General features: G+C 47.8%; 1 protein-coding gene and 1 long non-coding RNA gene across 3 annotated transcripts; one reads left to right on the forward strand and one right to left on the reverse strand.

Moving 5' to 3' along the window:
- Positions 1 to 15,367: 15,367 nt before the first annotated feature.
- BOD1 (biorientation of chromosomes in cell division 1) lies at positions 15,368 to 27,421 on the reverse strand. 2 transcript variants are annotated; one of them, XM_055554515.1, is made up of 4 exons: positions 26,894 to 27,348; positions 22,929 to 23,053; positions 17,105 to 17,301; positions 15,368 to 16,143 (listed from the first exon to the last, which is right to left on the reverse strand). In XM_055554515.1, the coding sequence occupies exons 1-3, from the start codon at positions 27,128 to 27,130 to the stop codon at positions 17,106 to 17,108; spliced, it is 558 nt and encodes a 185-aa protein (XP_055410490.1). In that variant the 5' UTR covers positions 27,131 to 27,348; the 3' UTR covers positions 15,368 to 16,143; position 17,105. The 2 variants fall into 2 exon arrangements, with proteins under 2 accessions (XP_055410490.1, XP_055410491.1); XM_055554516.1 differs by lacking the exons at positions 15,368 to 16,143; positions 22,929 to 23,053 and having other exon boundaries at positions 17,165 to 17,301; positions 26,894 to 27,421.
- Positions 27,422 to 27,516: 95 nt separating this feature from the next.
- LOC129632806 (uncharacterized) lies at positions 27,517 to 40,745 on the forward strand. The gene is made up of 3 exons (XR_008704671.1): positions 27,517 to 27,666; positions 28,307 to 28,453; positions 40,312 to 40,745. It is a non-coding gene; the product is annotated as an uncharacterized LOC129632806 (long non-coding RNA).
- The last annotated feature ends 30,268 nt before the right edge of the window (positions 40,746 to 71,013 follow it).

The following is a 71,013-nucleotide window of genomic DNA, read 5'->3' on the forward strand; positions in this document are numbered from 1 at the left end:
CCTGGGGCTGCGCTATGCACTCCTCCGCAGTCCTTTCAGGCAGTTCCGGCTCCGCGTTCTCACTGCTCAACCTGCCCGCAGGCATCTCTCCAGCCTCGCCCGTCGGCCCCCACCGTTCCCATTCCTCTGCCCGGAATCTACCCCCCTCTTCTCCGTGGGAGAGACTCATTTCCTTCCTTGTCTCCTGGTCTCTGAACCAGTCAAATCGTTTTTCATTTGAACCTGTGCCTAGGGTCTCACCCTCCACCCGGATCGTTCTATCAAAGTATTTCTTCCAAGGAGATGGGATGGTCTCCCTCTGAGGACCTGGCAGAGGGCCCTGTCTCCGTCCTTCTATGCGCAGGACTGAAAGCAGGGCCGGGGCGGGCTTGTGAGGACCGGCCGCTCTATTTCCATCTTGTCTCTGCACCCGCAGTTGACGTGAGCTCCCCGGAGGCGGCCTGACCCGTCACTAGCCCCACCAGGGCCTGGCTCCCAGAGCGCAGACGGTGGGTGCGTGAGGAACGGCTGAGTGGGCGCTGCCCTGGGTCTCTGCTGGGTCCCCGGGAACAGGGGGACACTCTCTGGACTGCTCTGCACCGACCTCCCCCCCGCCCTACCCCCCGGGAATGGCCCTTTTCTAGCTCCCTTTGGTCATTTCCATTTTAATCTTCACCTGAAGGCTTTTGAGGAGCTCTGTTCTGAGCTTTTCCCTAGCAACACAGCGTTCTCAACTTTGGCATTTAAAACTATCCTTTTCATGTTGTTTCACCTTAAACAGAAAGGGAGCAAAGTGGCTCCAGTGCCAAGATTAATGGGGAACATCCTCCCCTCAAATGTTCCTGATCAAGGCCTGAGGCCCATCTCTGAAGTAAAACAGAATATAAATTCAGAGTTTGTGCAAAGGTATCTAACTCCACAAGAAACCAAGAGGTAATGTTTTTTATCAGGTCAGTTACTAGCTTAGACAACTGTCTAATTTTAAACGTTCACACAATGTCACCTTCAACCAAAAAAAATTAAGACAGCTATGCAGTAGAGTTATAACCACACACACACACACACACACGCGTGAGCGTGCACATATGTACATGGGACTTCCCTGGTGGTGGCCCAGTGGTTAAGAATTCGACTTGCAATGCAGGGGACTCAGGGTTGATCCCTGGTCAGGGAACTAGGATCCCACATGTCGTGGGGCCGCTAAGCCTGTGTGCCCATGCTCTACAACTAGAGAAATCCTTGCACCTCGGTTTGAAGACCCAGCACAGCCAAATATATATATAAAACTAAACTGGTAACCAAATCAGTAAACAAAGGATGTTGCCATCTTCAGGCCATTACATGACAGCTGCCTGGAAGGTGAGCCCTGAGGGACCTCAGGGTGGAGACAAAGGGGCTACCCACTGCCAAGCCCATCTAGTGGGTATCAAATTGCGGCCACCCTTGCATGGTACACCTGAGGAAACTTTGGATAAGAAAACAGGATGCTGGCCCGAGAGGGCTGAGTGCACATCAAAGGAAGCATGTCTGTGAGCCCAGAGTTTTGCATCTTCCTATACATAGAGGAGCACTAAATTCTTTAACTTGAGATACCTCGTGTCCTTTTACTAACAGGAATCTTTTGTTCTGATTATCTGGTTTTGTTGCAGAAACGCCTATATATCCTGGTTTCCCCCCTTCCTCTTCAAAACAGTTTTCCTAGTTTTACCTGAGATGCTGTCTCCTAGGCTTGAAGTTCTAAAAATGTCCCCTGAACAAAACATAACTCTCAACTTTTAGACTGTGCATTTTTTTTCAGTCAACAATACATACATACATTTTTTTCTAAACTTAATGAACACTTTGTTGGAATTGGTTTTGTGCCAGGTGATGTTCTAAGAGTGTCACAAATGCTGACGACTCACTGGCTCCTCATATCAGCCCTCTGAGGCGGGCACTATTGTAACTCCCATTTTAAAGACGGAAAAGGTGAGGGACGGGAGAATGAAGTAACTCACTCGAGAACACATGGCTGCTTGGGGGCAGCCGGGGTGAGGAATCTAGGTGGTGTGGCTCCAGAATCCATGCTTTCTACACCTATACTGTCCTAGAACTTCAAGGGGCCTCAGAAGTAATACGTTTACTTGTGGGTCTATTCGATGACCAGACTTGGGTGATCACCCGGGCTGGGCCAGGTCCACACAGGGCAGCGGCCCCACAGAGGGGAAGGCATCTGTGTCCTCACCACATCAGCGTCCCAGCCCCCGGTGCACGCTCAGCCCCACCACTCAAGAGTGATGTGATCCTTGGGCACCTTACTTAACCTCTAGTCTCTACTCCTTCAGTTGTAGAATGAGGATAAGACTGCAGACCCGATTGGGTGGTTTTGAGGGTGAAGTGAGTGAGTGCTTGCAAAGCAGTGTGTGAAGTCCTGAGACGTGCTCCATCCATGCCCTTGTCCTTCAGAGAAACACTTCCCACTTGGATTCTTCTTTCTGTTTCCATCTGTGGAGCCTTTCAGCAAACGTGCTTGCTTCACTGAGGGTGGTGGAGTTTGCTTGGTTCGGGCAAAGGCAGGGTCAGCGGAGCTGGAGTGACTCTGGGGGTTGACTCCAGGGCAGGCAGGGGCGATTTTCCAGCAGGGAGCAGGGTGAAAGCTGGGGTGTGGAGCCACATGGGATTCTGACTCCAGGCATCCCTCCAGCTCTGTGATTTGGGGTAGGTCGTCTTACTGAGACTCGGTTTCCTCTTCAATGATGGCAGCCATCAGCTGGGGTAGGGAGGGTGTTCATGAGATGCTGTGTGTGCCTGGGGTGTGGACTTTGGTCAAAACTGCTGCTGTGGTCACTCTTGGGGGCTCAGGGGGCGCTGAGAGACAGATGCTGGCTCTGGGGAGGCTGGGATGGTGCCAGGGCCAGCCAGTGGGGGGGTGAGATAGATGAGGGGGACTCAGCCCATATGCCTCTGGTTTCAGCACCCCGTGTGCTGCCTTGCGTGGCCAAGGGCCTTTCGTGGCCTGCTCTGTTCCTGGGCTCAGTCTTTATTTCCATCAAAGCAGGCTGCCACCCTCCACCTGGCCTCCTTCGAGGCTGGTGGCCTCCAGGGCCAGCAGAGAGCACGTGTTTACTCACACCACCTCTGTCTGTTTATGGAGGTGGAACTGATGAGACCAACACTGTGGTTGGGCCTGGGTGGCTGCCCCACAAAACTAGCATTCAAGCTACACTCGGTTGCAAAATTCGGGGTGAAAGCAGAGTGAGATACAAGTTGAGGTCAGGCCAGGATCTGGTTCAGACCGAGAGTGAAACGGGCCATAATAATGACCGCTATTTTGTAAGTTCTTACTACATACTAGATGGTACTGAGGGTTTCCCAGGCATTATCTCAGTAATTTCCTCCACACAGGGAAGCAGGCCGAGAGGCTGAGAAACCTGTCCAAGGCTGCTCAGCTACTTTTTAGAGAAGCTGGGGTTTGGCCTGATCTCTCTAAAGTCAGAAGACTGTGTTATCTCCAGCTTGGTTATTTTGCCTCCCCAGATAAAATTAATACCAATACTTCCTTTTTAAATTTATTTTTTTATTGGCTTCCCAGCTGGCTCAGTGGTAAACAATCCGCCTGTCTGTGTAAGAAACACAAGAGATGTGGGTTTGATCCTTGAGTCAGGAAGATCCTCTGGAGTTGGGAATGACAACCCACTCTAGTATTCTTGGAGTATACTTGGATCCTGGAGGATCCACGGACAGAGGTACATGATGTGCTTCAGTTCTTGGGGTCACAAAGAGTCGGACACAACTGAGCAGCAAAGTACACAGCTGATTTAGTGTTGTGTTAATTTCTGCTGTACAGCAGAGTAACTCAGTTATACCTGTATATACATGCTTTAAAAATTGTTTTTAATACCAGTAGTTTCTGTTTAAAGAATTTCTATAGTCTTCAAGGCAATTTTGTAGATGGGGAGACTGATGTTCAGAGAGGACCAGTCACTTACTTGCCCATGGACACACAGGTAGGAAGTGACAAAGCTAGGGCGTTACCCAGCTCCTCCAAATTGTGTGGGAATGAGCCTGGTGGGTGGGCCAAGCAGCTTTCTTCTGACGAAAACTTTTCCTTTAGGAAAATGCATGGCAGCGTCCTGGTGGTTCGGTCTTCTGGCGTGACCATGGGGTGGATCCAGAAAGGATGGGTCTGTCATCTCTGTTTGGCTCCGGGTGATTATTAAGAGCTGCGTGCCTGTGTGTGTGCATGCTAAGTCTTGCACACATGCATGACTTAGTCATAACCTAGTCATGCTTGAGTCATGTCCCACTCTTTGCAATCCCCTGGACTATAGCCCAGCAGGCTCCTCTGTCCATGGGATTCTCCAAGCAAGAATACTGGAGTGGGTTGCCATACCCTCCTCCAGGGGATCTTCCCGACCCAGGGGTCAAACCTGTGTCTCTTCTATCTCCTGAATTGGCAAGTGGGTTCTTCATCATTAGCGCCATCTGGATGCTGCACATTCTCTCATCAGCAGCTCCATGAGGTAGGAACCGCCCTATCTGCCCATGTTACTGATGAGAAAACAGAGGCTCAGGAAGTTAGGAGGGTCTGCCTCAGGTCCTGGCTACTGAGGGGTCTGTGCGGTGCATTCACCGAGTTGGGTTTCCCTCCAGAGTCCAGACTGGTGGCCGCCGCCTCCTGTCTTCTGCATCCCCCCAAACTGCCGGGACCTGTCTCCAGCCCTCCTCGGGCCCAGGCTGCATCCACACCCCTGCCCTCCAAAGTCTCTTTTCCCTCCTCTTTTGGATCTTGTTCTAGTTCCATGCCTTGAGCTGGGCTCCCTGACCTCCTTGCCCTGGCTCTGCTGTCCTTAGGGCAGCGGGCAACCAGGCTGCTTGGTTCCGTCAGCTAGCTCTGGGCTGGCCCCTGGGCTTCCATTTCTGTAAAAGGGGGGTGTGATGGCTGCTCTGCACTCTGGTTAAATGGATCCTTAGCAACGACACGTGTAGCTGCTACTGTTACTGTGAGCAATTACAGTTTTAGTGAGCGCTTACTACGTGCCCTGCATGGACAGGTGCTCTGCAGGTCCTTTATCACACTTGATAAAGAATGGAAAAGGGCGAACTGAGGGACATGAGGGCTTCCTTCGTGGCTCAGCGGTAAAGAGTCCACCTGCAGTGTAGGAGACGCAGGTTCGATCCCTGGGTCGGGAAGATCCTCTGGAGGGCACAGCAACCCACTCCAGTATTCTTGCCTGGAGAATCCCATGGACAGAGGAGCCTGGTGGGCTACAGTCCACTGGGTGGCAAACAGTCAGACACGCCTGAAATGACTAAGCACACAATGCATGCAAGGGATGAGTGTCTCCTCTCCCATTCCTATTCCTTTCCTGCTGCTGCTAAGTCACTTCAGTCATGTCCGACTCTGTGTGACCCCATAGACGGCAGCCCACCAGGCTCCCCTGTCCCTGGGATCCTCCAGGCAAGAACACTGGAGTGGGTTGCCATTTCCTTCTCCAATGCATGAAGGTGAAAAGTGAAAGTGAAGTCGCTCAGTCGTGTCCGACTTGGCGACCCCATGGACTGCTGCCCACCAGGCGCCCCAGTCCATGGGATTTTCCAGGCAAGAGTACTGGAGTGGGGTGCCCCTGCCTTCTCCAGTGTTTCTAGCCTATCCTTTGTCTATCCCCACAGAGCAGAGCGCCACATCTCAGAGTCTATGGAATAAAGGACAAGAAAGCTGCGGATGACAGAAGCAGTGGTTGAGTGAGGTGAGTCTGTCCCTCTAGGATGTAGCTGTGCCACTCCTCACGCATGGATGGGCCACACGTTCACAGTCTCACGCGACAGCACCTAAAGACCATCGCCGGGGCAGTCTCTGGGAACCACGCGTCTCCTTTTCCCGCTCTTACAACAGCTCTTGTCAGGTTGGTGGAAGGGCCCCTCCCCCTGCTCCACTCTGCCCTGGAGTTGAACCCGCCCCTGGAGGCCTCCGCTGACTGTGTTGGGGGGGACCAGCCCTGGCAAAAATAGGTCAGTTCCAGGGTCTAAGCAAAGCTGTGGGTCTAGCACGGAGTCACTAGTCTCCACGCACAGGCCCAGTGCCCTGGGTCATTGCCTTACTCTGCCACCGTATGAGACAAGAATGGACACAGAGGCGTCCCTGCCTCCTCCACCTCCTGCTTGTCTGCTCTGGAGGCATGTGATGAGAACACGGCCCTGGAAGGGCCTCTCCGTTTTCCCGCGTCCCTCCCTCTCTCGCTCCCGGAACCCAGCTGTGTGCCCTGGGCCTCGCCTGCTCCCCTTTCTCCTTCTCTTCCTCTGCCTCAGGCAGGAGAGGTCTGTGCCTCCCTGGGCTTCCAAGACTCGGGTGTAGCGCAGGGCAGCGGGCAGAGCCGCCCTCTGCAGGCTGGCTTTGGTTCAAGGCCGTGCCATCTGCGAGCTGGCTGTGGTGAACGCAGCCCCAGATGTGGTCCAGCTTGTCTCCCTGGAGTTCTGTGTCAGGGTGTAGGGCCAGAGGCTTTGCTGATCACAAAGGATCACTCTGCCAATGTCAACTGTGCAAACATCTCCTTGGGGACTTGTAAGGAGGTGGGAGGCTGGGCCAAGGCTGGAGAGAAGCGGTCCTGGGTCTCCAGATCACATGGGACTCATCTGACGACTGCAAACCACAAGGTGTTCCCAGCGTGCACTTTACGAGGAAAAGTGGAATGACTGAATGGCGACTGTAGCCAACAGTGTTCTCTGAGTTTTCACCCACGCTTGCCACGTGTCGAGGAAGAGATTTGTGCTAGGAAGGAACACCGGTAAAATCCCAGCTTATGAATAACTTATGGAATATAAGTAAGTTTCTGTTAGTTTCCGCAGCTTGTGGACTTTTGCCAAATTTGGCATGTACCAGGTGGTCTAGCTTGGTGATAAGAAATAAGCCGGCATCAGAAAGACGTGTGGCCTGCCACCCGAGGGGCCGACACTGAGCCACAGCAAGAGACCCAAAACGCTGACGGGGCCAGGGTGGGGGTGACGAGACAGCAAGAACAAAGGGAAAAGAAAGAGTGAGCTTGACCCCCAAGCCTCTCTCTGCTGATCTGTACCGTCCAGGGGGGCGCCTAGTTTCCTCCTGCCGATAAGCCGGAAGTCAGCTGAGCCGCCTGCTCTGCCAGGCAGGGGCTGTCACGTGTGTGCGTTTGATTCACCGCTCCAGCCGTTTCTTGCTTATCACCACCCCCTGGCCCATTCATACCATAGGACCTTGGAGTATCGGTGAGGTCAAGGGTTTGCAAATAGTCACAGGGCCACCAGGTGGGACTGAGCAAGGTGAGTGTGCATGGAGAGAGTGGGGGCCAAGGATCAGGGTGTGGTGTTGGAGCCAGGACAGGGTCAGGGGCATCCATAGGGGCTTGAGGTGCTGACAGTGATGGGAGAGGGGTTCCAAATAGTGGCACTGATCCCTTGTTACTGTGTTTAGGATAATGGGAAAGTGGTGGAAAAATAATTACAGTTAAAGGAAGGAAACTAGTTGAATCCCAAGAGGGTCTGGGAGCAGAGGCATGTCTAGCTCTCAGATTTGATTTTTAAATACCAGCCAGAGGATCAAGCCTCCTTGGAAAAATGGCAGATTCCAAGTTGGGGGCAGGGACTGTACATGATGAGCTTGGGGCATCTTCTGGTGTCAGAAAGGAAGTGCCAAAGAGAGGTGGAGAAATGTCACACAGACACAAAAAACAGCATGGAGGGCCACCCCCTGGCCAAATCTGGGACAGTTTGAGCATCAAAAGAAATAAGACTAAAATATAGAACACATTGATTAAATAGGAATCCATGGATCAACACAAATAGAAATAAATAAAAGAATAAATGAGGACAAGAAAAGGTTTTCATTGCAGTAGGATGTCAACTAGTAACTGTAGAGGGAATGATGGAACTAAAAATTACCATTTGGTACTTATCGTAGAACAGAATATTTACAAAGTCTAAAAGTACCTCCCCACAAAATATTAACCACAAAGGGACAAAACAGCAATCTGAAAGACACATCTTTAATCAAGTGATCAAGGTGAACATCACCAGCAAAAGTGAAAGTGAAGTTGCTCAGTCGTGTCCGATTCTTTGTGACCCCATGGACTGTAGCCCACCAGGCTCCTCTGTCCATGGGATTTTCCAGGGAATAGTACTGGAGTGGATTGCCATTTCCTTCTCCAAGGGATCTTCCCGACCCAGGGATCGAACCCGGGTCTCCTGCATTGTAGACAGACACTTTACCGTCTGAGCCACCAGGGAAGTCACCAGCAAAGGACAAATCTAAATCATGCATCTAATAGGGTGCTGTGGAAAGAACACAGCTTCACTTCTGTAATATTCCTGCTCAAGATGCAGAGTCTGAATCTAACCACAAGGAATTATCAGACAGACCCAAGGACTGTTCTACAAAAGGTCTGGCCCATTGTCTTTAAAAAGAACTATTCCAGATTGAAGGAATTGAAGGAGATATGACAACTAAAGGTAGTGTTTGATTCTAAACCGAATCCTTTCTCTAATCAGGACAGTTGGCAAAACAGAAGGTCTGTGGGTTAACAGTAGTATTGTATTAATGTTAATTTCCTGTCGCCCTTACTGTGGCTTTGTAGTACACTGTCCTTATTTGTAGGAATTACATGCTGAAGTATTTGGGGGAGATGGGACATCAGGTCAACCACCTCTCTCCAGTGGTTCAGGAAAGAGTTTTTCGTACTATTCTTACAATTTTTCCATAAGTTTGAAATCATTTCAAAGGAAAAGGAAAAAGTTTTTTCAAAAAACTCGTTAAACATCTACTGAGAGGCATGTTTGTTCAGTGCTGTGGTTGAAAGCTACATTTTGCAAAATGTGTTGTGTATATGCCATGGAATATTATATAGCCTTAAAAAGGATGGAGATTCTGACACATGCTACAGCCTAGATGGACTTTAATGACCTTATGCTAGGTGAAATGTCAGTTACGATAGGACAAATACTGTATGATTCCACTTATATGAAGTTCTTAGAGCAGTCAAACGCAGAGACAAAGTAGAATGGTGGGTGCCAGTGGCTGGGGGCAGGGGGAGTGGGGAGTTATTGTTTAAAGAACATAGAGTTTCAGTTGGGGAAGGCAAAAATTCTGGAGGTGGATGGTGGCGATGTTTGCAGAACAAGATGAAGGTACATATTGTCATTGAACGAATGGTTGAGATGGTAAATTTCACAGTTTGCCTATTTTCCCACAATAAAAGAAACTGGAGGAGAAAAAGTCAGGCTTTGAAAGCGAACAACTTCTCAGCTCTGACACTTGTTCCTGAAATCTCAGGTGAGTGCTTGTCTCTTTCTTTGTTACTGGGGACAAGGACACTGTCTTCATACTGCAGAGTCAGAGACCCTGCACGGAAGCCCCTCAAGTCGTGGCTGTAGTGGGCAGCACATAGCGCGTTCTCAAAACAGGGCACCTCCTCTTATTCTGATCCTTCCACATCATTGCATCAAATTCACAGCTCTGTGGGTGGCTGCCATTTTCCCCAGCACTCCCTCCCCCAACTTCCAAGAACTACTCAGCACCCAGCCAGCTCTCTTCCCCTTTCTAGGAACTTCTTCTGCAGACAGTTAGAGAGGTAGAGTGTGTCCCAGTTAAAGACATGAAAACCTTATATAAGCATATAAAGACATGCTTCTATATGCACAGATCATCTCTGGAGGGATCTGTATAGACCCAGGTAACAGTGATGGTCTCTGGGGTACTTAAGGGACAAGGCGGAAAACTTCTCCTGTTAAACCCATTTGTACCCTTGGGATGTCTTCCCACATACAGGCGTTGCTGCTTTAAATAAATGAGAGAAATAAATAGCTGGATCAATCCATCTAGTCACCAAAGAGGGGGCCTCTGTGACAACTGAGTTCCTTTGGGAGGATCTGTCTTGAGCCAGATAAGAGGAGTTCAGAAAAAGCATCTCCCTGTATTTGCTGTTCAAGTGCCAACCACTCAAAATAATGTACAAAGCAGCCTATTTTGTGGTGGCATATCCTCAACGCCTGCAGTCATAGTTTGGGGTGGCATTTTTGCTACCCTTCACCCTCATTTACAAAATGTTAAGCTGCATACACAGATTCAGTTCAGTTCAGTTCAGTTCAGTTGCTCAGTTGTATCCGACTCTTTGCGATCCCATGGACTGCAGCACGCCAGGCCTCCCTGTCCATCACCAGCTCCCAGAGTTTACTCAAACTCAAGTCCATTGAGTCGGTGATGCCATCCAACCATCTGATCCTCTGTCGTCCCCTTCTCTTTCCTCCTTCAATTTTCCCCAGCATCAGGGTCTTTTCAAACGAGTCAGCTCTCTGCATTAGGTGGCTAAAGTATTGGAGTTTCAGCTTCAACAACAGTCCTTCCAATGAACACTCAGGACTGATCTCCTTTAGGATGGACTGGTTGGATCTCCGTGCAGTCCAAGGGATACTCAAGAGTCTTCTCCAACACCACAGTTCAAAAGCATCAATTCTTTGGTGCTCAGCTTTCTTTGTAGTCCAACTCTCTCATCCATACATGACCACAGGAAAAACCATAGCCTTGACTAGACAGACCTTTGTTGGCAAAGTAATGTCTCTGCTTTTGAATATGCTATCTAGGTTGGTCATAACTTTCCATCCAAGGAGCAAGTGTCTTAATTTCATGGCTTCAGTCACCATCTGCAGTGATTTTGGAGCCCAGAAAAATAAAGTCAGCCACTGTTTCCACTGTTTCCCCATCTATTTCCCATGAAGTGATGGGACCAGATGCCATGATCTTAGTTTTCTGAATGTTGAGCTTTAAGCCAACTTTTTCACTCTCCTCTTTCACTTTCATCAAGAGGCTCTTTAGTTCTTCTTTGCTTTCTGCCATAAGGGCAGTGTCACCTGCATATCTGAGGTTATTGATATTTCTCTCGGCAATTTTGATTCCAGCTTATGCTTCCTCCAGCCCAGCATTTCTCATGATGTACTCTGCTGCTGCTGCTGCTAAGTCGCTTCAGTAGTGTCCAACTCTGTGCGACCCATAGATGGCAGCCCACCAGGCTCCCCCGTCCCTGGGATTCTCCAGGCAAGAACACTGGAGTGGGTTGCCATTTCCTTCTCCAATGGATGAAAGTGAAAAGTGAAAGTGAAGTCACTCAGTCGTGTCTGACTCTTAGCGACCCCCTGGACTGCGCCTGCCAGGCTCCTCCATCCATGGGATTTTCCAGGCAAGAGTACTGGAGTGGGGTGCCACTGCCTTCTCCGGATTACTCTGCATGTAAGTTAAATAAGCAGGGTGACAATACACAGCCTTGACGTACTCCTTTCCTGATTTGGAACCAGTTTGGTGTTCCATGTCCATATGCAGATTAACTACAGACACACCTCCCTCTGTCTTTTCCTCCAGGACACTGCCACTCGGGCACTTCTGAGGCTTCTGAGAACGCTGGGTGCTGGTGCCTCCTCGTACCTCCACCAACCTCTCCCTGCCGTCTCTGCCGTCACCCTCACCGCCTCCGGTGGTCCTATGTGGGCGCCCAGACAGGGATGTGAGGGAACCTCAGGCTGCTTCCCATCTTGAGAATTCTAGAGCCCAACTCACGTAACTTAATCATCTTGTCTTTTATGAAAAATTAAAGTCTAGAAGATAGCTAAAGAGATGTTTTTGAATAATTTAAAGTAATCACAAGATGATGACCCTCTGGGGAAAGTACGTCCAGCTCTTGTGTCCTCAGGGGCCACTAGGGGGATGGAAATGGGTGAGGCCAGCCAGTGGCACCCGCACGTCCCACCTGCCATCTGAAATGGTCAGCTGCCATCACACGGGCTGATTGTTATCCGTGGGACACAAAGGCATTTCTAAACCTTGACGTTCTCCTTTAGGAGTCAGAAATACAGATCCATATGGAATCTCCCCATTTAGAAATATTGGTAAATAGTTGAAAACAAGATAAGAGACAATAGTCACAATTCCTTGGCCGAAAGAACGTGGTTCGAGGTGCAGCGGAGCGGCCTGGCAGTTTGCAAACTCTGCCCTGTGACGTGCAAGGGACAAACGCTGGCTAGAACTAAGGGCTTGTGTTGAGATGTCAAGTTGACTCGATTTGAGGCTACCTTTGGAATGAAGGGTGGACCCTGGAGCATTGACAAATTTGAACTTGTTCTATTAATTAACAGGGAGGCAGAGTAGCAAAGGGTGAGGGGGAGGGGAAAATACAGGCTTTGAATTCACAGAGGCTTGGGTTCAAACCTTGCTTCCATACTTCATAGTTCCCTGCTTAATAGTAAGTCTTGGTTTCCTCATCCATAAAAGTCAGGAGAGACCCTACATAACAGGGTTATGAGGATTGAATGAAGTTGTGTCTAAGGAAATGTCTGCCATCTGGTAAGCAACTAGTTCACTTATTCTTACTTTCAAAGGTTTGTGAGTGAGGATACTTGATGAAAGCAACATTTCGGGAAGGATGGCCAAATGGCAGCTGGGAGACTGGAGTCAGAAAGACTGGCTAAGTCTCCCGCAGCGTTACTACTTTGAGAGAGGGTCATTATTACTGCACGGCCTGGAGCTGAGCCTGTCCCCAGGGGCCAGAGCATAAAAGCTGCCCTCCTGGCTTCTCCATGGTAAGGTGATGGACAGGGTGCAATGTACAGCGCCAAAGAAAGCTTGGCTGTGCCAGCTTTCCTGTCTCCTTCCCACCCCCTCTTCAGCAGCCTTCATGCAGCCAAGGAGGCAGGGCCTGGCCTCCTGCCAGTGCTAATCCAGGCGCAATTTCCAAGCCTGAACCTTGGTGCCAGCCTCAGGCACAAGCCAGGCCCTGACCTTTGCTGGGTCTCTACAGACATCTCTTCTCTATCTTGAGGAGCCACTGAAGGCTTTTCTGCAGAGTACCTGGTAAAATTCTGCTGTTTTTGTTGTTCAGTCACTCAGACATGTCCAACTCTTTGTGACCCCATGGACTGTAGCAAACTCATCTACAGAAGATGGCTTAAAGCTTTTGAAAGCTTGGGACCTTAAACTACATGCAGACATTTCTAAGCCAAAAAGGCCAAATGCACAGTCCTTGCAAGGGACTAATGGCAGAATTAGCCAGAGAGAAATAGTTTTGCTTCTTAGGAACAAGAGACACATTTACCCACTATGTAGGTGCTATGTGTGTCCACTAATATAATTAAACTGTCATTACCAGTCAGCATTGCCAACTTCCCAAAAAGGTTTCCTAAAGTAGAAATGATTTTTAGTTTGCATCAGAATTGTATGAAAGGCTTGCTTGCCACCCCCACCCGCCCCTCCTCCCCACAGTAAGTCTCTGAATCAGTAGACCTGGGGTCAGGGCTGTGTTTCTAACAATTCCAGGAGATGCTGATGCTTCCCACTGGTGGCTGGGTGGCTATGCTTTCAGAAGTGTTGCTGTAAGGAATCTGCTGGTATTTATTCAGTCCACACTACTAGTCAGTGTTACAAAATGCATGGGAACCCCTACACCCCCAGTTGAGTAAATAGAAGCTAAGGTTAAATGACAGAAATAAGATGAAACAATGCTTGAGAATCTTGATCTAGGAGCCACAAACTTCACTGTAAGCCAAGGGTTATACAGTCACAACTGGGTGGACATGGTGGTTTGGTGATGCCAAGGAAGTGCTCAGGCTAGTAACTGGAAAGCTGCTGGGGGCAGCAGTCTCTAGTCAAAGTGGGAGCCGCCGCCCCGTGTCAAAGAGCTGGGCCGCAAACATGAACATCGGGTTCTTCATATCATCACGACTCCAAGGCTTGGATGGCTCCTAAAGGCTGGTGCTTGTTGATGTCTTACAGAGGTTAGTTCTGTGCTTCATGAGGCTTTTGCAAATGTTAGTGGTTTTTCCAACTACAGAGAAAGAAGACTTGAAGTCTGAGACAGCTAGTTTCTTGTTTAGGAGCTTGCTGGAACAAGGGTGCTTAGGGGTGAGATGTTTTTGGTGGCCTCATCATCAGGGAGGATTTTCGCTTTTTCTCAGAACACAGATCATTTTTCTAGGCTCTGCAAGCTTAATACTCAACATGACAACTCCGGTGAGAATGAAAAAAGGCTTAGCAGGTGACCAGTTCTTGAGGGAGGTGGCGGCTCTGGGCGTCCCAGCCCCCCAAGTGCTGTTTGCTCTCATTTTCCCTGGCTGCCCACTTAACTACCTTTACTCAAGGGAATGTGGGAACGACTTCCATTTCAATTTGGCTCCGCTAAGTCAAAGTCAGCCTTCTGTCCCAAGAGTAGTAATGTGTCTAGGTACTTCTGTAATCTGATGATTTCATTTGAAAAAATTCTCTCTGGTCTATGGTGACTCTTAGTTGATATAACAATGATTTTTTTTAAAAAAATCTCCTTGGTATCTTGGCATATTTAACATTCTGTGAAAATCAGAGTTATTTCTCACTAACTGGTACATCCTTCTATAATAACGGAAAAAGAGAACTGAGACGGACCAAAACTGTCTGCCAAAAATATGCACAACACAGTCACTTGTGAATCTGGGGAGAGGAAGAAGCTTCTCTGGGTTGCTCATACTGCCCGGTCAGCAGGTTGAGGCCAGTGGTGGACGGGCAGAATGCTGGTGGGGTTGAGGGGGCTCTGTTGAGACCTCCCTTCTGGAACAGAGGCCTCCCTGGGAAGGAGGCCCATGGTCCTAACCAGTGGGGTCCGGGTCTGAGAGGCCTCCTTGCAGAGCACAGGCCTGCAGTCCTTCCGTATCTGCCTCTTAGTGAAGAGGACTGACTGGAGGGCCTGTCTCTGGTCACTGAGGACCCAGGTGTTGAATCCCAAACTGAAAAGGGCAGCAACCTGCTCTACCTGGAAGCAGAACACACTGCAGAACTGCCATCTGCTCTAAACATGGGGTCAGCTTGCTTTAAAACAAGGGCATATGCTGCCCAAACATCCTGCTAAACACAGAAGTGCAGTCCTAACTTGTGGTTATTGATGGTAAAAGTGGAACAGGTTAAAGTCTGAGTAACAATATCCAGGAGAAGCCTCAACTAAGAACCAAAGACTCTTAGTTTGAAGTAAATTTTGATATCATCCAAAGCTTGGGATGCAAAATGGCAAGGGTCAGCAGTGAAAGCCACTTGGAACTTGTCAGAAACTTTCAGGTCTTTCTGACTTCTGAATCAGACTTTGCATGTTGTTTAAAATCCCCTGGTGACCCTTCTGCAAGTTCGGGAACGAGTACATGGAGGACCGTTCATTGGTCAATTAAAGAGGAGGACCGGCAATGGTCCGGGAAAGAGAGGACCGCTTCCAGGTACACCCACTAGCTGCAGGACGATGGTAGCTCCAAGGTGTGTCCACCAGCCCTTCACTGCCACCAAGTCATGTGTTTGCACAGGAACAGCACACAGACGGAGGAGAAAGGTTATGCTCCGTACCTGGGGTCTAAGAGTTAGCTGAAGTTTCAGAGTATCAAATGATTTAATTACAAAACTCAAGTCCCTTTATTCACTTTCTAAAAAAGCACAAAAATGAGAATAAAATAAACACACCCAACTCACTAGCCCTTGCAGGACAGGAAGAAGCCCTGACAGACAGCCTGCAAGTGTCTTTCCTTACACTTCAGTCTGCATCTCTTCAGGCATTCCAGGGTCCCGTGTTTTGACCCCTCTTGCAGGGGAAAGGAAGTAGAAGCTAAAAAGTCACCTACAAGAGGGTTGCAGTGACCTTACAGCTATTTGACGCTAGTGGCTTGTAAACTCTGATTTGCAACTCTCAGAAACTGAGAGTATCAAATAAGCATTGTTAAAACCCTACCACCCCTGGCTAACCTTTACTGTCAATTCTTTGAAACTGCATATTTAGGGCTGGTTATGTTCCTTCACTGTAGCTTCTGATTATCCTCAAGCACAAACCCTAAAATCCATACACAGTCTCTAAGTTCAAGTACAAAGGTTTGCTTCAGGACAAACCCCAAAGTGATGTAGTGTTTCTTAACATGTCTGTAGTGTCTACTGGGTGTCACCCCCTGGACAGGCTGGCTGGGGGGCAGCACAGTATGGGGGCCCACATGGTCCACTTTTCTACAGCCCCACTTGCTCCCTATTCTATCTGGACACTGCCCCACAGTCAACATTGAACTCTGAAGTCAGTGAGGACTTCAGCCTGTCTTCATTCTGAAGTTGTACTCTTATGTAACTGAATCCAGTTCTTCACCATTAATTCAACGGAGCTTCCAAAACATGTCAGGCATATTCTAAAAAGAAAGATAATCAAATCAAAATGTTGTTTTGTGTTATGTTTAATTTCATGTTCCCAAAGGAATTAAGGTAGATAGAAAGACTTGAAGTGAATGTTTTACACTCCATAATGGAATTGAGGTTTTCTCCTAATACAGGCACAAAGGGACAATTTGTCTCATGAGTTCCCCATGCGAGCCTGATATTCTTGCTTTGTTCACTCCCTGATGCTTAGTTTACTAATCAAAAATAACAGACACATTAACGACTCTTTCAAAGAGAACACCAACGTAGAATGAGGGGGGAAGGCACACCGTGATGGTTACCTGCGATGGCTGAGTCCACCACGGCTTATTTGTGATAACTGCATATGTTTGTTAATGTCTCCCAACCCCTGCAAACAGCATTGTTTTGTGCATCTAGAGCTGATTTTTAAAATTAAATTTCAAATGTAAAAAAGAAAAAAGGGTGCTCAGAGCAGAGGAATCCCATGGTAACTGACAGTGGTAAACTGAAATCCTTAATAAATAAACAAGGAAACCCAAGAGGGCGTAAAGCGGGTTCTGAGCACCACTGAGGAGGCACTTTAGCATGCACCACTGGTTTTATTCAAATTGTAAGCCCAAGTTAACTCATGTCCGGGGGAGAGACTCATTTAGGCAATTTCACAACAAGACTTTAATGTGAATCTGGTGTGTGCATACCCAGCATCCCAGCTGGTTTCTAATGAAGCATCTATTCATGGCTTAAATGTTCAGCTCTGCTGGCACAGAAAATCACACTCACTGACATAGGAAAACGCTACTAATTAGTTCTCAGTAAAAAATTACTCACAACAAAATGAAATCCATTTGCAGTAAACACTTTTCTGAACAGATAAGAAACGTGAACCTTGGTAATGGCTTGTCCCTTTTCTACCCATTTTCTGTGTCTATAAGCCAGAGGTGAATGGTCCTGGACAGAAGGCGGGACACTGACCTTAGGAAGTGTCCTGGGATGGAGCAGCAGGGTCCTGGCTTTCAGGCTCTGGAGGCGGTGCTGGCACGGCTTCCTTTTTCTGGGCTGCCAGGAACTCATGAATTGCTCGTTCTATCTGTGGTCTGAAGATGTGGTTCAGTTTGGGATCCACCACCTGGGAAATAATTCTGTCCACTCCAGCTTCCAACATCCCTGACCTTGAGAAGACAAACAGATTATTGCATTATTTAGCCTGCAAGTGTCATGGGAGAGAGCAAGAAGTATCCACCTGGTCCAAGATACAGCCCCGTCAGAGAGTGCTTTCAAAGGACGGTACACAAAGGGTTCAAGCCATGATGTCTTTAGAAGGCAAGTCATTATTCCTAATTCACAATCTCAGCCACTCTCAATGCAACCTTGTACAAAAGAACCAAACAAAACTCTCCCAACGACAAAGAGTAACAGTATGGTTCAAAGAATCGACACCATGGGTAGATTTGAAAACCTCAATCTAGCAAAGCCAGCATGCCTTCCACTTGACTCCACTTCCCTCAATATCTATTCTTCTATACATCAAAGCAAAAGTGGGCCCCAGCAGCAACCTGGCTGCTGTTGCTGCTAAGTCGCTTCAGTCATCTCCGACTCTGTGTGACCCCATAGACAGCAGCCCACCAGGCTCCCCCGTCCCTGGGATTCTCCAGGCAAGAACACTGGAATGAGTTGCCCTTTCCTTCTCCAATGCATGAAAGTGAAAAATGAAAGTGAAGTCGCTCAGTCGTGTCCAACTCTTCGCGACCCCACGGACTGCAGCCTACTAGGCTCCTCCATCCATGGGACTTTCCAGGCAAGAGTACTGGACTGGGGTGCCATTGCCTTCTCCGAGCAACCTGGCTACCAAGCCCAAATCTTATACAGCACAAACCAGTCAGGGCTGGGAATGCTTACAGCATCATCATCAATTCAAAGGCCTTCAAGCTGTGCTACGTACAAGGTAACGTGGAAGCAAACAAGTAAACAGACAAGAAATAGATTGTTTCTAAGCTTCTAAGGGGCTAAAATACAGCCCCAGTGGTTTTTGAAATAGAACAAAAATTAGTCAAAATGTTTATATTCAAACATTAGGGGTGGGTAGCAAGGAAGACTACGGTCATAGGAAACAATCACGTTTGAAGAGTTTGGAACATAGTCCATGCAGGGTCAAACTGAATTGTTCTCCTCAAAGGATTAAAATATTCAAACACCATTCACAAGTGTGGTAGACAGGTTTTACTTACTTTCCTTTAGACTTGAGTTCTTAGGCCATTCAAGGTTTTGCTTGGGTAAAAACAGGTCCTGAGGTAATGGGGCAAATGGTGTGTCAGAGCACAGCCCAGGAGACGACTGAGCACACACACAGCGATGAGTGAGATGAGAAACAGGCCCTGAGCTGGTTAGGCTGAGCAGTCAATAAAGCGCTCCCTAAACCCAGTGGTGACAGACAGCTTATCAACAGGAAGCCTAGATGTAAATGGACTGCCATCAGAGTACAGGGGCACCTGCGAACAGACCCCAGTAGACAGTGCGCGCCCATGGACCACCCAGATCAGCAGCAGCCTGTGGGTCAGCGGGGAAGCAAAGCCACCTTGCCTTAGTCCAAGCCAAGGACTATCAACCTCTATCACCCTGCTTCCTGCGTCAGGTTCCCAGGGGTCTTTCCAGTTCAGTTCAGTCGCTCAGTCGTGTCCGACTCTTTGCGACCCCGTAAATCACAGCACGCCAGGCCTCCCTGTCCATCACCAACTCCCGGAGTTCACTCAAACTCATGTCCATCGAGTCGGTGATGCCATCTAGCCATCTCATCCTATGTCGTCCCCTTCTCCTCCTGTCCCCAATCCCTCCCAGCATCAGGGTCTTTTCCAATGAGTCAGCTCTTTGTATGAGGTGGCCAAAGTGTTGGAGTTTCAGCTTCAGCATCAGTTCTTCCAATGAACACCCAGGACTGATCTCTTTTAGGATGGACTGGTTGGATCTCCTTGAAGTCCAAGGGACTCTCAAGAGTCTTCTCCAACACCACTGTTCAAAAGCATCAATTCTTTGGCACTCAGCTTTCTTCACAGTCCAACTCTCGCATCCATACATGACCACTGGAAAAACCATAGCCTTGACTAGACGGACCTTTGTTGGCAAAGTAATGTCTCTGCTTTTCAATATGCTATCTAGGTTGGTTGTAACTTTCCTTCCAAGGAGTAAGCGTCTTTTAATTTCATGGCTGCAATCACCATCTGCAGTGATTCTGGAGCCCAGAAAAATAAAGTCTGACACTGTTTCCCCATCTATTTGCCATGAAGTGATGGGACCAGATGTCTTTATGGGAGGTGAAAATCTGACCATTGAAAACAAAATACCAAGAGTACAGCTCCCTTTTCTGGAGATTTTAAAAGTGCCAGGAGGAAGTAAGAAGTATTGTCAGGTGCCTAAAACAGAAGATGAAACAAACAACTATCATATAGGTTCCTCCAGGCTGGAGACTAGGATACAGTGTCTGGGCCTGAGCAGCAGGGCTGGCCAGCCAGTGCTGAGGGCTGCGGTGTCGCACTGGCAGGGTTAAGGAGTGAATCTTCATGTAAAACGTCATCAGAATTTGCCTCAAATTCAAAATGTTAGCAGGAATCACAGACAAATGTCTCAGTATGACATCCAAATTCATGTTTTCAGGTTAAATACATTCTAGATCAAATTGAAAAGCAGCGAATAATTACATAGGTGATAAAACTATGAAAAAAAAAAAAGCAAGGAAATAAGGACCATCCAAGTGAGGAGTATGGTCAACTTCTGAGAGGAGGATGGGTACCAGGAAAGGTGGGAGGCGGGGCTGGGTTGGGTAGGGCGTGGGGTTTACAGGGTGCTGGTAATATTCTATTTCTCAACCTGGGTGGGACTACAGGGATGTTCTAATTATTTGTTATACTGCATTTCTGTTGTAAGCACTTTTCTGTGTTACATTTCACGTGAAAGGTATATGGGGAGAAGTGCCACATGCATACCTCAAGGATGATATCAACACGCATTAGAAATTAACAGTAATGTTGACAGTCTTCTTGCCATTAATGGCACCTTTTCAAATATTTAAATTATTTTGTGCTTTATTTTCTTAATATGGTTGCCAATCTTTTAGAAGGGTTAAAAAAATTTCATCTGATTTGTTACTTAAGCTGTCAAATAGTTTTTTTTTAAGGACTACCAATAACTCATATGCAGAGTACATCATGAGAAATGCTGGGCTGGATGAAGCACAAGCTGGAATCAAGACTGCTGGGAGAAATATCAATAACCTCAGATATGCAGGTGACACTGCACTTATAGCGGAAAGTGAAGAGGAACTGAAGAGCCTCTTGATGAAAGTGAAAGAGGAGAGTGAAAAAGCTGGCTTACAGCTCAGCATTCAGAAAACAAAGATCATGGCATCTGGTTCCATCACTTCATGGCAAATGGATGGGGAAACAACGGAAACAGTGAGAAACTTTATTTTGGGGGGCTGCAAAATCACTGCAGATGGTGACTGCAGCCATGAAATTAAAAGACGCTTACTCCTTGGAAGAAAAGTTATGACTAACCTAGACAGCGTATTAAAAAGCAGAGACATTACTTTGCCAACAAAGGTCCACCTAGTCAAGGCTATGGTTTTTCCAGTAGTCATGTATGGATGTGAGAGTTGGACTATAAAGAAAGCTGAGCACCGAAGAACTGATGCTTTTGAACTGTGGTGTTGGAGAAGACTCTTGAGAGTCCCTTGGACTGCAAGGAGATTCAACCAGTCCATCCTAAAGGAAATCAGTCCTGAATATTCATTGGAAGGACTGATGCTGAAGCAAAAACTCCAATACTCTGGCCACCTGATGTGAATAACTGAATCATATGAAAAGATTCTGATGCTGGGAAAGACTGAAGGCAGGAGGAGAAGGGGATGACAGAGGATGGGATGGCTGGATGGCATCACCGACTCAATGGACATGAGTTTGAGTCAACTCTGTGAGTTGATATGGACAGGGGTTGCAAAGAGTTGGACACGACTGAGCGACTGAACTGAGACTGAGCAATAACTCATATAAGGACCAGTGCCAGATATGAAACAACTGTTCTGTGAGTGGCAGCCACTGTCCCTTTCTTTTTGAAGGACTCCTGTGCCAGTCTGCTCACCAGAGGAACAAGGCCATGGGGTAATGAATCCAGAATGACAAGGCACTGGGCATCTTCTGGAATCATGCTTCTTCCCTAACTTTGAGAGCTTTTATAAATTTTAGTTACATTTAGAAAGATTCAGATTTCATCAGCCATATTCAAAGTGCCAGCATGTTAATAAATATTCTTTTCTACTTTACAAAACTTTCTATTTTGAAATTATATATTCATAGAAAGTTGCAAAGAAATACATAGGGAGGTCCATGCACTCCTTACCCAGATACCTCTAATGCTTGTACTATGCACAACCGCAGTACAATATTGAAGCCAGGAACATAAGAGGGAAGATTCTGTAACCATATGTGGTGATGGATGTTAACTAGTTATTGTGGTGATCATTTCAAAATATACATGAATTGAATTATTATGCTTGAAACTAATTACAACTGAAACCAATAAGCTGTATGTCAACAATACCTCCGAAAAGGCAGGGGGTGGGCAAAACCCCCCAGAAAACCGGCATGGGTACTCGACCTCATTTACATCCCAGTTATAGCTGCATTTGTGTGTCTGCATATGCGGCTCTGTGCAATTTTATCGCAAGAAACCTCATGAACCACAATTACTCACTTGTATCCCACCCTCTTTCAGCTACCCTTTCCTAGCCACACTCACATCCCCCCAACCCTAAGCCCTAGCAATCACTCATCTATTTTCCATCTCTATAATTACATGTCAGTTCACGAATGTTATGCAAGTGGAATCGTGCACCATGTATCTTTTTGATACTGGTTTCTTTCACTTGCCACAATTCCCCACCATTTCTCTTTTTAAAGAGGAAAGCATCACAAGCTTTTAGATATTCCAGGAGAGTGAGTGGATCAAGAAAACCTGAACATAAGCACGGGTATTAAGAACAAAAAAGAAAAAGCTGATCTCAGGACACCAGATTTCAGGAGCCACCTCCACTTTTGAGCCCAGTGACACGCAGAAGTCACCTGGATGCGCAATCAATAGCACCTCATTAACTGAGGTCCAGTTTGCTATTATGAAGAATATACTTTAATAAAACCTCATGCCTTCTTGAACACTACCATTACACTTTAGAGGGGTCATGTGGATTCAGAAAGTCTGTGTAACTCACACCGGCTTGTGAGAAGATCCAGCTGTTCTTGCCCAAGGCTCAAACACTGATATATCGGTATGAACTTCAGTGTATGTTCATGCTACACTGAAAACTTCAAAGAGCCTGAAATATGTTGTACAATTTGGAATACCTTGCCTGGTAGAGACGTGCACAGGAGGCCTCTGTAGGCGTCAAGAATTTTAACTGAGTTCTTTGCTTACTTGAACTTAACCGGGGCGGGGAGGGGGGGGGGTCTGCTGCAACTTGTATGTCATATTGGCTAGAAGGTACCATGCACTTGGGGCTTCCCAGGTGGCTCAGTGGTAAAGAATCTGCCTCCCAATGCAGGAGCCACAGGAGACACAAGTTCAACCCCTGGGTTGGGAAGATCTCCCGGAGGAGGAAATGGCAACCTACTCCAGTATTCCTGCTAGGATAATCCCATGGACAGAGGAGCCTGGTGGGCTGCAGACCATGCACTTGACCAAACAGGGCCTTTCACTGGCCTTTGGAGTCACACTTGTGGTTACTGCCTTTTCACTTTCAATTCTGCTTACTTACTGAACCACACTCTGCCTCAGACCATTTCGCAATTGGTTTTTGTTCATCGTGGGATTCCATTCCTGCTTGTCCAGATGGGTTGACACAAAATTATCCACTTTTTGCCTCAGGTTTTGGTAAGCTGGCTAAAATATTAAAAAAAAAAGGGGGGGGGGTCAAGGTCAGAAGTTACATACATCAAACTTTTATAAATTTGCCATTCAGATCACAGATTTTCATAGGAATGCAGAATTTCAAGTCCTTAATTACACTCCATGAAGGCCACCATACAGCACAGCAGAGCGTGGACTAATGACCAATACATGTGCCCACTTTAGGGCATGCATGTGTGAGTGCTAAGCCCCTTCAGTTGTGTCCAACTCTTTGCAACCCTGTGGACTGCAGCCCGCCAGGCTCTTCTATCTATGGGATTCTCCAGGCAAGAATAGTGGAGCGGGTTGCCATGCCCTCCTCCAGGGGATCTTCCAGACCCAGGGATCAAACCCATGTCTCTTATGTCTCCTGCATTGGCAGGCAGGTTCTTTACGACTAGCGCCACCTGGCAGGTAGGTCTGAGGCCAGAGGCTCTACTGAGCCGCTTACTTTTCAGATAACTCTATGAGGGTGGTCCTATTAGTTCTCTTCTGCATTCACGTTCAAGGATTTAGGTTTAGAAAAAGTAAACAACTTGCCTACAAGGCTAAAATGTGGCAAAGTCAAGGTCAGACCCAGGCCGTTTCCAAATCAAAGGAAATGAGTTCTAGCCTGGCTCTACTGCTTACTAGCTCTCTGACTTTCAACAAGTCAACCAACCTGAGTCTCAGTTATTTCCATCTGTAAAACAAATACTGCCCCACTTACCTCATAGGGTATTCTCAGCAACAAGCAAGGCCTCTGTGTAAAATGAAGCCACCCAGCCCTCACAAACACAGACTGAAGTCAACGTCTATGGAACACTGGGAGAGGCTGACAGGAAGCAAAACTTAAGTCCCCAGAGGAGCCTGACTGGCAGCACTGCTCTCTAAGGCCAACTAGTATGAGGAGAACAAAATCAGAAAGGAACTGGATGAACACAAGGAATGCACGTGAACACAATGTGCATTCTGAGCCTCCAAGACCTTCTGGCACCATTAGCTGCTGTTGTCCAAACCAGGTGTAACAGTGTGCCTCGCCGTTTCACACTTCACGCCTCTCTCCTCCTGCTGTGGCCAGGGACCACTTCCCTACCCCTTGAGGTTGCATTTAGCAGTGTGATTTTCTTTGGCCAATGAAGCGTCTGGTAGCTCAGCTGGTAAAGAATCTGCCTGCGATGCAGGAGACCCTGGTTTGATTCCTGGGTTGGGAAGATCGCCTGGAGAAGGGAAAGGCTACCTACTCCAGTATTCTGGCCTGGAGAATTCCATGGATTGTATGGTTGGACACGGCTGAGTGACTTTCACTTTGATAATACTGTGTCTCTGACAAGAAGTCCTAATGTGGTTGTGCCATCTGGCATGGCTCTGGTGCTCTGGTGACCTCCTATGAGGGTTTATTCTTTGCAACCTCTGTCCCTCGGGCCTGGGATGCAAGAAAACTACACATGCAGAGATCTTCTCCCAACCACAGCTGGACCTAAGCCCAGGTTGCCTATAGCTGAGCCACCAAGTCTATCCAGATCAGCTGAACTTTAGCTGACTTGCAGTCCCATCAGCATGCAAACAAACGCTTATTATAAGCCACTGAGATCTGGTTTACTATGCAGTGTTACTCTGGCAAAAGTCTGTTAACAGTCAGGTATATGACACTGACAAAGGAATCAAGAGGCCTCAGTTCTGTGAGTGGGCTCTTCCCAAAGGCCATGACTCACAAACAAAGACTCTCCACCAAACCTGAAAAGAGAAAGGCAGGGCGATGGATGAGGACTAAAATTCACAGATACCCATGTACTATCCACCTAGCAAGCCCTTCTTCCTGGTAATTACCTTCCCTTCTTCACAAGGATAGGGCAGTGGGTGCCACATTCTCCTGGCCACAGGGGTGGCTGCCTGACCCACGTTTAGACAATGTAGGTATTTCCTGGGATTTTTTTTTTTTTCCTTTAACTGGAGACATTTTGAGAGGAAGCAGCTGTAAGATGTAACCAAAAGTACTAGTAACCAAATGGATGACTCTGCTCTGCAGTGACATAGGGTTAGATAGCCCTGGTGGAGAAGTCTTGGTTCCAAATGCATCCCTACCCTTCAGGCAGTTTTAAAAATTCTATCCTTCCTTAGACTCCCACGAGTCAATAGATTCTCCCCCTTTGCTCACAGGAGTTAGAGTTAGATTTGTCACTTGTAACCATCAATCCTGATACTGTATCTTTTACTATTCAAAATAATTCACCCAGTTTTAGGTAGGACTGGTTACTGAAAAGGACAAAAGACAGCTAACGTCACCAACCAAACTCTAACCTTAACAGACCCTGACAACATAGAAAAATCCCTTCAGTTCATGAAGTGAAAGATCTACAGTGCCTGTCACTAACGTTTTATTATACTACCACTTTCTCTTAACCTATCATTCTATTTATTTATATTTTGGATGCATTGCAAAGTAAATTACAAACATCAGCAGTACACATTCCCTTCCATACATCTGCAGTCTGGGGTGGAGCCTAACAATATGCAAATCTAACAAGTTCTTAGGTGATGCTGATGAGCCAAGGACCACGCTGTGAGAAACCTGGGACTAAAGCAACAAAGGATGTGCCTGGAGACACACTACCTCAAGAACTAAAGCAACCTGGTGACAACCAGAAAGAACATCTAAGGGGGTGTTAAGCGGTGAAGGCTCCGATTCCCTCTACCCCAACAGATTCTCAATACCGACTAAAACAAATGTATACTACATCGGTTAAGCCACATAAAACCTAATGAGACATAAGAAACATAGTGGAGAACTTGCGATGGGAAGCTGAGAGCACCCAGGACCGGAAAACGTGAAAGTTCTGTCAATATGTATGTTAAAAAAGAAAAATTAAGTACCCCATTTCAAGGAGAGAACTGCTCCGTGAGTTTTTTAATCTTGGAGAATAACAGTATACGCTACTTACTATACATATTATCTGGTCTACACTGCAGTTTTCTACGCCAGAATACACACGTTGAGGACAGGATAGTGACATGCTTGACCCTGTGTCCAGAAACCTCACCAATAAATGTTTAATGGATAACCTATCTTTAAGGCCTAGTTCTAAGCTCACAATCTTCCTGTGAGGTAGGCAAAAGATTTCCATGTTGGGCTCAGAAAAGAGAAATCACTTCCCTAGAGGAGCCCATTCAGTAAGAGAGCCTCCTATGTCTACAACCAGTCTTGTGAGAGAAACTTCTGAAAAGGGAGTAAAAAAAGATTTCAGTGACCACTCTTTGTCTGACACTTAACACCGGTGACTTCACTGAACCCAAATGAATCTGGGCAAGGTCAAGTGAAACAGTATTGGCCGGTTGACCTATGGCATTAGGATCTAACAGAGAATCTTTCAACCAATGATGGAATACAAAATACGGGTGCTGCTTCTACGAAAATGTACCTTAATTAATTGCATACTCAAGCCTGCAAATCACTGAGCTAGAGAAAAGGAAGAAAGGCTGATGTTTGTGCATTCAAACCATTCCTGCTTACTTACCCGGTTTTCTCCAGTGTTGTTAACATACTGAGATTTACTACTGTTGTGCTTAAAGGAGTCTCATCTTGGGAAATACAGGGTCGAGGTTGTAAAACCCGTACGGGGTCCCCAAGTTCAGAGATGCTGTTGGGCTAAGCAGCACAGAGCAAGGATGGGGCGGGAAGCCGAACCCACGTGGACATCCCTCAGAAAGCTTCCTATACTGCCCCAAGCGGTCTCCTCGCTGCTGAGATTTGAAAAGTACCTTTTGTATTTCTCTCGGATTTGGAAATGCAAAGCTGCAGCCATTGCAGCCTCACGCCCAGCCCGCCCCCCGTGAGCCCAAGCCGCCTCAGCTGACCTTGGTGTCCACGTCGGCCAGGCAGTCCCGGCGGAAGCTGTCAAACAGACCCCGGCTCTTGAGCTGCTCCACGATGAGCGCGATGAGCTGCGGGTCGCCCGGGGGCAGTGACGCCGGGTTGATGGGGCCGCCGCTCCCTCCGGCCCCGCCGCCGCCCGCCGCCGTCCCCGCCGAGGCCGGGCCCGCGCCGCCGCCGCCCACCGCGCCGGTGCCCCCGCCGCCCCCGCCGTCAGCCATGGCTGCGCGCCCGGCCCGCCAAGGGGCCCGAGTAAGGCTTCCTCTCAAGAACAGAGGGCCTAGGTCGTGGAGAGGTGGCGGAGGGGCCCGAAAAGGAGAAGGCGGCGGCGGCGGCGGCGGGGACGTAGGAGGAAGGGGCGGCGGCGGCGTCGACAGCGGACGCAGCAGTCTCTCAGGTAGCAGAGCTGCTGCCGGAGGCGGCGGAAACCGCCCGCCGCGTCCCGGACGCTCTCCGGATGACGTCACCGCCGACCTTTGCATTGTGGGGCGGGAGGTCTTCCGGCAGGCAGCTCTCGCTCTCTTATAGGCAGAGGTCTGGCGGACGGAAACTACATCTACCGGCAGGCTCCGGGCTCGCGTCTCCAGTTTGCGGGACAGGATGGGACTTGTAGGCGTAGGCCCTAGTGATTGCTGCAGCGTGGGCTGGCCTTCCTCGCCCTCACCCGGTACTGCCCCTTCGCTCTAAATCTGCGCATTCCCAGAGTACCTGATTGTAAGAATCGTCTCCTAGGCTGATTGAATGCATAGATTAACAGGTTTGTCCCTTAGAGATTCTGATTCAGTATTTCTAGGTCGTGGCCTGGGAATCCATGATTTTAACATGTATTCCCACGCCCTTCTTGAGCAACAAATATGATCTGGGAAATGTGGGAAGCAGTGGACTAGTCACATTTCTTTTATTCAAAAATTGTGGTTTTTATTTCCCCTTCTGATTTTAGTAGAAGTACATACTTATTTTAGAAAATTGAAAAATAACAGAAAATTGTGCCGTAAAAAAGTTCCCTGATTTTGTTTGTGTGTGTGTGTGTGTGTGTGTATTTCCTTCCGGATAGTTTTTTTTTTTTTTTTGGCTTGCTTGGTCAGTTGTGTCTGACTCTTTGCAACACCCATGGACTGTGGCTTGCCAGACTCCTCTCTCCATGGAATTTTCCAGGCAAGAATACTGGAATGGGTTGCTGTTTCCTTCTCCAGGGGATCTTCCCCACTCAGGGAACAGAACTCTCATTTCCTGTGTCCCCTGCTTTGGCAGGTGGATTCTTTACTATTGAGCCACCTGGGAAGCCTACAATAATAATAAGTGAATGTTGAGTAATTGGAATATTACAGGCATGATACCAAGTACTTTATATACACTACTTCACAATCTAAAAAGCAGTTATTATCACTATTTTGCAGATCCAAAAATGGAGGCACAGAGTTTGTTACCATGATCACCTAGCTAAAGGTGGAAGAGGAGGGGTTGAAGTCAGGTCTCCTGAATCCAAATCTTGGCGATGTTTAAGCTAAGGTGTACTACATTTTGCGAGCTAGCTGACATCAAAGGTAAGGCTTTTTTTCTCAATTTTTTTTGTAGCTACAATTCACCATTGGAACTGCCACCACTGTCCTCTCTTTCTTTCAGCTTTTGCCTGTTAGTGACTAACTCTTGCCCATAACCTAGGCATTGTTATTTCATCTTCCATAAGCGGTGGAGGGTATGTAAATAATAAATTCTTCAATATCCTTGGCTCCTAAGAAAAGAAATAATAGAGATCTCTCTATTATGGATGCTCTCCACTCCAGCATTTCCCATTTAAAAGCATTTAGCCCTTAAAATGAATATTGGGGTGTTATAGTTTATACTCAGCCTTTAACTCAAGTTCACTCTTCCTCAAAGGTTAAGTTAACAACCAACATTATCTCGTAATACTTCAGCCATCCTGGGGATTTCCTAATGACTATTTCTCCTAATTGTTCCCACACTTATCACCCACTTTTAGCCGCAGGAGAGGCCTGGGTTCAGGCTGCCTGGGCCCCCAAGTTCATTCTTCTCGAAACTCTCTGATCACTTTGGCCAGCCTCTTCTCCATTTTGACAGGCACATCTTACTCTTTCCTCAGGGTAAACTTTTCTGACCTTCTGACCTAATTGGTTTTATCTCACTTTTAGACTCTCAAAGCCTCTTTCTTGTAACAATTATTGTAATTGAAAGTGAATAATTTATAGGTTAATTGGCCACCTGTTGCCACGGCTAAAGTTCTAGAGCCACACAGCCTGCTGTTCATCACCACATTTCCAGCCCATAGCTCAATACCTAGCTGAAAGCAGACGTGTACGTTTTGGTCCATTTCCTATAACCATGGGGTAAAGTCAGAGAGACAGTCTGTGTTGGGGGTGGGTGGAGGAGGGTGTCATTTGTAGCCACCACTTGCAGAAAAAGCAGGGGATGATGGATTAATCCATCATGACCAAATGGGTAAGTGATCCTGGAGACTGACAGCAAATGGTTTAATCGTTTGTCAGTCTCATGAGGACCTTGTATCATATCCTAGTTGCTAGAATTCTGACCTGTGAAAGCAGGTTGAATCTTATAGCTGTGACCTTGTGTCTGGAACCGCTATAAATGGGTTGTGGTGGAGTCAAGGGAATGAAGAGAAAGTAATCAAGACTTGTGCAGTTGCTAAGTCGTATTTGACTCTCTGTGACCTCATGGACTGCAGCACTCCAGACTTCCCCGTCCTTCACTATCTCCCAGAATTTGCTCAAATTCATGTCCATTGAGTCGGTGATGCCATCCAATCATCTCATCCTCTGTCGTCCCCTTCTCCTGGTTTATTACTCATCCAGAGTTGCAGTAAGTTTCCACTACACCCAAAATGCAAAGACATGTAATACACAATGATTGTCACCAGGGAGCGCCATTGCTGTATTAATAATCCAGGATCTTTAGAAATTTCTACGCAGATATTGTTTTAATTTTGGCCCAGGTAGTGATCTCATTTTCAGATATCCTTTAGGGAAAAATAATCGTTGCCTCTCATTGTTACAGTTTGTCTGTAGCACATTGCCTGAGCCCAGTGAATTGTACATATTAAGGACTGGAATATTTTATGTCAACGACTACAAGGCTAAACCTGGATCTCCAAAAGAGAGAGGGCAGAAACTGGAAATGAGATCCATAATTTGCCAAGGGAGATATGAAAAAGCAGCCACGCATGAGGGCTTCTGCATCAGATGACACTGGACTGGAATCCCGGCTCCATCGCTTTGGGGTGGTGTGACTGGGAAAGTCGCCTCATGTCTCAGAGCCTTAGTTCCTCAGGGCTCTGGCGAGGATGAAGCTTCAGTTTGACATTCTAGTTAGCATAATTCCTGGTCCCCAGCCAATGTTGATAATATAATACAGTCACAAGTTTACATTTGGGTTGGGAAGTTATTTAATTAACCAGTGTCTCCTCTACTAACTTCTAAATTACATGAAGGGAGGGTTTGTCTGTTTTGTTTATCATTGTGTCCTTAGCACCTAAATAGTGCCTGTACGTATAGGCTCTTGGTAAATATGGATGAATGAACAAAAATAATGAATAAATGGGAAATTGGCTCTTCTAAGTATATAATGTAATGTAATGTTAGTCGCTCAGTTGTGTCTGGCTCTTTGTGACCCATGGACTGTATTCCTCTAGGCTCCTTTATCCATGGAATTCTCCAGGCAAGAATACTGGAGTGGGTTGCCATTCCCTTCTCCAGGAGATCTTCCCAACCCAGGGATTGAACCCTGGTCTCCTGCATTGTAGGAAGATTCTTAACCATCTTCTAAGTATCAGTTCAGTTCAGTTGCTCAGTCGTGTCCGACTCTTTGCAACCCCATGGACTGCAGCATGCCAAACTTCCTGTCCATTACCAACTCCCGGAGCTTGCTTAAACTCATGTCCATTGAGTCGGTGATGCCATCCAACCATCTCATCCTGTCGTCCCCTTCTCCTCCCACCTTCAATCTTTCCCAGCATCAGAGTCTTTTCAGATGTGTCAGTTCTTTGCATCAGGTGGCCAAAGTTTTGGAGTTTCAGCTTCAACAGCAGTCCTTCCAATGAATATTCAGGACTGATTTCCTTTAGGATTGACTGGTTTGATCTCCTTGCAGGCCAAGGGACTCTCAAGAGTCTTCTCCAACACCACAGTTCAAAAGCATCAATTCGTCAGCGGTCAACTTTCTTTATGATCCAACTCTCACATCCGTATATGACTACTGAAAAAACCATAGCCTTGACTAGACGGACTTTTGTTGGCCAAGTAATGTCTCTGCTTTTGAATATGCTGTCTAGGTTGGTCAGAACTTTTCTTCCAAGGAGTAAGTGTCTTTTGATTTCATGGCTTCAGTCACCATCTGCAGTGATTTTGGAGCCCAAAAATAAAGTCTGCCACTTTTTCCACTGTTTCCCCATCTATTTGCCATGAAGTGATGGGACCAGATGCCATGATCTTCGTTTTCCGAATGTTGAGCTTTAAGCCAACTTTTTCACTCTCCTCTTTTACTTTCATCAAGAGGCTGTTCAATTCCTCTTCGCTTTCTGCCTTAAGTGTGCTGTCATCTGCATATCTGAGGTTATTAATATTTCTCCTGGCAATCTAGATTCCAGCTTGTGCTTCATCTAGCCCGGCATTTTGCGTAATGTACTCTGCATATAAGTTAAATAAGCATGGTGACAATATACAGGCTTGATGTACTCCTTTCCCAATTTGGAACCAGTCTGTTGTTCCACGTTCAGTTCTAACTGTTCCTTCTTGACCTACATACACGTTTCTCAGGAGGCAGGACAGGTGGTCTGGTATTCCCATCTCTTCAAGAATTCTCCACAGTTTGTCCTGACCCACACAGTCAGCGGCTTTGGCGTAGTCACTAAAGCAGAACTAGATGTTTTTCTTGAACTCTCTTGCTTTTTCTATGATCCAGCGGATGTTGGCAATTTGATCTCTGGTTCCTCTGCCTTTTCTAAATCCAGCTTAAACATCTGGAAGTTAGCGGTTCATGTACTGTTGAAGCCTGGCTTGGAGAATTTTGAGCATTACTTTGCTAGCATGTGAGATGAGTGCAGTTGTGCGGTAGTTTGAACATTCTTTGGCATTGCCCTTCTTTGGGATTGGAATGAAAACTGACCTTTTCTGGTCCTGTGGCCACTGCTGAGTTTTCCAAATTTGCTGGCATATTGAGTGTAGCACTTTCACAGCATCATCTTTTAGGATTTGAAATAGCTCAACTGGAATTCCGTCACCTCCACTAGCTTTGTTCGTAGTGATGCTTCCTAAGGTCCACTTGACTTTGGACTCCAGGATGTCTGGCTCTAGGTGAGTGATCACATCATCATGATTATCTGGTTCGTGAAGATCTTTTTTGTACAGTTCTTCTGTGTATTCTTGCCACCTCTTCTTAATATCTTCTGCTTCTGTTAGGTCCCTACCATTTCTGCCCTTTATTGTGCCCATGTTTGCATGAAATATTCCCTTGATATCACTAATTTTCTTGAAGAGATCTCTAGTCTTTCCCATTTTATTGTTTTCCTCTATTTCTTTGCATTGATCGCTGAGGAAATCTTTCTTATCTCTCCTTGCTATTCTTTAGAACTCTGCATTCAGTTGGGTATCTTTCTTTTTCTCCTTTGCCTTTAGCTTCTGTTCTTTTCTCAGCTATTTGTAAGCCCTCCTCAGACAACCACTTTGCCTTTTTGTGTTTCTTTTTCTTGGGGATGGTTTTGATCACTGCCTCCTGTACAGTGTCATGAACCTCCATCCATAGTTCTTCAGGCACTCTGTCTATCAGGTCTAATCCCTTGAATATATTAATCACTTCCACTGTATAATCTTAAGGGATTTGATTTAGGTCATACCTGAATGGTCTAGTGGTTTTCCCTACTTTCTTCAATTTAAGTCTGAATTTTGCAATAAGGAGTTCATGATCTGAGCCACAGTCAGCTCCGGGTCTTGTTTTTGCTGACTGTATAGAACTTCTCCGTCTTTGGTTGCAAAGAATATAATCAGTCTGATTTTGGTGTTGACCATCTGGTGATGTCCATGTGTAGAGTCTTCTCCTGTGTTGTTGGAAGAGGGTGTTTGCTATGACCAGTGTGTTCTCTTGGCAAAACTCTTCTAAGTATAGGAACAGGCTATTCAAGATTTTTGATACTGCCCTCCACCAAATGGCAGAATATCATCAGTATACTGGCTGTGTTTACAGAGGGGTCAGGTGCAATCCAGTGAGCTGTCCATAATGCATGACTGAACTGGACTAGGAGCCTGGAGCTGAGAGCAGGCCCCAAGGTTAGAGGAAAATCTGTGGGTTGCCTTGGTATCCTTCCAGTCTTTCAGGAGCATTCCAGAGTCCGGGGCTGCATTTAGACACCACGCCCAGTTGGGTTAGACAGGTTGTTGGTCCTCATTCATGTTCATGGTGTGGCCCTTTTTCTCCTTGCTTCCGTATGTTCATCCAAAGAGCCTTACTAAGTCTTAGGCCATACAGATGTTCATTTTTTAATTGACAATATACGGCGTTTCTCGAAATTGGCAGTCTGTAGTATATTGGCTACATCTGCACCAAGGGATCTCAGCTGCTTTTTGTTTATTTCTTTGTGATGTTTTCCAGCATCTCTAATGACCGACTGGATCCAAACACACACTCAGAAAACAAGGCTTTGATAAGCAGGTGTCCTCAGCACCAATCAATACTATCACTGCTTCTCCCACCAAATGTGCATCTTAGATAACATTTCAGGCTGCAGTGTTTTTAGCACATTGTCATTTCAAATTCTTATTACTAAAGGATGCTTAGTGAAGAGGCGATCTGATATAATGTAAGAAAAGAATGGGAAGTTTGAAATCTGGGTTGAGTTTGGATTGGGAACCTCTCTTATCATGTGTGTGACCTTGAACCATCCATGAACCAGTCTGAGCCTCAGTTTGCTCATCTGTAAAATGAGCATATTAATACTTGCCATTTGTTGTTGTAAAACAGATAGTATGTATGCAGAACTTGACACATAGTTGGCACTCAATAGCTAATAGCTAATAATATGGCCTTGATACAACTTCCTAGTGTACTCAGTTGTAGTCTGTTATGGGGCAGAAATCTTGATTAATATGTGTTTATTTTATAATTTTTTTTTTAAGTATTTGTTTTTATTTGGCCACTCCAAGCCCTCACTGTAGCAGACGGGATCTTTTAGTCTCAACATGTGGAATCTAGTTCCCTGGTCAGGAGTTGAACCTTGGCCCCGTGGTTAGGAGGGTGGAGTCTTAGCAACTGGACTTCCGGGGAAGTCCCAATATGTATTTTGAATTATACTTGCTACTTGCTAGTTTCGATCTTTTGATTACATAGAGAGCCTCTTAGCCAGCCCCTACGCTGATGGCCTCAGGGAAGCCGGGCTCACAGTTGGGCCGTCCACGCTACTGCTGTTGGGATCTGGATCCATTCTGTCTGTCTTCGGTTTTCACACAGACAATGCTACCTGTCATTCTCCAGTGACTCCCCTGTTGAATCATTTGCTTCTAGTTGCCTGCCCAGTATCCATTCCCTGTTTTATCATCCAAACCCAGTTTTCTCTGGGGCTTCAGTGTGCCCTGTTAAAGTGTCTGCCCCAGATTCCTTGGGTTGCTAAGGGTAACCATAGGTGTCAGTTCTGACCGAGGAGATAGAAGCTGAGGGTGTCTGGGAAGGCTTTGTCTTGCTGATAGATCCTCTGCCCTATCCTGCTGTAGTATGGAGGTGCAGCAGTCCTGAACCAAAGGGTTAGTTGCGGGGCATGTAACTGGTTCTGGCCAGTGAGCTGTAAGCGGAAGGGATTCGTGTCCCTTCTGGGACATTTAAGTACTAACATGAGACCCTCCAAGAATTCTCCTTTCACCTGCCATGATAACCAGCACAATTTGAGATAGTGGCTGATCTATCATCCTGGGCCCAAATGAGAGGTCATGGAGTAGGGGCTCCAGTTGGCCCCTAATGGACCAGCAGGATTGAAAAATAAACCTTGGTTGTTTTGAGCCACTGAGATTGTGGAGTTGTTTTTTACTGCAGCATTATCTAGCCCATCCTGACTGATACAAACCTGACCACATTGCTCCACTAAATCCATTATTGTGGAATGACTGAACATAGAAACTAACAAACAAATGATTGGCTAAAAGCGTGAATGAATCAGCTTCCTTCTCCTGGGCCCCATCCCTTCAGATCATGTCTAGGAATCACTATAAATCCACCTAGTTCACTACGTATACCTTTATAGATGTCTTTGGTTAGTCTTTCTTCAACTTTGGTGTTCATCAAAATTCCCTGAGGACCTCATTAAAAATATAGATGCCCAGCCATCCTTCAGATCTACAGAATCATTGCCAAGAGGTGGGTCATGGCCATTTGCATTTATAACAAGTTTCCTAAGAGATTCTGACAATGGGTCCAGATCAGGAACGTTTGCCTGTTTGGGTAGAAAATTCGGACCCCCATCAACAAGCCCAAAAGGGTGATTATTTTTTGGCATGTTGGTTTTTTAGCTTCTCTTTGTCAACCTCCCCACCTCAGCCTCTACTCCCAACTCTCACCCTTGTTTCCAGCTGGCCACTTATACCTAAGTTGATGGTGCCCTTGAAAATATCCTTGACATCTCCCCTCTGGCTCTTGCATCTCTTGTCTGTAAAGAGAAGCACGTTCATACCTTAAGGGAGGTCATCAATAGTGGTTCCTGAGAATGGAAGTGGGTGCCAAGGGTACAGAGGGGTGCAGGTAACTGCTCAAGTCAGCCGTGGGGATGTCCCACAAAAGGTGACATTCAAGCAGGGTCCTCATGAGTGTGGTGGGTGTTGCCCTTCTTTATGGAAGTGCCTTTGAACACGTTTGTTCATTTGGACCATACCCGCCTGTGAGTCTCTGTAGGATGGGGAGACCTCTTCTACCTGGCAGCCCAGAGACTTGATTTCCCCGCTTCCTAAGCATATGGTTTCCACTCCAGCTATTAGAGGCCACTGTGGCACTTGGTGCAGCAGGTGGCAGGTGAAGAAAGCATGTTCCATGCCAGAAGGTGGTGTCCTGCCTTCAGAGGGCTGTGGTGGGGGTCCCACAGGGGTGTCCAGTATCTGTCCAGTCCATGTCAGAGACACCTGATGCTGTTCTGACCCAGCATTGGGGCGGTGGCATCTCTGTGGAATGTCCAGTGCTGTGATTTTAGGGGTGACTCCTGTCCACGTCATCTCCAGGCTTGGATCTCTGGCCCTCCCAGGGATTCCAGGAGCCACTCGTATTCCTTTTTTTGGACGGGGGCTGCTGTGCTGAGTCTTCGTTGTGCAGGACTTTCTCTAGTTGTGGCCAGCAGGGGCTACTCTCTACTGTGGTGTGTGGGCTTCTCACCGCATGGCTTCTCTTGCTGCTGAGTGCAGGCTCCAGGGCACACGGGCTTCAGTACTCGTGGATCCTGGGCTCTAGAGCACAGGCTCCTTAGTCGTGGCACACAGACTCAGTTGCCCTGTGGCGTGTGGGATCTTCCCGGATCAGGAATTGAAACCCCCTGTCTCCTGCATCGGCAGGCATAGTCTTTACCACTGAGCCATCAGGGAAGCCCCACCCCATATTCCTTACTGCATAACTTTACTGATTAAACCAGCCAGAGTTCATGTCTGTTGCAACTAAAGGACCTTTCCTGGATAAGTACATAGAGAGGAGAGAGGATCAGAGCCCCAGGCAGAAGGTTCTAGCTTGAGCAGAGGCCCAGGATCTAGAAGAGCATTGGATATATTCTGTAGAGGGATGCCAGTCCCATGGGGTTGCAGAGCACGTATTTGGGGTGGAGTGGGGACCAGCAGGAGATGAGGTGGATGAAATAAGCTGGGAGCTCAAATGCTACCATTTCAGGAATTAAATTTGACTTTGGAGTGGAAACAGTGGGCTTTAAATAGGACAGAAAGAGTACTAGATGGAAAATTGACAAAGATTTCTGTGGGACAACATGGGGTGTGATTGGACCTGGTAAGACTGGGGGCAGGGAGACGGATGAGGAAGCGGCAAGAAGTATCTCATGGGGTGGATGCTGGCTAGGGCGTCCCTGCCCCTTGAGATCTGGCTCAGACTGCTCACTCCTTCCTTGTCACTGCCCACCCCGCCCTCCGCCCACCACTACTATCCTAGGCCCTGCAGAAGTCCAAGCCTGACCCCACGACACAATTTCTGCAACTTTTCCATGGTCACCACTGCATCAGAACTCCAGCCTCCACTGTGTTCATTTTAGTTTATGGATTTTCTTGTGAAATGCAGCACCTTGATTCCTTAGATGACTTAGATTCTTAGACGACTTTATATGTCCCGAGGGATTCATGGTCAGCTGTTTCTCCCCATGGGCACACCAGCCTCTGTCCCAGCTCATCACCTTCTCTCTTTCCTTACTCGCTCCATCTCATCTTCACTCCGTGCCTCGTGGTTTGCCTGTGAAATGCCGGATACTCCTGCCTGACAGGTTGCCCCACAGATGATGCCTCTCGAGCCCTCTCTTCCAAACCCAGTTCCAGGCCCATGAAAGAGGCCATCCGAACATGAGGTCACACTTTTAACAAGCCCCATGCTCCTTCAAAGACAGGAGTAATTAAGAGTTACTTTTCTGCCTCTACAATAGCTTTGCACAGTTGAAATTTGCTTTTATCAATAGTAATTATAAACCACAAAATAACAGAAATTCGTCTGTCTCATGGAAAAGTCTGGAGGAAGACCGACAGGGCAGGCCCATGACCTTTAGCCTCCCAGGCTCCTCTGCCATCGTGAAAGCTCTGACCCAGGAGGGCTGCTTAAGTCACCAGGCCCTAGAGCACTGTGGAGCAGGTTGGGAAGTGTAGCTGGACCTCTGGTACAACCCCTGGTTAAAAATTGGTGTACGTATTGTTAAGGAAGAAGTGGCAAGTGTGTATCGGGAGGAACTAGTGGTTTCTGCTGTGTCCATGAAACCCGCTTGTCTCAGAAGTTCCACCTGCACTTTTTCCAGGACTGGATCTTGAAAGAAGCTTAAATGTTTAGTGTGTGGGTCACGGGGCACAGTGGTCCCAATAGTTGCTCTCACGCCTTTGGAAGTGTCAGCTTTGCAGCTTTAGGAAGGGCTGGGGCGCAAGGCCGCTCAGGAGTCAGCAGACGCCGCTCACAGGGCCCCACTCCCTGCTTTCCTGGGGCTCAGTCTAGCAGGCACCTCTCTGCAGCTGAAACAGAGTGGGGCCCAAGAGGCCTGTGAACACAACAGAAATCTCAGCTCTTGTTGCTCACAGAGGGTTTATTTCCAGAGGGATCCTGGGGCTACCGAGAAGTGCTTTTCTTTCTGGGGAGACAGTGCAGCCGCTGAAGAGCCTGTGGGTGAGGACAACGTTGCCTTCCTGCCTGAGGTCCAGGAACCTGGGTCCGCTCCTGGCACTGGCTTCTCCGAGCCCGTCCAGGACTTCATTGGTGGGCTGTGCGCTGAGCATTTGCTGCTGCCACATGCTGCTAATATTTGAGTGGACTGCTTCCTGGGATCACACTTCAAAGTGGGGGTTTCCTCCATTTTTAGGGGTGCTAGAGAAAGGTACAGGTCCCAGTGGCTCAACCCAAAATGAAACCCAGGTCTTCTGCCTCCATTCCAGTGCCATTTTCTTCTATTCCCTCCCGAGGAAGGCTCTGATTGGCAGGTTCCATTTAGTGGGCTGTGGACATCACCAGGTATTCTCAGCTCTCTGCCTTCTAGGTCCAAGGCAGTATTGTACATGCTGGCCCCAAGGCAGGGCCATGTGACTAGTTCCAGCCAATGAGCCAGGAGTAGAGTGATGTCACTTCTGGACTAAACTCTGTAATAACTGCTCCAGGTCTCTCTGGCAATGATGGTGGATGCTCCATTAGCCTGGACTCGGGGTGACCTAGAGCAGAGCCCTCAGCTGACCCTTGATGGAGCTGTAGAGTGATCAAGAAATAAGTCTTTGGTGTTTTAAAGTCATTCAGATTTAGGATTTTTTTGTTGTTGTTACCTGGCCTGACCTGACTTTACCTGCACACTTACCATCTGCTTGGTCACTTGGCATTTCAATACCCTTCCTATTTTGGGGGTAACCTCCACCCTGTGAGATTTGTTGGGCAGCAGAGCCTTCCTATGGAAGGTGGGAGTGCCCAGTACACACCTTCCCAGCTCCCCTTGCAGCTCGGGTGCAGGCACATGGCCAGGGTTAGCAGAGACAGCAGCAGCCGTGGCGCCCCAGACTGTTCGTAGCAGCTGCGGTGCTGACGTTGCTGGGCTGGTTTCGTGGCAAGAGTGTGAGCCGTGATTCTGGCTGTGTGACTTCCCTTTATTCCTGCCTACCTTCTAAGCCTCGTTCTCCACCCTTCCTGTCTCATCTGTGAGCTGCTCAGCATCCTTTTAATAAATTTGCTTTCAGTTTAAATCACCCATACTTCATTTATGTTGCTTGCAACTAAGAGCCTTGGACGGATACAACCAAATAGAGGGCAGTGTGGGGTGGCACAGGAGCCAGGAGCTGGAAGGAAGGATCTGGCAAAATGTGCCTGACTTTTCTCCCTTGCACAAATTGCTTCTCTGGGAGCAACTTTTGTCTGTCTTAGGCCAGAGCAAACCAAAGTGCTGGGTAGGAGCTCTGGTCAGCCTTTTGGGCATGTGAACCTCACTTTTCTTATCTGTAAAAGGGCCAATGATAGGACCTCACTTATAGGGTAGTTGTGAGGCATGTATTTGAAAGAGAATGTATTTGAGGAAGTTCTGGGAACCATAAAACAAAACCCCAGTGCAAGTTCACAACGTTATTCTTCTGTGTTAACTTGCCCAAATATATCCAGCTGGGGAATCTTGGATGGCACGACAGGTTAAATGAAACCCATTCTTCCTGATGCCACCGTTCTGTCACTCACCTCTCGGGAGGTCACAGACCAGTCCTTACAATTCAAACCCATCTGAGATTCTGCTCAGGAGACCAGAGACCTCAGACTGGAGGGGATGAAAAGATTCCTGGTGGGCTTGGTAAAGGCAGAGAAGCACAGAGGTGGGAAAGGATATTAGGCGTTGTTCTATTCAATCCTCTCCATTTTGAGAGTCCAGAGAGAGAGGGGGAGCCTCCAGCCCACAGCCACTCAGCAGCTCTGTTGGCTGAGCTTGGGGTTGGGATGCAGATCTTTTCATTTTGACAGCGTGCCTTCATCTGGACATACACGTGTGCTATCATCCAAGGATGCAAAGAGAACGCGGGAATATGACAACTCTTCCTCAAATTAACAACCCCCACTTCCTAGCAACCTGTGACCGACTCGTCCTCACCCCCCATAGAGAAGGGTCTCTGGAGAACTGTTTCTGTTTTTTCTTTCTTAGCCCTCTAAATGCTTTATTGAGGAAGGCTGAAAACTGCTGAATTGATTTTTTTTTTTTTTAAATTAGCACAGAATCTGAATCAAAGAAATTTGGAAGAAGAGAACTTTTTCATCTAAGTGGCTGCCGGCACCCCCACCCCAGCTGAAGTGCTCCCTTGTTCTTGTCTCCTCTGCCCCAGATTCATGGGCCGCGCTCGGGATCGTTGGCAGTTTCCTCTGTACTGTCCTGACAACGTCCGGCCATGAAACTGAAAAGCTAGTCACCGAATCTCGCTCCCACCGGCTTTGTCCTTGCCAGGGATTCAACAGAGAAATGTGGAAGAGGGAGCCTCCCCGCGCCTGCAGCAGGCTGAAATGCTACCAGAATGACAATGGGCTGGGGTGTGGGAGGAGGGGAGCGTGTGCAGCGTGCCAGGAATGAATGAATGAATGAGAGGGAGTGAGAGAGAGAACGAGAGAGAGCAAACTTGGGGTTCAAATTAAAAAATTCTAGGGTCTCAACAGAGGTGCTGGTGTCTGTACTCCAAGGCTTGCTACCGAATGCTGAGCTGGGCACTTTTCCCCAGGCAGGTGCCCTCTGGCCCTCTGCCAAGGTACAGAGCTTGGGGCTGCAGAGGGGGGAAGTAGGACTTTGGGGGCGGAAATGGCTCCAAACTGGGGCAAGGCCTGGGAGGCCAGCCTACCCAGTCAGCTTACTGTCTGGCCAGACTCCCCCTCCCATCCCCCACCACCTCAAGGGTCTCCGCTGAATTTAGACATTAGTACTCACTCCACATACCCTCCCCAGCCCACTAGAGGAATTTTAAGAAATCCACAAAAACCAGAGGAATTTTGATTACCCTTAATTAAGGAAAAGCTTTCCAGGAGACCACGTGTCGGGTGACTCCCTGTGACATGGGTGTCCCGCAGCTGCAGGAGGGTGGGGCAGCCCCATGGCTCTGTGTCCTCTGCCCTGGGCCCTGGGACTCACACAGAGCAAGGTCCTGGTGGATGTTTGTAGGAATGGCTTCGTTCAGAGAGCTCTTGTTCCTGCCCCATCCCCTCCCTAGACTTGGGGACTGACGTAGGGGGGTGTGGGGAAGCGGGAGAGTGAGGTGTCTGAGCAGCGGGCCTCTGGGGCCAGGCTGAATGGGGTCTCTGACTTGATAGCCAAGAGACCTCAAACCAGTTGCTTAACATCCGCAAGTGTGTCTCCTCCCTGACGTGGGAATCACCATGGTGACCATGCACAGGGAGGCTGTGAATTAAACAAAGACCTCCATGTCTGCTTGCCGGGTAGTCAACGTTCAATAAAAAGAAACACTTAACTAGGTATATACCCAGAGCCCATCCTGACGTAGGGAGACTCTTCTCAAGAGCTTCCACCTCATCATCCACAGATCCTGGGATTGGTCTTGTTACTGGACCGGCCTGGCATTGAAGGGACCCTGGGAAGCTGGGCTGGTCCTTTGTGTTTTAACTGAGCATGTGCATTCACTCAGTCAGCCTCTCCGTTGTTCTTGTTCAGTTGCTCAGTCGTGTCCGACTCTTTGCGACTCCATCGACTGCAGCACGCCAGGCTTCTCTGTCCTTCACTGTCTCCCTGAGTGTGCTCAAACTCATGTCTACTGACCCATCTTGTCCTCTGTCATCCCCTCCTGCCTTCAGCCTTTCCCAGCATCTCATTTGTTCACAGAGACTGTTTCCCAGTCTCTCATCTGTTCACGCAAGTATTTATCGAGTGCCTTCCACATGCCGTCTTGTGCTGGGGTTTGAGCTAAAAGGGCACCTGATCTCAGTTCTTGAAGCTCATAAGCCAGCAAGAAACAAACAACGTCAAAGTCAGAATCATCTGCGGCCCAGATCAGTAGGTGATCAGGGAAGGCGTCTCTTGGGGGCAATGTTTGAGCCTAGATCTAAATAGCAAGAAAGAGCAGCCACCTCCTGAGGGAAGGGCAACCTGGGAAGGAAGCAGTAGTTTGGAGGCTTGGAGGTGGGCCAGGACTGCTTAGGGGGCGCTTGTGGCTGAGGCTGATGGAGGTGGGACAGGACTGCTTAGGGGGTGCTTGTGGCTGATGGAGGTAGGACAAGACTGGTTAGGGGGCGCTTGTGGCTGAGGCTGATGGAGGTGGGCCAGGACTGCTTAGGGGGCGCTTGTGGCTGAGGCTGATGGAGGTGGGCCAGGACTGCTTAGGGGGCGCTTGTGGCTGAGGTTGATGGAGGTGGGCCAGGACTGCTTAAGGGGCGCTTGTGGCTGAGGCTGATGGAGCACCGGGACTGCCGAAGGGAGGAGCAGATGCATTCTGGGAAGCCACAAGAGAGCTCATTTCATAGGAAGGCAGCCTGGAGGACTGGGGTTGGGCCCAGAGTCCAGCGTGTGGTAGGAGCGGGGTGCTTCTGCCAGTGTCTCCGGCCCCCGCTTTGCCCTGCACCTGCTGTAAGTGCATTAAAGGACAGATCATTCAGAATCAAGGTGTAGTCCCATCATTATTATGCATGGCCTGCTTTCTCAAAGGGCGTCTCCCCGAACTTGGGGTCACCCCTGGGCCCGGTTACGGGGGAGTAGATATGCCTTCCCGCCTGTCGCCAGCCTCTCCTGCTGTTCTCTGTGTGGGGCACACACGCTGGTGCTGACTCCCAGGGGTGCAGGCAGTTCTGCCGGAATTGGAGACGCCCTTCCCCAGCTGGGTCCTGACTGAGGCAGGTGTCAAGTAAACTCCAGGGTGGGCCTGTTGTCCAGGCCTGCAGCCTGAGATCACCCCCATGATCAGTCTCCCTTGGTCCCAGCTGCACAAACAGAGGACCCGCAGCCACCCTGAATGTTGGATCTGGGGTCCCAACGCTGTGTGGGCACCGCCAGCCGATTCACAAAGGGCTGCCTGCTGGGGTCAGGCAGCCAAAGACCCTCTGGTGGAACGGAGCCTGAGGCTCTTCTTGTTGAAAAGAGCTAAGAGACACGTAACCCAGCCCCATTCGTTCAGTCATTCATTCAACACATGTTTGTTAAGTACCTACCATATACCAGGCATTGTATTAGTGCCAGGTTATATACTAGACCCAGGGAACTATGGTGAAGAGCAGGCCAGCGATTCTGGTCCTCATGGCTGTCAGTACTTTTAAGCAGGTGAAGACACACAAAACAAGGAAACCTACAAATACATAAATTGGAACATAATATATGTGAGAGAAAACACGAGAGCAACACATACAGCATATGGTACAGACCCAGTTTGGTCAAAATGGTCCAGGTGCTAAGGCTCAGGTAAGTCACAGTCCCATATAAATGGGATTTATATAAATATAAATCCCCAGAATGCCCATATCATCTCTGAGGCTCATTACTAATAATACTGCCCAAAAGAATAAATATGAAAACCATGTAGAGAAAATCTGAAACATGGCCAATATTGAGATTAGTTGCAAATCCTGATGTTAATGAAAGTGGTGAAATCTGACAGTCGTTGGCTGTGGTTATAAACTCAGAGATAGGAACAGGTGACATGCTTGTGGAGCATCTCCAGTGTTAGGCTATGTGGTGGGGGGTCCGGGGGTCCCCAGGATGTTAAATGTTAGCTAGAAGTAGAGTATTCCTGCCTGCACCCCGCTTGGAGCACCTCTCAGGGTCCGTCTGTGCTGTGCCACGTGAGGCATGGCAGGGCTGCAAATTCCCAGCTGTCTGTTTTGTTTTGCTTCAAGATTTGACCTTGTTGCCAGATTTCTGTCGAGATTAACTTACAGAGTCCCAGATGTAGTTCATTCTATGGCAGGTTAGGTTGCCACAGTCGATGAAGTTAGTTATATCTACATCTTGGTGAAGCAGGCACAGAAGGGGAGGTTTGAATGGCAAAAAAAATCTCATTTTAGATTGGGAAAAATAGAATTCATGCTTGAGAAAAGAGTGCTATTTCTGTCTCCAGTCTGATTTTACACCCATTTCAGTTTAAAGCTGTGTCCCATTCCAGATCAAAACCTTCCTCTGCCCCTCCTCTCACTCATCTCCTCTCCCTCCTCCCAGCCATCTCCTCCCCCTCCTCTCACTCATCTTCTCCCACTCATCTCCTCCCCCTACTCATCTCCTCCCCTCCTCCCACTCATCTCCTCCCCTCCTCTCACTCATCTCCACCTCCTCCCACTCATCTCCTCCCCTCCTCCCACTCATCTCTTCCCCTCCTCCCACTCATCTCCTCCCCCTCCTCCCACTCATCTCCTCCCCCTCCTCCCACTCATCTCCTCCCCTCCTCCCACTCATCTCCTCCCCTCCTCCCACTCATCTCCTCCCCTCCTCCCACTCATCTCCTCCCCTCCTCCCACTCATCTCTCCCTCCCCCTCCTCCCTCCTCATCTCCTCCCCCTCCTCTCACTCATCTCCTCCCCTCCTCCCACTCATCTCCTCCCTTCTTCCCAGTCATCTCCTCCCCCTCCTCCCACTCATCTCCTCCCCCTCCCCCTCCTCTCACTCATCTCCTCCCCTCCTCCCACTCATCTCCTCCCTTCCTCCCAGTCATCTCCTCCCCCTCCTCCCACTCATCTCCTTCCCCTCCTCCCACTCATCTCCTTCCCCTCCTCCCACTCAACTCCTTCCTCTCCTCCCACTCATCTCCTCCCCCTCCCCCTCCTCCCACTCATCTCCTCCCCTCCTCCCACTCATCTCCTCCTCCTCCCACTCAGCTCCTCCCTCTCCTCCCACTCGTCTCCTCCCCCTCCTCCCACTCATCTCCTCCCCCTCCTCCCACTCATCTCCTCCCTCTCCTCCCACTCATCTCCTCCCTCTCCTCCCACTCATCTCCTCCCCCTCCTCCCACTCATCTCCTCCCCCTCCTCCCACTCATCTCCTCCCCTCCTCCCACTCATCTCCCCCTCCTGCTCCTCCCTCCTCATCTCCTCCCCTCTCCACCCTTGTCTTTCTGCCCTTCCTCCCACCTCCTCTCCCCTACCTCCTTCTCCCACTCTTCCCTGTCCTTAGTCCATTTGCTTGACTTTGATTGGGGGCGTAGTAGCAATCAGGAGATTTAATGTTAGAGGGAAATCTGATAACCTTGGAGCCGCTGACGCAATTTATAGGAGTTCCTCTGTTTTTATCTGTAAAATGGGAATGGTTCAATACCACGTATATTTGAGCCTATATTTGTTTATTCTAGTCTTCTAGGCTCTGTGAGATACAAGAAAAGGAACGAATGGGACTGTACCCTCCCTCTTAATAACTTCCTATCTCAACGGGAACCTCCCATCTGATGGGGCTTGCTATCTCAGGACACTCGAGACAGACTACAGTATGTACATAATTGAAAAACAGATTTAGAGGCACAGACAAAAATTGCTCATGGAGACTGGGCTCACTGTGGGCTGGAGGAAGGCTCTGCAGGCAGTGTGCTGCTTAAACTGAGTCCTGAAGTTTGGAAAGATCCAGAGTCAAAGGGCTAGACATCCTGGTTCTGATGGAAGGAATGGTCTTTCATAGGACCAGCTTGTCTGTCCCCAGATTCCCTGCTCCCGCACCATGGGACTTGCCTTCTTGTGTCTCTGCCTGTCGCCCCTGCGCAGCAGCCCCCTGCCCCCACATCTTTTTGGTATCGGGCTTTTCCTCTCCCTTCTCCACACACTGACAAGGAGCACACCTGTTAGTCGTGCCCATTCAGTCTGGGAAAGGTTCCCTTGTCTCTCCCAGGAGGACCAGGTGTCCTAACACAGCTGGAGCGGTGAATGTGGCAAGAAGGGCTTGGGCTCTGAGCTCACACTTGCTTGTGTCTGGATCCTACTTTGAGTGTGGACCTGGGCAAGTCAGCCCACAAGCTGAGCCTCCAAATCCTCTCCTCTAAACTGGGGGTGATAATCCCTGCCTTGTGAGGCTTTTTCTTTCTTCCAGGAGGAAATAAGATACTGCATGGGTAAAAGATCTGGTGCAGGCAGAGACTCCCCCAGAATGCTGCTGTCAGGTTTCTGCCAGTTCATTTCAGCCAACTGTGATGAATAGCAAAGAAGATTGGCGGGAGTAAGTGGGGGTAGAGCAAATGCCCTCACCCCTGTGGAATCTGATCACACTGGCCTTGATTTCTGGTTCTTGGGTCCAACAGTGGTGTCTTTTGGACAAAGGATGTGTCTTTTGGACAAAGGATGTATCCTTTGGCAGTTGCACTTTCCTCCTTGGTCAGACAGATCCATAGTCCCTCCAGGGCTGTGCTCAGTGTGAAACTAGACAATGCAGTGAAGAGTTGCGCCCAGTGGCTGGCGTGTAGAAAGTACAAGCATCACTGTGGTGACCGTGGCTGAGCCAAGGCCACAGAAATGGTACCTGCGTGGCATCAGGCAGAACTTCAGTACCAGCCTTAGATGATGAAACGAGCTGGAAATGACATCAGGTCTTTGCATGGAGTGGTTCACCGTCTCTAACAACAGTATCCGCAGGCCAGAAACCTGTTTGGAAATAGAACCTGGGAGCCCCGACATGAGTGATTGACTTGTGTCGCCCTTTGGAGCTCACGCACACGTCCTACCTTCTTCAGAATTCACACAATGCCAAGATTACATCACACCTCGAGAAGAGAGTAGCCAAACCCGAGGCAGCTGGCATCCTGGGGCGCTTTGCTCACTAACCTTAAAAACAAACCCATCGCACTGACAGCAGCCCTCCAGCCTGCTTGGGGCAGGGCAGAGCCCGGAGCCCAAGAGCCCTCCTAGCCTGCTGATGAGGGTGACAGCAGCAGAGATCAAAGTTTAAGGCGCTGTCTCCGGTTTTGAGTGCCCAGCGGGGCTGAAGGGACGCCTCCTCCTCGGGGCCCAGAGAGGGTGGTTGGGTGGACCTGAAGGAGGAAGGCAGCTCAGCTGATACAAAGCCAACCCCACTGCAGGCTCAGTCAGGGCTCTGGGTGCCCCGGGCCTTCTCTGCAACCTGGCTGGAGGGCCTAGTTCAGTTATTTTCAGACTTCCCAGATCCATGGAGTTTCAGCAGGCATGAAGAACAGAACACAGGGAACCAACCGGAATAAGCCCTCAGAATAGAACTGCTTGCAGAAAGACCAAAATAATAAATATCTGGACATATTATCCTGTTTCTAGATTGGCTTCAAATGCATCATGTTACCAGACCTGCCATTATTATGGGAAAGTGGACCATGAAACTGCTGGGTGTAGGAGGTGCTCACCCCGTCTTCCTTCATGATATTTTACAAGAGTGATTATTTTGATGACAGTAATGAAAGCAGCTCGTGTTGATTGAATCCTTCCTATGTGCCAGGCAGATTACTAGACACTTGACATTCATTAGTGCAATCCTCCCCACAGCTCTCTGAGGTAGGGTGCTAGTATCCCCATTTTACAGAGCAGGAAGTGGAGGCTCTAAGTACAAGACCCAAGAGATAATTTTCTTAGACCAATGTGGTGCCAGCTATCAAGGAGTCTGCAGTCCAGTGATGGGTCATTAGGTTTGAAGAGTGGATGAATGAATTGATTAGCAGCTGTGGGCAGACCGTGCTGCCTGACGTCAACACAAATAAGAGATGCAGACGATTAGAAAGATGAGATTGTCTGAGCCTGAAAAGATTGGTAGGAGTCCAACAGTCGATCAAGATGGGAGGGAGAAGGGGCTCCTGCTGGAGGTCACTGCTCCGAAAAGACCCAAAACAAGTCTGGATGAAAAGGAAGGATCCTGGCATGGCTGGACTGGGGATTCATAGAAGGCAGGCTGGACAAGGGAGGTGGAGCTGGGTTGGGAAACCTTGAATGCTAAGTGGAAGGGACTGGATCTTTTTTGGTCAGCTGTAGGAAACTATTGAAATTCAAAGCAGTCAGGGCCCAGAACACTGCTCTTCCTCTTGGCTTAGCAGAAGTAGAAAGAACAAAAGTGGCCTTGGGAATCAGGAAGTCTGGCTTTAATCTAGATCTTTCCCATAGATTTGCTATGTTGTCCTGGAGTCAGTCACCCCACTTCTCCAAATAAAGAGAATACTTACGTGCATTTCAGAGGTTTTTGAAAGTAAAAGTGTTAGTTGCTCAGTCATGTCCCACTCTGTGACCCCATGGACTGTAGTTTGCCAGGCTCCTCTGTCCATGGGATTTTCTGACCCAGGGATTGAACCTGGGTCTCCTGCATTACATGCATATTCTTTACCCTCTGAGCCACCAGGGGAGCCCCACCAGGAAGTGCCACTTCTCCAAATAAAGAGAATACTTAGGTGCATTTCAGAGCTTTTTGGAGAGTGTTAAATATAATGTGAGTGCAGCACTTTCACAGCATCATCTTTCAGGATTTGAAATGGCTCAACTGGAATTCCATCACCTCCACTAGCTTTGTTTGTCGTGATGCTTTCTAAGGCCCACTTGACTTCACATTCCAGGATATCTGGCTCTAGGTGAGTCAGTTTTCATTCCAATCCCAAAGAAAGGCAATGCCAAAGAATGCTCAAACTACCGTACAATTGCACTCATCTCACACGCTAGTAAAGTAATGCTCAAAATTCTCCAAGCCAGGCTTCAGCAATACGTGAACCATGAACTTCCAGATGTTCAAGCTGGCTTTAGAAAAGGCAGAGGAACCAGAGACCAAATTGCCAACATCTGCTGGATCATCGAAAAAGCAAGAGAGTTCCAGAAAAACATCTATTTCTGCTTTATTGACTATGCCAAAGCCTTTGACTGTGTGGATCACAATAAACTGTGGAAAATTCTGAAAGAGATGGAAATACCAGACCCCCTGACCTGCCTCTTGAGAAATTTGTATACAGGTCAGGAAGCAACAGTTAGAACTGGACATGGAGCAACAGACTGGTTCCAAATAGGAAAAGGAGTTCGTCAAGGCTGTATATTGTCACCCAGCTTATTTAACTTATATGCAGAGTACATCATGAGAAACACTGGGCTGGAGGAAGCACAAGCTGGAATCAAGATAGCCGGGAGAAATATCAATAACCTCAGATATGCAGATGATACCACCCTTATGGCAGAAAGTGAAGAGGAACTCAAAAGCCTCTTGATGAAGGTGAAAGAGAGCATGAAAAAGTTGGCTTAAAGCTCAATATTCAGAAAATGAAGATGATGGCATCCGGTCCCATCACTTCATGGGAAATAGATGGGGAAACAGTGGAAACAGTGTCAGACTTTATTTTTTTGGGCTCCAGAATCACTGCAGATGGTGACTGCAGCCATGAAATTAAAAGACGCTTACTCCTTGGAAGAAAAGTTATGACCAACCTAGATAGCATATTCAAAAGCAGAGACATTACTTTGCCAACAAAGGTCCATCTAGTCAAGGCTATGGTTTTTCCTGTGGTCATGTATGGATGTGAGAGTTGGACTGTGAAGAAAGCTGAGCGCCGAAGAATTGATGCTTTTGAACTGTGGTGTTGGAGAAGACGCTTGAGAGTCCCTTGGGCTGCAAGGAGATCCAACCCAGTCCATTCTGAAGGAGATCAGCCCTGGGATTTCTTTGGAAGGAATGATGCTAAAGCTGAAACTCCAATACTTTGGCCACCTCATGCGAAGAGTTGACTCATTGGAAAAGACTCTGATGCTGGGAGGGATTGGGGGCAGGAGGAGAAGGGGACGACGGAGGATGAGATGGCTGGATGGCATCACTGACTCGATGGACGTGAGTCTGAGTGAACTCCGGGAGATGGTGGTGGACAGGGAGGCCTGGCATGCTGCGATTCATGGGGTCGCAAAGAGTCAGACATGACTGAGCGACTGAACTGAACTGAACTGAAATGTAATGTGAAGGGATGGGAGGAGGGTGCAGGATGGAGGGAATATATGTACACGACAGCTGATTCACTTTGTTGTACCGCAGAGACTAACATGATGTTGTAAAGCAATTATACGCCAATAAAAGATGATAATGTATATAAAGTGCAAGGTATATAGTAGGTGTCCCATGATGGTGGCCAGTATTTACTAATAATTTACTAATAATATGAACTCTGTGGTTTATTTTCTTTATTGTACCTGTTTCCAGAAGCAGGTCTGCAGACTCCTAGGGATCCTCCAGACTCTTTCAGGGGCCTCTCCAGCTAAAACTGTTTTCATAAAAACCCTGGGACATTGCTTGCATTTTGTATCCTGTTGATATTTGGACTGGTGGTAGTAAAACTGCTGGTGTCTTAGTACCAATCAAGGAAGTGGCACCAAAGGGTACAAGGAATTGTGTCATTTACTATCATTCACATGCCAGCTTCACTTAAGAATGTCTTTAATAAAGCAGTAATATGATTAACTTTATCAATAGACATCTCACCCTTGAGTACCTGTCTTTTTAATGATTTGTGTAAAAAAATGGAAGCACATATAAGGCACTTCTGCTGCAGACCAGAACACACTGGTTGAAGGTAAGGTCAAGGAGAACACATGTGAATTAACTATCTTGTGGACTTGTGGCTTTTTTCATGGCACACCATTTTTACTCGAAAGAAAGCCGATGCACCATGGTTTTCAGATTTGAGTATTTGGCAGATATTTTCTCAAAAATGAACAAAGTGAACCTGTCACTTTGAGGAAAGCAACAGGCAGTATTTGTCACCGGTAATAAAATTCAAGCTAAGTGAAAATTAGAAGTTTGGAAAACTTTTATCTGCTGCTCTGAATTTGACAGCTTCTCATGAAACAGTCTCTGATGAGAGCTCTGGTGATACTAATGGATTTGAATTTTTGATGCTGTGTAATATAATGTGTCAATATTTGGAAGATCTATAGGAGTCAATGAGGCCATCTTTTTCAAATGAGCAATGTTATACAATGTTATAAAATCATGCCTGGGTAAAAGGTCTAGTCACAGTGGAAGACAGACCAGTGAATTTTAATGTGACAGAATATAAGAGTTCATTGACGTGGTTTCAACAAGCCTTCACACTCGTCAAGTTTTGGTATAGAACCAGAGAATATTCATCATTATCTGTAAAGGCAATTAGAATACTTTTCCCTTTTCCAGCTGCATAATCTGTGTGAGACCAGATTTCCTCTATACATTTAAACCAGAACAAGATACTGGAACAAACCAAATGTAGAAGCTGATCAGAGAATCCAGCTGTCTTCCGTAAGCTGGACGTTGAAGAGACTTGCAAATATATGAAACAATGACCTTCTCATGAAATGTCTTTATTCTGTAAAATAGTTTATTTTCATAAAATGTGTTATATGTGAAGCTGTAATGAGTTTTAATTGATCTATTTTTTTTTCAGGTATACAGCAAAGTGACCCAGTTTATATATATATATAATTATTTTTTCAGATTATTTTCCATATAAGTTATCACAAAATATTGAATATAGTTCCCTGTGCTATGCGGTGAAATCTTGTTCCTTGTCTATTTTATGTATGCGTGAGTGCTAAGTCATGTCCAACTCTTTGCCATCCTCTGGATTGTAGCCCACCAGGCTCCCCTGTCCCTGGGATTCTCCAGGCAAGAATACTGGAGTGGGTTGCCGTTGCCCTCCTTCAGGGGATCTTTCCAACCCAGGGATTGAAGCCACATCTCTTACATCTTCTGCAATGGCAGGCAGGTTCTAATGCCCCCTAGGAAGCCCATTTTATGTATAGTAGCGTGTGTATGTCAATCCCATACTCCTAATTTATCCTTCCCCTCTTCCTTTACCTTTTGGTAACCATGTTATTATTATTTTTAAATGAATGAATGAATCTCAGTGTAAGTCTTTAGTTTCTTCTATGAAAAATAGAAGGAAAAGTGCTTTGGGGTCCTCAGTGATTTTTAAATCTCTGTAAAGATCAGAGATTTCGGGGAGCTGCTGCGTCACGGGCTGGCACGTAGCAGGTACTCATTGACTAGGTGTGGAGTCGGGTCTTTGGGAGTGCTGGCAGGCCGGGCTGCCAGCCCCCTTGTCACTCTGTCCCTCTGCTCTTTGAAGAACTGTATCTGGGCTGCCTGGCGCTCCCTCCTGTGGTTCTCAGCAGGGCCTGGACTTGGTGACCTTGGAGCTGCCTCAGACTAAGTTCTACTGAAAGTGTTAGTCACTCAGTCATGTCCAACTCTTTGCAACCCCATGGACTGTAGCCTGCCAGACTCCTCTGTTCATGGAATTCTCCAGGCAAGGATACTTGGAGTCTGTAGCCATTCTCTTCTCCAGGGGATCTTCCCCAGCTAGGGATTGAACCTGCAGCTCCTGCGTTACAGGCAGATTCTTTACCGCCGAGCTGTCTGGGAAACCGCTTATGCTGAGTAGGGTTACCGTGAGCCCACATCCCAGATCACCTCTGCGGACTGCAGGTTCTGATTCCATCTTTGTCTGCCTTTATCTGTTGGGTTTAGAGCAGACTGAGAAGCCTGCAGAATTGCTGAGACAGCAATTTGCGATTAAATGTAAGAAATGGTAGAGTCAGGCCTGAGGCAGATGTAGGCTATTTTTAAAGATGGGCCACTTGAGAGGAGTCAAGGTGGACCATTAGCCCTAGGGCCTTCCTCTGCCTGGGATGCGGCTCCTGCAGGAGGGGAAATGCTGATTCCACCCTCCTTGCTCAAAGGTGGAGAGAGGCCGGGGAGCAGTGACCTTTCCCTGACTCCCCGCCATCCAGTCTCCTTTCTCTCTCCTTCTCAGGGCTGCCCTCTGTGTCTTCCCCTGCGGCCTGAGCACCTGCCTGTCATCAGCGTTGAGGCCATGATCCACTTTATCCACTCAAGGAAAGAGTAATGGGGCCTGGGAATGAAGCTAATTAGCTGAATGTATTAAAACACAGAAATAAAGAAACCCACCCACCTCCAAGGCTTTCAGGGCTTGTGGAGGCTGAGGGGACCCTGGGGGTTCAGGGCCCTTTGAGAAGGTCAGATGCACCGGGGTTCCCTTCACTTGGGTCTTACCGGGGAAGGACCGCTGGGGAGATGGAGCTCTGCGGCGCTGGTTGGGAGCAGATGCTTTTGGACAGCATCTTCGGTGGAGTTTCTCAGGTAGCAGGAGGTGTTCGGGAGAGTGGACTCAGGAACCACACCTGTGATGGAGGGTGGGCAGGGCTCGCAGGAGAAGGTGGGCTGGGATGTGGCTGCAGTGGAGGCCTCGGCCCATCCCCAGGGGGGTCGGGGGCCTGCAGAGTTATCCTGAATTGAATGAATCAAGGGGGGTTCCGTTTTGTTCCTCCGCAGTACTCGGTCCCTGCTTGTCCACTGTCCCCAGGGGGAAGGACTAGAAACGACGTCCACACAATTCCCAGAGAAGGACTCAGTGGGAGTTGTCAGTAGCCAACACCCCGGAAGCCAGAGGGATGGGTGCCTGGGTCCCGATGAGCCATCCAGGCTGGGCACCACAGCACAGCCCCTGGAGGCAATTGCAGGCCATTTGAGGATGCAGGGACCAGGGGATGTGAGTCAAAGGACGCAGGGAGCTGGGCAGCAAATTTCACTTAAAAATAATTATTGCTTCATAAGAAACACAGAAGATACTCAATGCATATCTGTTCAAAGGCTAGATGAAAGAAAGAATAGAAAAATGAAGTTGTATATGGAAATCCAATATGTAGAAAGGATAGAATGGCTCTTGGGCAGGTATTTAACCTTTCTGTGCTTCAGATTTCTCATCCATAAAGTGGAAATAGTCATGGCACCATCGTCATCAGAGTTTTTGTGAGGGTGAAGTGATTTAATGCAGGGAAATGCTTAGAACAGGGCCTGGCACATGATAGGGGATATAGAAATGTTCACTCTGACGGTGGTTGGTGCTGCCCAGGCGGTGGTTGTGGGTACTGCTGTTCTGCCAAGTGCTCACCCACCATGGCAGGCCCCAGGCGTAGCCATGAAGTTCAGGGTCTCCAGTGAGCATAGTTACAGCTGCTGGGAACCGTGGAGACACGTGTATGGTTGGGGTTTGGCTCAGGTTCTGGCTGGGACCCAGCTTCTCTAGGTGTGGGGAACACCAGTAGTTTGTTGGGCACCTGTAGTGAGGGCCACAGGAAAAGCATCAGAGACAGCATCTCTCAACCCCGATGCTGTCAGGAAGCTCTCGCTGCTCCGGTGTCCCTGACACCTCCCTAACGCCAGCTAGTCTCTCTCTAATGACAGCTAGAGAGCAGGCTGCAGACTGAGCGCCTCTCAAGGCTGCGGAGCCTGGCTGGGTGTCAGGAATGTTATCTTGCTTTCAGTGTTCTTATTTTTATGATGATCATCTCTCTATAGCAAGTAAAACCTGTTTTCCAGTTGTTACCGTGAGAGGAAGATTCTTCTTAATATAAATTTCATTTTATTAAAATATCTTATTTTAATTTTAGGGTAGGTTTTTAAAGCTGTTTAAATTACTTTTTATTGAACATTAGCTTCTTTTTTTTTTTTTTAAGTCATTTTTATTTATTTTTTAACTTTTGGCTGTGCTGGGTCTTCACTGCTTTCCCGGGTTTTCTCTAGTTACGGCGAGTGGGGCCCACTCTTTGTTGCCATGCACAGGCTTATCATTGTGGTGGTTTTTCTTCCTGCAGAGCACAAGTTCTAGGCACACAAGCTTCAGTAGTTGTGGCATTCAGGCTCAGTGGTTGTGGCCTGTGGGCTCTAGAGCATGGGCTTAATATGGCTGTAATGCATGGACTTAGTTGCTCTACAGCATGTGGAATCTTCTTGGACCAGGGATCTAACCTGTGTCCCCTGCACTGGCAGGAGATTCTTATCCACTGTGCCACCAGGGAAGTCATATAGTTGTTTTTTTAATATGCTGTCTAGGTTTGCAGTAGCTTTATTTGCAGACAAATGTCTGTATATTGAAAACTATGGTTTTTCCAGTAGTCGTGTACAGATATCAGTGTTGAACCCATAAAGAAGGCTGAGTACCAAAGAACTGATGCTTTTGAATTGTGATGCTAGAAAAGACTCTTGAGAGTCCCTTGTACAGCAAGGAGATCAAACCACTCAATCTTAAAGGAAAGCAACTCTGAAGATTCATTGGAAGTACTGACGCTGAAGCTGAAACTCCAGTACTTTGGCCACCTGATCCAAACAGGCAACTCTTTGGAAAAGACCCTGATGCTGGGAAAGACTGGGGGGCAGGAGGAGAAGGGGGCGACAGAGGATGAGCTGGTCAGATGGCATCACTGACTCAGTGGACATGAGTTTGAGCAAACTCCGGGAGATAGTGAAGGACAGGGAAGCGTGGTGTGCTGCAGTCCATGGGGTCGCAAAGAGTTGAACGTGACTGAACAACTGAACAACAGGAACAAAATTTTTATGATGATCATCTATAGCATGTGAAGCCTATTTTCCAATTGCTACTGTAAAGTTAAGATTCTTCTTAACATAAATTTTATTTTATTTTTCGGGAAGGTTTTAAGTTTTTAAACTAATTTTTATTGGAGTATAGTAACTTTACAACGTTGAGTTAGTTTCTGTTGTACAGCAAAGTGAATTCAGCATATAGCATATGTTTACATGTATCCCCCCCTTTTTTGGATTTCCTTCTTATTTTGGTCACCACAGAGCACTGAGTTCCCTGAGCTATACAGTCGTTTCTCATCAGTTATCTATTTTGTACGTAGTATCAATAGTGTATGTATGCCAATCCACCTCCCCTCCAAACAGAAATTTTATAAAACAGAAATTGGTGAGTTGATTTAAGGAAAAATGTGACGTAAAGAAGAGCACAGGTTATACGGGGATATGGCAAACACGTGAGGGGTTTCCGTGAAGGACGGAAGTTTGTGGAGCCCTGGGTTTAAGGGCCAGAAGGGCGTGTCGGGGAGGCAGGACGGGCAGGGCTGGAAACGGCCTCCGTCGCTTTGTACACAGTTGGCGCCACAGGGACTGCTCCCGTATTCGCCCGTCTGCGCCCCGGACCCCCCACGCCTTTCCCATCCTGGCTCCAGGGCCACTTCCTTCACCAGACGTTCCCCGGTGGCTCCCCAGGTGACAGTTCCCTCTCCGCCTGCTCCATCCCGAGTTCATAGCAGGCAGCGGGGCGCTTCTGTCCTTTCAAAGCAGCACACACTGACTCAGTCTCGCGCTAGCACAGCACAGGGCGCACAGCAGGTGCTCCATGGATGCCGACTCTGAATCAGCGCCTCGCTTACCAGGTGAGCGGAAAAAGAGGGAGCCCAAGGCACAGTGCTGTGGGCCCCGGCGGCCGGGTGCGCGGGGCCTCCCGTGCTCAAGACTGTGACGCACATGTCTTAGGTCAGGGCCTGACGCTGCTTAAGGACTGTGATGAGATGCCCAGGACTTGGGCTGGACTTGGCGGGAAGTGGGCCTGAGGGCTGGGAGGTGAAGCACAGAGGCGGGCAGCCACCACGGCTGTTTCTGTGAGGTGCTGTGGGCCGCCAAGGGCCGCGGGAGCCCTTCAGAGCTGATGCCTGCGGCCGCTCTTGTCCTGTCCCCAGAGCCATCTGCTCTTATCAGAGCCACTCCCCGCTCCCCCACCTCAGGGCCCTGCCGTGGCCTCCTCCAGATCAGAGGGGACTAGCGCTCTGCCCTGCAGGTGTTAGCAGCTTATCAGGAGGCAAGAGGAGCTTTCTTCTCAGCACCATGATTACTTTCCGCCTGTTTCCATTTGGGGGGAACCACTTCCATAGTTTGGCCTGGTGGGAAGCTCCCTAGGGGACCTTAGCTCCTCCGCCGATGGCCTTGTGACCTTGGCCAGCGACCTCCCTCTTGGAGTCTCAGGCTTTCGACTGCCATCCCTGCCCTCCAGGTTGTGCCAACATGACCGGCCCAGGGATGGGCGGGTGGTAAGAACTCCTGTTCCACAAAGCTTGGATGCCTTCGCGGGCTATGTTCCAGAGCTGCAGTGAGATGAGGAGTGGCCTGGCTGGGGAGAAAAATGCCAAGGTGGGAGGGCACCCCTGCCCCCATCTTAATGGCCGCAAGCGAAGAGCTTAATTTCCTATTAAAATGGAAAATCCAGAGTTTGTAGCTCTCAAATTTTAGTGAGTGTAAGCATCTGAGGATGCTTGCTGAAATGCAGATTCCTGGGTGCTGGCTGCAGAGTTTGGGTGGGGCTGGAGAATGCCACTTGAAACAGTCCCCGCAGGCGTCTACATGGTGGTTCCCGGAAAGGCCTCTGAGCGCCGTGCTCCGCTCACGGGGCTGGTCCACCTAGGGCAGAGGCCGCAGGCCTCAAAACAGAGTTTTTCTTTTCGTTTCTATTTAGATTTCTTGTTCTTTAGGAAAAGCTGGCGCCTTAGCGACCCTGGGCCTGCTGTCCTACCTGACGGGGTGGGCAGCACTGAGTGGCGTCTGCTCCCTTTCAAACGGGGCTGCCGCTTCTATTTCAGATCCTGGCCTGAACCCTCGTAGCGCTGGTGTTTGCGGTCTCTGGCTCAATCCAGTCCCCTCAACCCACAGATCCAGAAACTGAAGTCCAGAGTGAAAATGGCCAAGAGATAGACAGCGGGCTGTGGGTGCCCTGGTCAGAGGCCACCTCCAAAGAGCTGCTGTGTCCACTGTGGTCTGAGTGGGGAGAAGGAGCCAGTGGTTGAAAGGGAGAGAAGCGGGTCACTGGGTTCTGGGCCCTGACAGATAGCAAGCCTAGGGGAGCAAGCCCTAAGTGCCACGTGCAGACAAGGGGGGTCACCGGGCAAGTCCAGGCTCAGCGTGGGCGCAGGATGAGAAGTGGACAGGGTGGCAGGCGGGGCCTGGAAGGCAGGGAGCATCTTCTGCATCACACGTCCTAAGGAGAGGGCCCAGGTGGTGGTTGTACTCCATTCCCCTCAAGGAGGGAGCGAGCCTCCCTGAGGCTTCAGAAAGCAAAGCCCAAGGTGGGAACGGGGAGAGGAGAGAGAGAGACAGAGAGAGGGTCCTCATGATGTTATTTGAACTTCCAGATCCAGCCTGTGTCATGAGTTATGAAACCCAGCTCTGTCAGTTAACTCTGGATTTCAGATACACAATGTTTTTTTTTTTTTTTTTGGTACACGTGTGCCCCCATACAATATTTGAGACGTACCTGGACTAAAATGTTATTTGTGGTTAATCTGAAATTCAGATTTAACTGGGCAACCTGTATTTTTATTAGCTAAATTTGGAACCCTAACCTCATCGCTCTCTGGGGCTGAAGCCAGTTTGGTTGAGTTTCTGCATCTCTCAAGTAAAGAAATCTCAGTGGAAGCAGGCAGTTGAGAAATGACTCAACTTGCCTGGGGTCACAAGGCCAGCAAGTCACCGCGGCTGGATTAGAACTTGTGTCTGTGACTCAGGAACTTGTGGTTACTCCTCTGGGGATCTGGGTGTGGCAGAGAACAGATGATCTGAAGCTCAAGTGACACAACTGGGCTTGAACAGACCAGGGAGCAGGGAAGAGGGCGAAGAGGGAAGGAGACGGGGACGGGTAGCTTTGTTGCCTGGGAGATGGAAGTACTTCTTACCATTGTTTGCTAAGCTGCTTATTAGATACTTACCAAGTACCTGTCAGGCACTGTGCTTGTTTCTCTGATGTCTGAGATGGGCTGGTACTATCATTGTCTTTCCCATTGTACAGAATGGGTACATTGTACAGAGGCTCAACAAGGCGGTGGGGATGGGTGCTGAGGGACCTGGGACCTTTCCAGGCCTCCTGAGCTTCGTGCCCCAGCCTGCCCACCCTCATGGAGGCAAGTCGGCTCTGCCACATGCTGCATGTTCAGACTGGACTCCCCATCCCCTGCCTGAGCAGAGCGATGCAAATTGAAACTCCTAGTAAAAAACACTCAGGCTGCCTCTGCCCTTGGCAGGTGTGTCTGCTGTGAGGTGTCTGACATGCAGTCCTGACAGCCTGTGTCCTGCACCTGGCCGCAGCTCTCCTAGGACAGCCCCTGTGTGGGGCTCAGCTGTGTCTCCTTTCTGTGTTGTGAACCGGAGGATGCTTAGGGAAGGGGAACAGGCACTCCAGGGGCCTCAGCAATGCCGGAAGTTGGATCCTAGCCTCTGGTGCCATGGTGATGGTTGCTATGGAAACACATGGACTGCACTCCACACTCCTCTTGCGATCTGTGGGGGTTTTTCCTAGACTGGAGTTGACAGAGAGGGGGCAACTCCATAGTCCAGAGTGAAGGGCAGGTCTCGTCGTGGGGCTGTGCATCTTCCTCTCCTGCCACTGCCCTGCCCCTGCCCTCCCCTTCCCCCGAATGGTCTCTGGTCCTCTCAGTCCGGAGGACCCAGGCTTCTTCCCTTGGTGAGTTCCTACTCCTCCTGCAAGCATCATCCTGATGCTCTCTCTCTCATTCAGCAAATATTTAAGGAGTGTTTACTAAGTACGGGACATAGGGTCACTGAGAACCAAGACAGACAAGGGCCCTGCTCTCATGGAGCTGCCAGTCTCGGTGGAGAGACAGGCAGGACAGAGGCACCCAAGTAGGTGCCCAGGACTCTATTCCGATCCAGCAGTGCCTTGGCGGGAGCAAGGAGGCTGATGGCAGTGCCAGGCTGCGGGGCTTGTGGGTCAGGGGAGGTGTCTGGCGAGTCTGTCCCATGTGCCCTCCAGCCAGCCCCACCTGCGCAGCCTGGCCTCCGAGTCAGCGCACTGACATCATAGCACCAACTATAAGGTCCCTGCCCGGTTCCCACCCTGAACTGTTTCCCCTGTGAAGGCAGGAGTGCAGCTTCATCCGTCTCTGGGCCCCTAGTGTCTGGTGTGTAACCGGGATTTGATAAGGCACCCACTTACTGAGTTGGGCAGTGTCACAGACGGCTTCTCATCTCCTCTTCATATTGAGTCCAGGACAGAAGTATAACTTGATCATTTCTTATCACTTGAGATTTCAGAACCAGGCTCCGCCAGGTTAGGGAACTAGCTTTACGTCCCGCAGCTAACCCAGAGTAGAGCTGAGAGTCAAAGCCAGTCTACCCTGTTCGTGCTCCTTTTGTGTTATATCGCGGCAGATTTATTGAGATGTAATTCACATACTATACAGTCTGCCTTTTAAAGCATACAAGTTAATGGTTTTCAGTTTAGTCACAGAGTTGTGAAAACATCAGAACAATCAATTTTAGAACATTTTAGTCACAGCCCACCCCACCCCCCCCCCCCACCACAACTGAATTCCTCCTCCAGCCAGGGCCCCCAGCCTTGTAGGAGGACTTGAACTTCAGAAGTTGGCTGCAGTTGTAAATTTGGAGCTGAGGGGTTCTGTGTGGGATGGCTGCCTCTCTCTTGGCATAGCAATAATGAGCTTTTGCTTTTTGGCATTTTAAATGTATATTCCTGACTTTTCTGAATTAAGACCCTGATTCTCTACTGCAAATCTCAAAACAACCTACGGACAAATAAGCCGAATTCCAAGAGAGCTTTGGAAGGTTTTCCTAGCTGGGGGCATGGGGGCTGCCGTCTGTGGCTCAGAATGTCTGGAATCCACCAGACTCTGCCTGCTTAAAGCCCCAGGCTTTCTGGAAGCCTGACTCTGTGGTATGTGCAGGCACAGGAGGACCTGTAGCCAGGGGGAACCAGGAACTCTTTGAACCCCAGGACTGCTGTGTCTTCCTTTTCCTGAAGGGCCCTTGGTGACCCATTTAACCCGTATGTCCAGTTCACTTAGCCCCAGAACCCGTGAGTGGAGTAGGCAAGGGATTCACCCTTTCCTCGGTGCCAGGGGAGGTTCCATTGTCCCCATTCTTCTCATCCTTACCCCCTCCCTCCTACAGCTAACCAAAATTCACATCCAGGGATGTATTTATTAAGGTATTGAAGGGGAGTTGTTTAACTTTCCCCTCCTGGTGCACAGAAAGGGTCACAGGTCATTTCACCGCGCACACCATAGCCCCCAGTGGCCCAGTTTAGCAGAAGGGTTAGAACCTCGCTCCTGGCTCCATCTCTCCTTCCCTTGGGATTGCGTAAGAAATTCAAGTTCTTCATTGGTCTCCAGGGGTCAGACTGCAGTCAAGGACGCGTAGGGTGAGCTCCGGAGATCCTTACCGGTCCTTGCATCCTTTTGCTCAAGACTGGCTCTGCATTCTCTGCCCCTGCTCAGAAACAGGAACCAAACCTGGCCAGTTGAAGTATAAAAGGATTTCTTAAATGTTGCTGGTTGGCTGGCTTCCAGAGTTCTTCCAAGGGCCAGAGACCCAGGCTTGAAAAGTCACTTAGCTAGAAAACAACTTCCAAAACCACACAGCTATTCTTCTGCTGGTCTCAGATGCTGCCTCTGGCACCAGCAGGGCTGGACCGTGCATCCCAGGCTGATGTTGCCACTGGGAACAGGATTCGGCTCATGACTGTCATCTTTGCCATACAGTCCCTGCTTCTCTGTGTCACTGGTGCCAATGTGCCAATGCTGATGTCCCTAGAAGGGATGTCTGATAGTAGCCTAGCTCATGTGTCATCTACCTAGCTGTACTGGAGGCTGGGAGGTGAATTTCAGCTTTTGTAAAGGGAAGTGGTCTTTGCCCACCTGGTAGACTCATGAAATGGTGAATTCACCCTTAAATGAGCCACCCAAATAAATACTCAGTTACCAATGGCTTCTATACAGATTTGCCCATCTCCACCCTGTGCCTCTGTACTATGGGGTTTGGAGAGGGACAGCCATTGGCCCCTCCTTCTCCTTCCCCAAACCATGATTGTCTGCCTGGCATTTCTAGAACTATGAGAAGCCACAGGTGACTGCACAGAATAAAGAATCCTAATTCAAGATGACTAAAACCCACATGGACCCAAGTGGGAGGAGCTGTTACCCAAAGGAAATCAGGGTACTGTTTCCAAGTGAAGGGATTCTGGGCAGGAAAAACAGCATACATTCACCACAGTTAGGGAATCCTGTGGCCAACTGATCAGGAAGCAAAAATAACACATTAGAGGAGATACAGAGGGCTCTCAGGGAACACCAGGGCCGGCAGTGGAATGCTCTGGAGTGCGCATGGCACTCAGCCTGTTCTTACACTCCTGTTGCCTCCTCAGGAGTCCCTTTCCTCTCCTCTCCATCTTCTGCATTCCTTCCTGCCTTATCCGGGGAGGCTGGGATGCCCTCACGTGGGTCTTCATCCTTGACAGGTAGTGTGCTCTGGACTTGAGCAGATCTGGGTTCTGCTTGGACTCTGCTCCTTTTAAAAATTATTTTATTTGGGGGCCATGTTGTGTAGTATGTGGGATTTTAGTTCCCTGACCAGGGATTGAACCCAAGCTCCCTGTAGAGGAAGCACAGAGTCCCAATCACTGGACATCAGGAAAGTACCAGACTCTGCTTCTTTTTTGCAAGTTGAGCAACTTTACCTTTCTTAGCCATGGTCTTTTCACCTAACAGTTCAGTTCAGTTCAGTCACTCAGTTGTGTCCAACTCTTTGCGACTTCATGAATTGCAGCACGCCAGGCCTCCCTGTCCATCACCAACTCCCGGAGTTCACTCAAACTCGAGTCGGTGATGCCATCCAGCCATCTCATCCTCTTGTCATCCCCTTCTCCTCCTGCCCCCAATCCCTCCCAGCATCAGGGTCTTTTCCAATGAGTCAACTCTTTGCATGAGGTGGCCAAAGTATTGGAGTTTCAGCTTTAGCATCAGTCCTTCCAATGAACACTCAGGACTGATCTCCTTTAGGATGGACTGGTTGGACCTCCTTGCAGTCCAAGGGACTCTCAAGTGTCTTCTCCAACACCACAGTTCAAAAGCATCAATTCTTCGGCGCTCAGCTTTCTTCACGGTCCAACTCTCACATCCATACATGACCATTGGAAAAACCATAGCCTTGACTAGATGGACCTTTGTTGGCAAAGTAATGTCTCTGCTTTTGAATATGCTGTCTAGGTTGGTCGTAACTTTCCTTCCAAGGAGTAAGCATCTTTTAATTTCATGGCTGCAATCACCATCTGCAGTGATTTTGGAGCCCCCAAAAATAAAATCTGACACTGTTTCCACTGTTTCCCCATCTATTTCCCATGAAGTGATGGGACCAAATGCCATGATCTTCGTTTTCTGAATGTTGAGCTTTAAGCCAACTTTTTCACACTCCTCTTTCACTTTCATCAAGAGGCTTTTTAGTTCCTCTTCACTAGAATAAATAAAATGATAGTATTTATGTCATAAGACTGTTTTGAACTTTAAATGAGATTATTCAAGTGAAGTACATAACAGTGCGTGATATACAGTAATTCTTGATAAAGGCAGTTTTTTAAAATACTATTAATGATAGATAATAGTTATTATCATTTAAGAGTTGGGGAAAGTTATTCACCATCTTTAAGCCTCAGTTTCCCTCATTGTAAAGGGGGAACAGTTGTGCTTGCCTTTAGAAAGTTACTGTAATGATGCTATGAAAACATCTGGATGGAACCTACCAGAGTGTCTTCACTTCCCAGCTCTGTATTTATTTAACTGGGAAGTCACCACAAAGCATTTATTCTGTGAGGAAGATCACATCAAAGTAATAATGGAGTCCACAGCCAGGAAGGACTTTCAGTCTACATGACGTGAGGAGAGAGCTGTTCTTCACAGAAATGGCTCTCGGGCTCAGAAGAGGGGCCGTGAGAGACTGAACTCCCTGCTCGCCTGGGTAAGATGATACTTTTCTGCTTCATTAACATCAGGCTTGCCCATGTGACCTGTTTCAACCTGAAACGTGAGAGAAATGAAGTGTGTGACTTCTGTGGGACAGCTGTAAGGGTCATTGTGCGGTTCTGCATATTCATTTATTCTCTGCCACAAAAGCAGCCATGCTGCAGGTAAGGGTCTCTCCATCATCCTGAGTCCTGAGGAAGTCCTGGAGCAGAGTCAGTGGACTCTGCTGGACACATAGCCCACTGACTCTTGTTGTCATAATCCACTGAGGTCTGGAGTTTTCTGTTTTTGCAGCATAACCTAACCTATCCTAACGGACACAGGCCAGATACGCCAAACAGTCCTCTTCTCCCTTCCAAGCCACTGGGACCGGACTCTTTGCTTTCAGTCTTGGATGTTGCTCAGGAGTGACAGTCTTAACTCATACTGCCCCAGAGAAGGACAAGGCAGTGGGATCCAGTGAAGAAGACCCCATCTCAGTGTGTGTAAGTTGTGCTCAAAGTTGTGGATGGAACGTGACCTGATCTCACCTGGTCACACCCAGTAGCTGCTGTTGAAGTGTGGTGCAGGGAGCACTGTGAATTGTCTACCCAACTTACTTTCTACCTTCACGCCTTGCCAACGTTTCCCTGACTTTCTCAGCTCTTCATCCTGCCCCACATGAGTTGGGGGAAGCTGACCCCATTCCAAGTCTAGAAAGAGATTCTGATTAGTCTAGGCCAGTGTTACTCAAAGTGTGATCCATTGACCAGGGCTGTTCCACAAACCCTTTGTTACTTGCTGGGAGCCGGCATATTGCATATTGAGTGAGGATCTGGAATAGCTCAACTGGAATTCTATCACTTCCGGGAGCCAGCGTGAGGCACTCCGCCCATGACAAAGGTCATGAGGAAGGAGGCTCGGCATACGCAAAGGCGGGATCGAGCCTCAGGAGTCCCCCTGGAAATTCTCGAGCATCTACCCCCAAAACCAGAGTCTGCCTACTTTCTGCTTTGTGCTTTCACCTACACCTCTGACTTTATGGGGGGCTGTCCCCCACTACCTCTCTCTGAAAAAAGAGTTAGCTCACAGCTCCAGTTAATAATTCCTGGGTGTGACAGTGTTTAACCTACAAACTCCTTTGGAAATCCTCTAGCCTGCCTGAATGGGTTTTTCCGGCCACATGTGATTGTTCAGAGCCTCCCAACTGTGAGAGGCAGGAGATGTTCTAAACTGCCTAAACACAGATTCCTTTGAGTAGTTAAAAGATTGATTAGAAAATGTATTGGTGAAGGGTTTTTCACTTGTTGGGCCAATGTTTGCTGCTAAGTCTCCATACTCCTTACCTACTGTGTCCTTGGCAGTGTATTGATTGATATAATGGGTGTATAGAAATGTAAAATGCAGCTTTGTTCAATGCTTTTTGGAAGGCTGGCGCCTGACTTTGGAATAATCACCTTTAGAGAAAGATAAGTTTCTTAAAATGTTAACAGGCCTCCGGGCCAGAAGATGATGTCTATCACCTGAACTTTTGCATATGATAAGTTTACAGGAAAAAAGCCTGGCTTGCTGCATGACTCTACCCCTTCCCCCATTATCCTCTATGCATAACTTAAGGTATAAAAACTACTTTGGAAAATAAAGTGCGGGCCTTGTTCACTGAAATTTGGTCTCCCCATGTCGTTCTTTCTTTCACCTTCTGGCTGAATTTTTCCTCTGAGGCGGGGAAGCTCGTCAAGCCTACTAATTTTGCCTGGGCTTCTAAGATCTGACCGGGGAGGCCTTAGTGTCTCTTCTCCTTCGGGAGAACGGGAGGACGCCTGCGGCCTTCGTAGGTGACGTTATACCCTGCTTTGGAATTTTATTCAGCCTCTTTTCTCCACTGAATTTCCTCACTGAGCTATCCTCATTCTATTATTCTTTAAATCTTTGATAAATATTTATAAATAAATAAGTCGCCGACGCCGTCCCCGCTTCGAATACCCTGGATCAGCCGGGGCTGGACCCCGGCAGTTACTGGTGCATTATGAGATGAGTATAGAAACAGAGGGGGTGTTGAGAAACATTGATAGTGATTGAACCTTGCCATGGCATGCAGATATATAAGAAGTGAAGTCTTGTTGAACAGAGTGTTGACCCTTGAGATGCTGTCAAAACCACGTAAGTTTTCATGTGATAGAATTGCATGCTGTCCATGTGCATAGGGAACCCTGTACTGATCTATGGATGGTCTCGGCCAATCATGGTAGCCCTCTTCCACTTACCAGTGATTGGTCTAGGCTTGGGCATGTGACTCAGATCTGGCCAATGAGACATGAGAGAAAGTCTGATGGGGGTTTCTGGGACAGTTTTCTATACTCCTAGGAAAGAAAGAGAAAGAAACCATTCTTATTTTCTTTGGGGCATTGGAGTCTGGATGTAATGTCCTGAACTGCTGCTGCTCTTCCTCTGGATATTAGTTATGTGAGAGCACGTTTCCTCATTGTTTAAGCACTTGGGAGTCTGGCCCTACTGTTATTTATGGTACTCCCACCAGTGCATTCACTCAGGGCTGTTAAAAAAGTCAGACTCTCCAACTTCTTGAATCTCTCCCTCAGTAACTTGCCATCATAGTAAACCCTTCCCTTTTTTTTTCTTTTCAGCTAACAAATGTTCGCGGATCACCTATTATGAACAGACATTTTCAAGATACCCAGTTGTGTAAGACAATTCTTTTACCCACAAACACCTTATAATCAAATCACAGAATATAAAAATGTATGCAAATAAAGCCAGCTAGAATATAGTGCCTATTATTAAAAATACACAAAAACATGCAAACAGAGAGCAGGGATAACTGATTTCCAGTGGATGTAATAATATGTTGTTGGCACAGCAATCACCAAGTACTGTAGCACATATCTAAGAGTATGGCTTTGTTTTTCTGTTTTTTTTTTTTTTTTTTTTTTTTATAAAAACTGTTTTAAATAAGAGAAATTCCAGCTGAAATCTGTTCACTGTTCTTCATCGTTTTGTTTGTCCATTTTACCTTTAGTATTTCTATTCAAGTTTTACATATTGATATCAGTATGATTATGGCCTGTATGTGTTCAGTTTTATTTAATGTCACGAGCACTTTCTGTCTTTTTCTTCCTGGTTCTCTTCCCTTCTTTGTTTCTCCTTTAATCCCCCTGAAGTAACAATAACAGTCTGATGCGTAGCTTTTCATGCTCTTGCTATTATGTATAAATATGTTGTTTTTGTTTTTCTAAAATAGGGACACAATATATAAATTTCTCCGTAGTTGCTTTTCTTATCTAACCATAGGATAAAGACTTTTTTTTTTTTACCAACTCCTATTACAGACAGTTGCTGGATTCGCCTTGCTCTCTGTTCCCCATGTAAACGTATCCTTGGGTGTCTCTGGAGGGCGGACACGCTCTTGGCCAGCAGGCTCCCTTCTAGTGTGTTGGAGCCCTTCTCTCCCTCTGTTGACTTCTGGGCTTACAGGAGTCAGGTTGTGTGGGTCTCTAAATCTGGTTATGCTGTTGCACTTGTAACTGTATCTCTGCAATTAGATATTTTATAAATCAATGCACTGAGCATATAAAAGAAAGAGCATCTCGTTTCTATGAAAATTAAGTTAAAAGCTTAGGAAAGATTTGCCAAATGTAGCTTTCTAAAAATATTTGCAATCAAGGCAATGGTAAAGATCAGAAATAATATGGTGTCTTTTACTTTGTAACAAACCACCACAAAATGTTTTGGTTTAAAACAATAATAACCTATTGCTGTGGATTGAAGGTTTGTGTCCCTCGCAAATTCATATGTTGAAGCCCTAACCCCCAGTATGATGGTATGTGGAAGCGGGGTCTTTGGGATGTAACTAGGTTTGGATGAGGTGATGGGATTAGCGTCCCAGAGCCCTTTCTCTTGCATCACTCTGTGAGCCCACAGCAAAAGGCAGCCTTCTACAAAGCAGGAGGAGGGTTCTCACCAGAACCTGACCAAGATGGCACCCCGATCTCAGACTTCCAGCTCCTAGAGATGTGAGAAGGAAATGTTTGCTGTTTAAGCCACCCAGTCTCTTCTGCTCCATCCTGTTGGTAAAAGGACCTCACAAAGTCATCCCAGCTTCAAGATGTAGGAAACGGAAATGACCTCTTGATGAAAGAAACAGCAGTCACGTTACAAAGGAATGTGCACACGGGGATAGGAGGAATCTGTGACAACACTTTGCAGTTTAACACAAGAGGAGAAATTATTTAAAAATCCAGAAATATTCATTCATAGGTTTTAAGCTTAAAAATATAAAAAACAATGTGTCTTTTGCATGACTTTTAACTGACTAACTCCTACCCAAGTTACATTGCAGAAGAGAGCTTCTACCATATACCAGGCTTATTCTTTTAGGCCAGTAACTAGAGAGGTCTCTCTCAGCCTTTTTTGTGGCTCCATGGAATTTCATGGCATGGGTATGACATATTTTATTTAACCAGTCTCTTATTAATAGCTGTTTGGGTGATTTCCTTTTTATTGCCTCACAGTGAACAGTGTTATGATAATATTAATGTAAATATAGCCTTTCATACTGGTGTTTTATTTGTGTGTTTAAATATAAATATATGTGTGTGTGTGTGTACACACACACAAGTCTCAAAGGAATTTCTGGGTCAAATGTCAGGTATATATTTTAAAATATATTTATATTTAAATGTATTTCCTCTTTGCTTTCTGCCATTAGAGTGGCAGAAGAGGAGCTAAAGAACCTGTTGATGAGGGTGAAGGAGGAGAGTGAAAAAGCTGGCTTAAAACTAAATATTAAAAGAATTAAGATCATGGCATCCGGCCCCATTCCTTCATGGCAAATAGAGGGGGGAAAGGTGGAAGCAGCGACAGATTTCCTCTTCTCGGGCTCTAAAATCACTGTGGATGGTGACTGCAGCCTGAAATCAGAAGACGATTGCTTCTTGGCAGGAAAGTGGTGACAAACTTAGACAGTGTGCTGAAAAGCAGGGACGTTACTCTGCCGACAAAGGTCCCGCTAGTCAAGGCTGTGGTCTTCCCAGGGCTTATGTATGGTTGTGAGAGCTGGACCAAAAAGAAGGCAGAGCACCAAAGAATTGATCCTTTCAAATTGTTGTGCTGGAGAAGACTCCTGAGAGTCTCTTGGACAGAAAGGATATCAAACCAGTTGATCTCAAAGGAAATCAACCCTGAATACTCATTGGAAGGACTGATGCTGAAGCTGAAGCTCCAGTATTTTGGTCACCTGATGCAAACAGCCGATGCATTGAAAAAGTCCCTGATGCTGGGAAGGATTGAGGGCGGAAGAAGAGGGCATCAGAGGATGAGATGGCTGGATGGTATCACCGATGCAATGGACATGAACTTGGGCAAACTTCGAGAGGTGGTGAGGAACCGGGAGGCCTGGCATGCTGCAGTCCATGCGGTTGCAAAGAGTCAGACACAACTGGGCGACTGAACAACAACATTTTAATGTGTATTTTAAATTGGGCAGATATTGCCAAATTGCTTTCTGAAAAGCTCCATAGTAATTTTCATTGCTGCTAGCAATGTAAGAGAGTATCTTTTCCCTGACCTTTCCAGCCTTTAAGTTTTTCTTTTTGCCAAGCTGAGAAAAATGTGAAAAGTGAGGGAGAGAGATTTTTTTTTTCTTTTTTGCTAAGGGAGGAAAGCACCGTGTCCCTGCCATAGTCTGCATGGCCCAGTGACAGAATCTTTCGGTCTCTGCACTTTTGTATTTGTTATATACCTTGTTTTCCATGTTGTACACCTGGATGCCCTTTTTCTTCTTCCCTGCCTGGTGAGCTCCTTCATAGCTTTGAGAACTCAGCCAGAATGCCCTCTGCTTGGGAGGCTGCCCTAATCCTGCCAGATCAGCATGCCTTCCTCTCTACTGCCTTTGCTCTCTCTGTGGTTTCCCCTGCCAGGCCCGCGCCAGGGCACAGACAGACTCTGGGTTTCTGGAAGGCTCTCCCATAGGACTCTAAGCTCCTGGAGGGCAAGGCACAAGTCGCAATCTTCTCTGGGTCCCTTTTGCTTGAACTGTGCCTGGTGCAGAGTAGCAGTCCTGGAAATGTTCATTTATTAAGTGACATCATAATGAAGCTTTCCCATAAATGTTTGTAGAATAAAACAAGGGATTTTTAAAAATTAATTTTTATTGGAATATAAGTGATGCAGTGGTAAAGAATCTGCCTGCTAATGCAGGAGACACGGGTTGAGTCCCGGGGCCAGGAAGATCCCCTGGAGTAAGATATGGCAACCCACTCCAGTATTCTTGTCAGGGAAATCCCATGGACAGAGGAGCCTGGCAGGCTGTGTCCATGCAGTCGCGGAGTAGGACACAACTGAGCGACTGAGCACGCACCCGCATACTTGCTTTATAATATTGTGTTAGTTTTTGCCGTACAGCAGAGTAACTCAGCTGTATGTTTGCATATATCTCCCCTTTTCTTGGATTTCCTTCTCATTTAGGTCACCACAGAGCACTGGGTAGAGTTCCCTGGGGAGGGGCTTTTGAAAAGGAGACTGGTGCTTGTGGCTGTGCAGGCAGGGTGAGGTGGAAGGGACGCACGATTACACACTCCGTGGACAAAGCACCTTGGGTGGAGGGAGGCCACAGGCGCCGAGCAGGGCTTGAACTTTAGCAGTTCCTGGGAGCTGACCTCCTCTCTCTGCTCATTCCCCACTCAGGCATCCAAGGTCACCTTGCTGTGGTTCTGTGTGAAGACAGTACCCCAAGGGGCCATTGATTTGGAACATCTGATCGGCTCTCTGAGTTGTATCCGCTGGCTCGTAAAATCCAATAAATGTCAAAGATCTGGCAGGCCCATTAACCTCTGGAGGTCTATTAAAAGACTCTGCTTTTGCTAAGGAGGTTCTGTTTCTGTATGATAGATGCCAGGGCAGCCAGTTCTAAAAACTCCAGAATTAAGGAAGTTAGGAAGGGGGCAGATTTAAAGCGGGGTCACCTGGTCTCTACCAGTTTTGTCCTAGGACTCTGTCATCTCTTGCATTGGTACATACGGAGCCTGTCAGTGTGACTAGCCCCGTGGTAGCTATGTGAGTGGGGGGGCCCTCCTCCAGGAAATGTTGCAGAACTTCTTTATCTGCCTCCAAGAAAATGAACCCAACCCCTCTCTTCAAAATACCCCACGTACACCTCTGTTTTACCCCTTATGACACTGAAGTGTAATTATTTGCTGCATGCGGGTCCTTTCTGTTTGACTGTGACGGCTGCAAGAATGGAGTGTTCATTGGAATCTCTTTGACAAGAAGTGGGGGAAACCTGAACCCAAACTACTTTGGCAAAAATAACTTCGGTTGGCACACCTGTCTCAAGCCCTCCCCATACACTGCAAGATGGTCCCTGGCAGATCCCATGTGATGGCACGCTGCTTCAGCAGCTCCAGCATCCTGCGGCCAGCCTCACCTTCCTGCGAAAAGAAAC

The sequence above is a fragment of the Bubalus kerabau genome, chromosome 18, assembly GCF_029407905.1.
Source record: "Bubalus kerabau isolate K-KA32 ecotype Philippines breed swamp buffalo chromosome 18, PCC_UOA_SB_1v2, whole genome shotgun sequence".
NCBI classification, from domain to species: Eukaryota; Metazoa; Chordata; class Mammalia; order Artiodactyla; family Bovidae; genus Bubalus; species Bubalus kerabau.

Coding starts and splice junctions, on each gene's coding strand:
- BOD1 (XM_055554516.1), bottom strand. CDS start 27,391: ATGCAAAGGTCGGCGGTGACGTCATCCGGAGAGCGTCCGGGACGCGGC. Junction 17,302..26,893: donor TGGCCGACGTGGACACCAAG/GTCAGCTGAGGC, acceptor TGTCTTCTCAAG/GTCAGGGATGTTGGAAGCTG.